Source organism: Malus domestica, chromosome 09 (genome assembly GCF_042453785.1).
Source record: "Malus domestica chromosome 09, GDT2T_hap1".
Classification (NCBI taxonomy): Eukaryota; Viridiplantae; Streptophyta; class Magnoliopsida; order Rosales; family Rosaceae; genus Malus; species Malus domestica.
In genome coordinates, this window is record NC_091669.1 from 11557415 (window position 1) to 11628814 (window position 71400).

Consider the following 71400-nt stretch of genomic DNA (forward strand, 5'->3'; position numbering starts at 1 on the left):
TATCCCCGAAATTTAAAATAACTTGTTATAAGTAAGATACTCGAAAATAGAGAGAAAATATGTTATAAATATATATACAAAGAAGAAATCAAGTTAGAGCGCTGCATAAAAGAGAATGTCATTCCATCGCGATTGGATTGCAATTATTCCTCTTACATGCCTTCAAGCTTATACCTTCTTCCTTCCTCGATAATATAGTAGTATAATACCCGTATAAACCGTAAGGTTGAAAACACCAATTATTACGTAATAACATAAGGTCAAAAATATACATATAATAAAATATCAAAAATAGATATATATAAAAACGTACGATTCAAATACTTGTGTTCAGTTTAAAACCAAGGGTGGAAATAACGTACCCAAAATTTGTAATGGCAAAAATACCCATATAAATAAAATAATGTAGTAGAAAACTATTTGCATGAAAAATCAAAACCCAAAATGAAAATGGACCTTGCCAAGCATTCGTCGTGTCATGAGCTTCGAGAATGAGCATGTATGTCATGAGTCAAGTCTGAACCATAGCTAACTAGTAAGTGTTGCCGTAGACGAGCCGTCTTATCCACTTGCTTATCGAACCCAACAAATAAGCCATGGATATTAATAGGGGTGGTATTGGTACGATTACCGTACCAAAACCCATGTACCAATTACTATACCAAACTTTTGGTATGACAAAATCTATTACCATTACCGTACCAAATTTTTGGTATACTGAATTTCAGCATGCCAAATAGTTCGGTTGGTATGGTATGGTAATGCTAATTACCACTTTGTTTTGGGCCATTCTTTTGGGCCAAAATTTGATTTTTTTTTTCCAACCCAATTCAAGGCCCAAACGTTTGGCCACTCTCTTTGGGTTTCTAAAACTTTTTTGTTTAATTCTGAGAATTTTATAGAGATTCATTTAAGAAACAAGAAGTAAATAGATGGAAGAATTGCTGAAAAAACTCAATATCCCTAAAAAAATAGTACAAAGATTCCTAAATTACATCTCTACATTCTTTAAAATTGTACAAAAATTAACTTGATAAACGAAGCCAGGGAGAGAGACATCTCAATTTGATGAAGGAGAAGATGAGATGGACTCTGGAGAGAGAGTCGCCGGAACTGGAGCAACATAGATGAAGTCGGTGGCTAGATGAGTGAAAAGATGAAGAGTCGCAGCGAAGGAAGGCTTAGGTTTTTTCTATTGGGAAAGTAGATGTTAGAGGGTGAGATGATTGGATAAATGATTAGGAAAAAAAATATAAAGTGCATGTATAATGATAATAATACCTAATTATATATAAATGAATAAATAAATGATATAATATTAATAGTAGTGGTACGATACGATACACCACTGATAATGGTTTTGAATACCATTACTGTACCAAAAATGTATGGTACAGTTTGTACTGTACCATCACCAATGGTACAAATTTTTTGGCACAACTTTGGTATGGTACGGTTGGTATGGTAATTTGGCAAAAGTTCCACCCTTAGATATTACAGTCTGCAGCCTGTAACATCGATAACCCTTTGTTGTCTCGGTAAGCGAGTGAGAATTCCCGAGGATGCCAAAATACCATTTTGCACCTTACATGAAAATATGCCTAGCTCGTCCAATTCACGCCTCGAACACATTGTCGTACTCTCCCCGAGCTCACCCGTCCAACTGCTAGAAGTGCTTCGATGTCCACGTTCCCACAACAATAAGATCCTAGAGTGAAGTAGCAGAAAGATGTGTAGAGACGAACACATATCGTAAAGCATTTCTTTCATGACCATCCACTAGGGTCGCGCTCCAAATCGAGGGGTACAAAATCTAAAAGTTTGAATTAGAGAAACCATATCTTTGACGACATCTATCGAATGACAATTGTAGTCTCGAGCCACACATGGAAGTTTACACCATAATCGTCAACCTCATAACCTACATTTCTACATTCACCAAATCCATGCTGTACGACTGCTCAATCCTCAAGACCACTTGAAACTCTTCTTGGAAAATCTGGTAAACTCGCGAGAAGATTATGCTCCCATTGTGCTAGCATCGATATGAAACTGGGCGCACAAATCTACCGAATCGATCGATCATGACTTCCTCGCTGATTGAGCGAGAAATCATGTCAATAAGCTAAAAGAACACTCAAGAAATTAAGAGTCAAAACAAGTTCATCAAATCTATAGTACAAGATCTCTGGATTGAATATACTATTTTGAAGCTTGTATGCGTGTAAGCATATAACTTAATCATGTGATAGAAATTTGAAATGATCGAACGCTAACTCTTCTTGAACAATACTCTAATGGAAACTTACAAATGGAGACATAGATTTTTCCTCGATCCCAAAATTCACAATGATTTGTTACAACGGTAGCTCTAGGAATATTAAATCCCCAATAGTGAAGATTCGCCCAACAGGGTACTGATTGTGTAATTAAAGGACTGACTAACTCAACTAAAAACTTCAACGTCTAAGTGGTTCTCCTGTATAGTCTGTCCACTTCAAAAATGATACGAAGAACAGTAGTAACCCAAAATTAACTAAGATTTGTTTTAGTACCAGGAGGTGAAATTGAAATTAGGGACAAAGCTAAAATGAACCAAGATTTCAAAGAATCTGGAAGATTCAAAAATGAGGAATTCAACTAAATGGTTCAAGGTATAGTCCTCCTGGACGGATGGATAGTACACTAAGTGAAATGGTCGACAACCATCGAATCATCACCAGAGTCTCCACGGAGGGGTGTCATTAGATTTTCAAGTAAGAGTGGTAGTCAATGACTCAAGGTAGTAGATAGGGCAGTTCACTTCATGATGTTCGAAAGGCATAAGCTTTACACAATAACGTTGCATCAGCGCACAGCAAATTATGTAGTAACCATCATTGATTGATGTCCTCAAAGGGTGTAAGAACAGTGGTAGGGGAGATAACATCTTGAACCAAAACTGACTTGTTTTCCTAACCAAAGGAAATGGAAGCAGAACTATGGTCAAAGAATTTCTAGCAACCGTCGATAGAAATCGACAAAACCAATGGTATTTCAGAATCCACGACACTCGAGAGAATTTTCGATTTCCAACTATCACAACCTTGGATTTGGTAAGAATATATTCTGCAATGCTCACGTTTCCCAAGAAAGGTATGAAATCTAAGCAAGGTCGACATTTGAGGAATTGGATATCAAGCTAGTTGTTGATGTTTACTAAACTGACCTCATGGTTGGGATAGACAAGAATATTATCAGTACAACATTCACTGAGAAATTTTTCCTAGGGTCCATACGATTTCATTCAGGGGAAACAGTAAGCCCAAGGAAAATGGTTCAATTTACCCCACTGATACCTACTAACTCTGCCTTCAACTGGTGTTTCCATAATTTCATCCAACACGAACTTCGAATGTCAAGAGCGATCTCCCAACAAGTATGCCTCTGCCTGCCATTCCGAAGAAATGCATGACGCGGAGTATCGGTCCGATGTTGAAAGTCGTCAATCGATCAATTACGTCTAACTTGAGGCACAATCCTGACATGAATTTCTAATGCTTCAAACAGGATGTGACTATTCTAGCAGAACGAGGATCGCACAACCGTGCTGAAATACATAAACAAACAGAAGCCATGACATCCAAATGATATCAAGGTCGACATACTACCAGAGTAAGAGAAGATCCTAAGTATGCTCTGAACAAACCATGCTCTAATACCAAACTGACACGCCACAACCCCGATATCCCCACATACTAGGGTAGGCACGTGCTGGCCAACACCCGAGGGTGACGAAGCCAATTTAAACATGCATACAAATAAAATATATGCAATTAGAACAATTATACCAAAGCAGGAACGTGCTCAGAGCATACAACTAACTAAGAATAATATGAAAGAATTACTAAGAAAAGAAACGAACATGGAATATGTTTGCTCTTTTACTTGTTGGGTTTTGTTTGTTTTTTCATTTTTTTTGGAAAGAAAGGTTAAAAAAAAAAAGTTTTTTGTTTGTTTGTTTGATGGAGTTGATGAGGAGCTTGCATAGGTATGATTGGATGGGGAAGAGAAATGAGGTGGAGATGGAGTTTGTGTTCACAGAAAATAGGTTGTATGCGGAGCTACCAATTGAGCTGCTTCTAAGATTGATGAAATTTCCAGCTTCCCAAGTGGAGCAAGGGTATGTCAATGGCTGATGGGTCTTTATTTTAGCATTTAATGAAAATTCACATCCTAATTTTACATGCATTCCATCTATTCTTTCAGTTTCAGGTACAATTTTCAGTCTAATGAATTTAGTCTTATGTTGTCTCTCTGTTTTTTTTTTTCTTCAGTTTCTCATGGTCATATTATTTTGGTTGGGGTTGTCATTATTTGTGTTTGTGTTTGTGTTTGAGATGTTCTAATTCCAGTATTACCCGATTACGGATTTGTAAACATGTCGTTAGAATGATTATCTTGATGTTAAGAATTTGACTGTTAACACTTTTCCATAACATTTTAATTTTTTAAATTTGGCCCCTTCTTCAGACAATTCTTGGCTTTGCCATTGATAGTACCTAATTCTACTCAGGACCTCCACTGAATAACACTGACAAACAACAACAACAATATAAACATTTATATAACATACATGAACTTGACTAGTCACAAGATCCTAGTTAAGCAAGAACATCCAATAGATACTAGCTGTTAGATATAACTCAACTAGATATATAATGACATCATTTATGTGAATATTCACAACAACAGTTAAGATTTAGAGAGATATAAAGCACACAAACAGATTTGTGCTTGGAAATTTCTTAATTGTACATGTGAAACTAGGGGAACTCCAAGGAGCTCCATTCATTAGTAGAAAATCAAGTTCATACATAGAATCATGTACACACATACACACAAACTCAAATCCTAAGCTAGAGTAAAGTAGCAACTCATACGTACCTCTGTGCAACATAAGTTTCTTCAAGAGAATCTAAGGTTGGTCTTCACAATATGGCAGATTTCGCTCGAGCTCTTCAATTTTGAAACTAGAGATATGACTAAGACTAAAATGATATGCAGAATGTGATCCAGCAACAAGAGACACCTATCCTCAATCGAACATCAACAAATTGAGAAGATTTGCAATGAATCCTTACCTAAGGATCTAAATATAAAAGCTACAAGCTCATATTCAACTATGAATGCAAAGGCTGAGATATTCTCTAGCCATTTATGAGATGAATGTAAACACAGCTTCTTAAGAAGGAAGTTTTATGGTTTTCAAGAAGCTGCAGGGCAAAAAAATAATGGGAGCTAAGGGCTAACCCCATATATATACTCACCAAAAACCTAAATCATCAGTAGATAAAAATCTACATAAATTTATAGAAATTTATGTGAAATGGTTACAAATAGCCAGCTCAAAGGTTTGATTCTTGCCTCTCCCACTTGTTTGTTGTAGATTTTAGAGACGAGGGAGGAGGCATTCGCCACAGTAGGGGGCCCACCAAGCGACGCTTTTTCTTTTTTCACTAAGCTCTTCTCTTTCACTCTCTTTCTTCATTCAGGAAAGGTGAAGATTGAATCGGGAACAGAAAACGAAGCAGGAACAGACTTGTCCTCTAGTCGAGCTTGCTTCACTCTTCCTGAGTCCTCGCCACTTCCTGTGATAGCTAGCACAGGGCATTTTGGACAACTCGTTCATTCGCCCCTCTCTTTAAATGGGCTTATGCACTCCACTCGTTACCACTAAACGACGAAGCTAGAAGCAGAAAGACAAAGTGAACACACATCTACTGTTAATATGACATGAATAAAAGAGAATATGATGACTAAACTGAATATGAAGTAGTGTCACATGACTATTTAACGATGTACGGGCCCAAACTTGACTAGACAAACAACACTAGTCAAGAATCGTAAAGATGCAATTTTGATATGCACATGCATGAAACAAACCTGCTTAGTGAAAGCGGCGGACTATTTAGTGTCGAGTAAGTGTAGGGAAGCTTGTGATCAGATTTGGGTCGATAGACCCCCATCTTCCCTTGTTCATGTTCTATGTAATGACGGCCTTCCCTGCCCCCCTTAGCTTTCCTTTTGGGTTATGCGATGTGGAACGCTTTAGCATTAGATGTGGCGTTGTGGTATTGTTGTGAACCACTCGTATTACTTTCTTTGCTGTTATTGGTGTCTTGCCTCTGGGTAGGCTTCCTTGTATTTGCTTGGCATCTTTGCCATTTAATGTTACCAGGTTTCCAAAAAAAAAAAAAAAAACCTGCTTAGTGAAAGAGCTGGAGCATTTGTCATCTTTGTATCTTCATCAACATCCTATTACTATCCTAATTCTACTATAAGATTGGTGTGATAATAGAATAAATAAGAATTACATTTTTGTTCAAAGAAAGCCAAACCTAAACGAAGTCCTAGACTTAACAACTTGATGTGAATCATCAAGGGTAATTAATTGGACAAGTTATCTAGTCTATCTTTATATATGTATGCTCAAAAGGACAAAATTTACTAAAATCCACTACTTTGCAGTATTAAAATAAGGAGAGTTGTTTTAATTTGTTCCACAACTTGACATTTTATAATACTCAATTGGAGATAGAACATTTTGACTTAGCGTTACTAATACATATTATTAAATGTAATATGATAATTATTTAGTGACAACATTCTAGATTAGTTTTCCCTCCCTATATAGAAAGAGGGGAAACTTGACTTTATTTTCTTTTGAGTCTGCTTGTCCCATAAGTACTCTCGATATGAATTTCCTTCTCCAGTCATATAAAATGCAAGCAATTCCTTATTAGGGCTTGATATTTTCTTAAGATTATGCTTGGGTGAAGAATTTCTAAGTCCAAAAGTATTAAGGTCAAGTTATTAAGGAATTGATCACAAAATGCCAGATATGAGATTACAAAAGCCCACAACCACTACAGAGGCGTGTGAAAGGGATTTGCAAAACTCTCATACATATCTTTGTGATCGTATAGCTAGAGTGCTTTTCTTAATCCATCATATCAACGTTTTGTGGTCAATTCCTTACTAGCTTGGTCTCAATCCCTTAAAACTTGACAATCTCCCACCCAAAAATAACATAAGGGAACTAGAGATAATTTAGGGTAATTAAGCATTTTTCAAATTCTATATCAACATAAAATGTATACAAAGAGGACTATGTGTATAACAACAACTTGGAAAAACTAATGCATGTATTGGATACAACTTATACCGGATCTACCTATATCTTAACGAGTGTTGGGCGCAATTCTTAGTACAATATACCTAGCCATATGAGTAATTTACATGTATGGGCATTTTTTTTTATATATAAAACATTATTTATTAGATCAACTTTAATTGTACATCAAACACGTGTATAAGAGATTAAAGATATATACTACAGTAAAAGTACAATCTCAAAAAGCAAAAACTATACCAAATTCAAGCATAATCCAAAGTCAAGCTCATATAACCACTAGTAAAAAAAACACTTTGCGCGACGTACGTACATTCGTCGCGCAAAGTCAAAACTCGTTGCGCAAGGGTTTGCGCGACGTACCTTCGTCGCGCCATAACCGTCGCGCCAAGGCAGTGACGGTAGGGTTTGCGCGACGAAGAAATAACATGCGTCGCGCAAAGTCACTTTGCGCGACGTACACCTACGTCGTGCAAAGTCACTTTGCGCGACGCATACCTACGTCGTGCAAGGTCACTTTGCGCGACGCGCGTCGTACGTCATGCAAAAATACTTTGCGCGACGCACATCCGTCGCGCAAACCCTTTTTTTTTATTTAGTGAAAAATAATTTTTTTTGTTTTAGTGAAATTTTGTTTTTTTAATTTTTTTGATAAATATTGTAATTAAATTCTAAAGAATAATTAATTAACCAAGCAAAAATATTTAATTATAAAATATATGAAAATGTATATACAAGATGTCCAAACAAAAAGAAAAAACTACAAGTGAACTAAGTTTAATACATCAGGCTACTGGGTATCGGCATGGCAAGGTGGCTTTAAGGTCGAAGGTGGAGTAAGATGAGATGCTGGTAGCGAGATTTGGAGGTCCGACATCTGTATGGCTTGTACAAGTTCTTGCACCCTCCCGACACAGGTCTTCATCTCCTCGCCTTTGGCCCTCAGCTGCGCCTTCATCTGCTCATCCTCGGCCCTCAGCTGTGTCACTTCCGCCTTCAATAAAACACAAATACCAGAAGATGGTTCATATCGATAAAACACAAATACCAGAAGCAAATGAAGAGCAAAAGTGAAGGCAGCCCTAAGTCTGTCAAGTGGGCAAAGGGTGCTTAACTTTTACTATCTAGGGTTTTAAAACACAGGCTGCCGGCTCCAGCGGGCGCATTAGTCTTTTAGTTTCCTTGTTCTACAAGAATTATTTAATTCTTCTTTAAGGATTTTAGGTTTAAGTCTTTATAATTTACATCCTTGTAACTCTCTGGGTACATGGTTAAAGATTAATAGAATTGCTGGAGCTTTGCTTCTCTCTAGGTTTGTGTGATGCAACCTTACCCTAGGAGTGATTCCTAGGAACCCCACGGGTGTGATGTTAATAGTTTCTATCCTTTTGATCTTCCTTTATCTTTCTTTTTTTTTCAAATATTCGCTGTGCGTTCTTTCTACAACTCATAATTCAAAAAGACTCAAATCGAGATGTTGTTCATGACGTATTGGTTCTGAAAACACAAACATTACATGCATGCATCCCAATCATGTATGCTACGACCATTGCAATCATGAAAACAAGTTCAGTATTTGAAAGGATTAGATCTTTTACCTCTCCTGTACCAATAGTTAAGTCTGCGAATCCAAGAGAATCGTTGACTTGGATGTATAATTTTTGTTTTCTAGGGTTGGCCACAAGTATATCAAAATCCTGTCAGCACATACAAACACATGATTCCAAATTAGCGCATCTTATGAAACTATCCCCTGTGCCCCTCTTCTTTTCCTGTTGTTTGGTGGTTTTGAAATTGAAAATGAACTAGCTTTCACACCTGGACTTAAATACCTGCTCTAGAATTTGAACAAAGTCCTAAACTATACGAGTATGCTTTAGGAATATAATATTGACATTGAAATTAACTTGTTTCATGCAGATTTAAGACTCGCATTCAAAATTGAACACCACCCTAATCTCTTCAGTCACTAAAACAACCTATATACATGATAGAGACTCGAGACTTACATTGAATTTCGGCAAAACCCCAACTTGGAGAAGTCTGATTAGTCACTAAAACCCCAAATCAGAACCCAAACCACATATAAAATCTCTAAAATCAATTTACCCAACCCCTAAATATATAATAATAATAATGATTCTAGTAGAAATTCCAATCCATTACAACAAAACAAAGAGCTAAAACAACAAAACACAAAATACCAGATATTGCTGGATGTAGATATCCAAAACAGCGGCACCCATCAATTGATCTAATTACGTATCCATTCCCTATCCATGGCATACAAAGTATGTACTCCCTGTTTACATGTTATAAAACATTTAGTAGACCTGCAATCCAAATTAACAAACCTAATTGTTGTATACACTAAGCTCTCCAACTGAAAATGTTTAATTAAATTTTCCAACTTAAAACCCTAAATTAAATCCTACAAATTGAAATAGTAGAAACAGAATTAGAGAGAAGGAAGAAATCACTGACCTTCAAGTTGTTGAAAGCTCTGATGGGTGTTTCTTTTCATCCAGCCCTAAAAACAGAACCCACAATTGTAATATAATATCCAATCATAGGTCAAGAATCAAATTAACCCAGCCGTGTATAGAAAAATTGAACAAATTTAGACATGTATATGTATGTATATTCCAGTAAAAAAGATTGAAATGCACTGAACCCTAAATTGCAAAACTACGTCAGACTGATTGAAGAAGAGAAACAGAGAGGGAGTGGGACGGAGATTCGAGATTCGCGTCGGCTGCCCGTCATTTAGAACGAGAGGGAGAGATGAGCGAGAGGGAAGAGAGAGGTCTATGGGACAGAAAGAGGAGATGCAGGACTATGGGAAGAGAGAGATCTACGGGAAAGAAAAAGGAGATGCAGGTATACGGGAGAGAAAGAGCGAGAGTGAAGAGAGAGGAGATGCAGGTCTACGGGTTCAAGGTTGACAAACATGGAAAATTGAAAAAAAAAAAAAAGCGCCTATTTTTCACTATTGCACCGCCAAAATTTTCACAACTAGCGCGACGTAGGCCTACAATTTGACGTTGCGCAAAACGGTTTTGCGCGACGACCACATTGAGACGTCGCGCAAGGTAAATTTTTTTTTAAATAATATTATAAAAATTACTGAAAATGTGACTTTACTCCTTTCAAATTTAATTTTTTTTTACATAAACCCCACAATAATATATTTTTCTAACAAAAACCCACAATAATTTTTTTTACATATATATCATTCAATTTCTTAAGTGTTATAAGTACAAAATAAATAAATGAAAATGTACTTTAAATACATATACCATTGATTTTGATGGGAAACGTATTGTACGAAACTAGTTTAAACGATCCAACTGTCAAACTTGTTTGTATATGCTTCGAGATCGCATACGCCAAAAATAGCAAAAAAAAAACATTCAGAGATCAAGTAACGGGATAAAACTTTTCGACGGTTATAAACGAAAAATCACGATTTAACGGTTATTTTAACTTCGATTTTGATGATTTTTTACAGCTACATTCTTTAACCCTATATGAATACAATGAACTAATTCGATCATCAATTTAAAACATTTACACAAGTGAATACCACAAAATCTTATGTTATAGTTGATGAAAGTATTAATAAATTCCAAGTGTTAGTGAATCTATCGTTTTGTTGGGAAACACATTGTACGAAACTAGTTTGAACGATCCAACCATCAAACTTGTTTGTATATGCTTCGAGATCGCATACGCCAAAAATCGCAAAAAACAAACATTTAGAGATCAAGTAACGAGACAAAACTTTTCGACGGTTATAAACGAAAAACCACGATTTTGACGGTTATTTAAACTCCGATTTTGATGATTTTTTACAGCTACACTCATTGACCCTAAATGAATACCACAAACTGATTCGATCGTCAATTTAAAATATTTACACAAGTGGGTACCACAAAATCTTATGTTATAGTTGATGAAAGTAGTAATAAATTCTAAGTGTTAGTGAATTTATCGTTTTGATGAGAAACGCATTGTACGAAACTAGTTTGAACGATCCAACCGTCAAACTTGTTTGTATATGCTTCGAGATCGCATACGCCAAAAATTGCAAAAAACAAACATTCAGAGATCAAGTAACGAGACAAAACGTTTCGACGGTTATATACGAAAAATCACGATTTAACGGTTATTTTAACTCCGATTTTGATGATTTTTTACAGGTACACTCTTTAACCCTATATGAATACAATGAACTACGTCGCGCAAAGTCAATTTTTTTTTTTGGCCCTTTTGCTTATAAGTACAAAATAAATAAATGAAAATGTTCTTTAAATACATATACCATTGATTTTGATGGGAAACGTATTGTACGAAACTAGTTTAAACGATCCAACTGTCAAACTTGTTTGTATATGCTTCGAGATCGCATATGCCAAAAATAGCAAAAAAAAAACATTTAGAGATCAAATAACGGGATAAAACTTTTCGACGGTTATAAACGAAAAATCACGATTTAACGGTTATTTTAACTCCGATTTTGATGATTTTTTACAACTACATTCTTTAACCCTATATGAATACAATGAACTAATTCGATCATCAATTTAAAACATTGACACAGTGGATACCACAAAAGAAAAAGGATAAGCAAAAGGGACACACAAAAAAAAAAAAAAAGGAGTTTGCGCGACGTAGGTACAACTGCGTCGCGCAAAGACGTTTTGCGCGACGCAGAAATACCTACGTCGCGCAAACTCCTTTTTTTTTTTTTGGGCCTTTTTGCTTATAAGTACAAAATAAATAAATGAAAATGTACTTTAAATACATATACCATTGATTTTGATGGGAAACTCATTGTACAAAACTAGTTTGAATGATGCAACCGTCAAACTTGTTTGTATATGCTTCGAGATTGCATACGCCAAAAATAGCAAAAAAAAAACATTCAGAGATCAAGTAACGGGACAAAACTTTTCAACGGTTAGAAACGAAAAATCACAATTTAACGGTTATTTTAACTTCGATTTTGATGATTTTTTACAGCTACACTCTTTAACCCTATATGAATACAATGAACGAATTCGATCATCAATTTAAAACATTGACACAAGCGATACCACAAAAGAAAAAGGATAAGGAAAAGGGCCAAAAAAAAAAAAAAAGGACTTTGCGCGACGTAGGTACAACGGCGTCGCGCAAAGACAATGCAAGAACCAAAACCAAAAAAAAAAACTTTGCGCGACTAAGGTGGGCGTCGCGCAAAGCTGTTTTGCGCGACGCATAAACTTCTGTGTTGCGCAAAGCTGTTTTGCGCGACGTCCACCTTCGTCGCGCAAAGTTAGTCGCGCAAAGGTCGTTGGCGTGACGTTTTGTGTTTTCCGTCGCGCAAACATACTTTGAGCGACGAAATTTTCTACGTCGCGCAAGATTCCGTCGCGCAAACATGTTTTTCTACTAGTGAACTCACAATAACCAAAATCCTAAATTAAGCCATAATCCTAAACCTTGACAGGCACCACAAAATCAAACCAGTGCTGTCATAGAAATTATCTCATCTAACCATGAAGAACCTATTTAACAATTGTAGATCTGTGGACTCGAACTTGGTCTCTAAAGATCCAATTGCGCATAAAAGCGAACACAATCTTGATTTAACTTAGAAAGCCGTATAAGCATATGCTAACGAAGCTCTTCAAACTGATGATGAATCAACAAGTAGAAAATAAGAAATCTTATTTGACAAAAAAAAAAAAGAAAAAAAGAAATCTTGGAAAAAATAGTACTTGGGAGTGCAAATGGCATGAGGAAAAAGTGAAAAAGCGATGATGGGGAACTCAAAACTAAGTCTGAGTAACAAAAGAGAATATTATACCACGAAGAAAGAAATTGAACAAAAAAGAAGGGATACAAGGGGGAGGAGGGGAGGGCGTGCTTCGCGTACCTCATTCCCCTCCTGCTAGTAAAGGTTTTTTTCTAAGCCAAATGGTAGCATTTTATTGAAGATTAAAAAAAAAAAAAAAAAAAAAAAAACTCTTTGAAAAAATCATATCGTTGGCCTTGAGTTGGGGCTTACTATCTTTGTGACCATCCTACTTATAATAGGGAATTTTAACGAAAAGCACCCGGTACTGTTCACTTTAACGAAAAACCACATTTTTACACTAAAAAGTCAATCCTGGTACTATTCACTTTACCCTTTATTTTGTCCTTATCATTAAAACTCAAAGTTTTCAAGCCCTTTTCGTTAGTTTTCCTTTTATAATATTAAGACCCCTTCGAAAGACAATTTATTAGGTATTTCTTTTTAGGCATTATCTCCATTTCTGACCCGCAAAAAAACAGTAAAAAAGGGCTCTTTATTCAAAATAGTTCATGAGATTGGTATAACTCTATACTTTGGTACAATGAAAATCGATAGAAATGGTTCCTAAGTTTATTCACCGTAAGTCATTTTGGTCATTACCTAAAAATAATGTCAAATCCTCATTCAATGGAGGGGTTGATTTGACAAATATTCCCTTAAAACGTGGTCACATGGTCGTTCACGTGACAATTTAAAGAGGATATTGATAGATTTTTTATGAAATGACCAAAATGGTTTACAGTGAATAAACTCAAAACCACTTCTATCGACTTTTATTGTCGTAGACCAAAGTGATGAGTTATGTTAATATCAGAAAACATTTTAATTAAAAAGAAAAAAATAAATCATGTTCAAACTACAAAGCGAACTTGGCATCAGAGGTGGAAAACCAATTCAAAATATTAATATAAGGGCATACCCAAAAAAATTAAGGTTTATGATATAACAAAGTGATGAGTAAAGCATGCATCCTCTTGAAAAAATTATTGGTGCTATATGATAGATGTCTCTTATATGTACGGGATCATTTGAATGCTCACTCTTGGGTTTACTTGCTTGTATAGAACTCCTCAAACCGTAGTTTTCGAACAAGATGTCAAGACTACCTAACTAGATATATATATATATATGCATGCGATGTCTCCTTTTGACTGGTGTAGGAGGTTAATTGTTATCATTTTGTTAATATTCGCAAGTTTGGCCTAGTTTGAACGACTATTAATAGAGTTACATATGAAAGCCTTTAAGTTATATATGAATATATATATATATATATATATGTTTCATTATTGTGCTTTATTATTTGAGAGATTTTTCAGTGTATTCAAAACATGAACACATTCACTATATGTCATTATACAAGTAAAGAGACACTTGAAAAAAATATAATGTACCATCCCATATTCATACCATTAAAAACAATCTCTTCTATTCTTCGATATATACTCAATTGAAGACATACATATCATGAATTCTACATGTACAAGGAACGAAGTTTGGATGCTTGAATCATTTTAATACACGACCTCTCTAGAAGATTTCTTCTTTCTTGAATTGATATCTTGCTTGTCATGTCTTGTTATAATATAACAGATGATCAAATGTCATCTAATGAAATTAATTAAGCTGTAGGCTGTCGCTACAAAGTCAAACTTTTAACCCCAAAAATCGGGCATAATTCACAGGCTACATTTGTACTTATACATATCAGCAGCAACCATACCTCTATACATCTTATGTAAACAAATTAATGAAGTTATAGCTCCTCGATTGACAATTTGATTCACGTTATGATCATCATCTAATTAAAGCACATTAATGGAACTTCTAGTCTGCCATAAATTAACTCATTTGCATTTTGGAAGTGTCTAGCTCGCCTCTCCTCCTTCAAAGCCATATAAATCCTTTGTGTTTGACACAATACTTTTTCTTAGTTACCAGAATTATGCTGTCGAGCAAATGCTAATTAACTAAATATAAACGACCTATCAAGTATGAATATTAATTATGCTAATTAGCTCATAGAATGTAGACATGTAATTATGATGTTAGACAATCTAACGTGAGAACATCTCCTAATATGGAAAGTGCACTTAAATCGCCCTATGTTCACTGCAGAAGTAATCTCATTATGCAGATTGCAGGCCATGCAACTTTGTTTTGTAATTACAGGCCTCCTCTTCGCAATAATTTTCAAAATAAAATTATAAATCGTTAAAAGGAGGATAATTTCATGCCCTTAAAATTTTGTGCAAGCATATCCACGATTTAGCATATTATTCAGTTAAAGAAACAAAGAGAAAAGGGGGGATACAATGATTTATATGGAAAAATGTGGGCATCTGAAACCTGGTATAGACTGCAATCTTAGGTTCTTAGCCCTTGTGTGCTAGAAAGTGGAAACCTTACAGCATGCGACTGAGTTTTCTTTAATATATATTCGCCTAAAAAAAACTACAAATTCATAATTTTTCTTTCAGGTATTTCTTTCTTAACAGGTAGAATTAAGTGGTCCAAAAAATAAACGGTTAGATATTACATATAAAGATCTAATCGGTCTTTACAACTGTTAAATCTTTTACAATTTGTACTATTGAATGAGACGTAACATTTTACTTGAATTCTCTCTCTTTTACCATGAGATGAATTAGGAGGTTGTCAATGTCAATTTTTTGAGGTTGAAGTGTTGAGCGTGGGTTGGGGTCGTTGATAGGAGGCTGTCATGACTGACTCATAACAGTCATTCATCATTCATAACTGGTTGGTTGTGGAGCAAAACAGATGAGATGATGTTCAAATTATTAGGGTATTTTAGGTCAAATCGTGGGGTATCAACACTCGAGTAGTCTTGGACGATCTTCTTGAGTGGACCCAAATTTTGATGGCAAATCGAAGCGAAAGAATACTCGGTTTGAAAGGAAAATGGATGTGACAACATATGGAAATAAAAGTTTACAGTCGATAAAGGCTTCAATTTACTTGGGTTAATTCATGCATGCTTCATAAGAAAAGGCAGATAAAACATGTTTTTTATGAACGACGCCAACTGAAAAACTAGAAGAGGAACAATCCAACAAGAAAACAAATGTATGGGGATCAATCCCCTTAACTATTATATCATGCAAGTAAGATAGGAAACAAACCACTGTTATAATTTGACACAAGTGATAAGCAAAAGAAAGGAAATTGGGACACAATGGAATGAAGTTTAGATTAGCCACGTTTTGTGTCTAAACCACTGTTTAGGATTTAATCAGATGTGAGCTGTATATTTATCTAAATTATGAGGAATAAGTTTCCTCATGCTACTGTATTTTTTATCTTTAACTTTTACAAATTATAAAAGTTAGGATCCATTTCTCCATTCAACAATTAGTTGATTTGATCAGGCGCAATAGAGAGAAGAAAAACAAAATTAGAAATTTTGCCGAAAAGAAAGCAATGATATGTATATAGGGACTGAGCTAGAAATTTTTTCTAGTGGGGTAAACCCGAAAAACAACTAAGAAAACCTTATTATTTTCAACTGAAGAAAGTGAGGTTTCATCATAAAAACTAATTTGTAATATGAGTGGCCCAACATAGCCCTACTTTGTCCTAACATTCTCACATACCCCCTTACGTGTGACGAATTTTCAAGCCAAACACGTGGACAACACAAATGGGATGATGTGGAGCACGTTTGGCCGTTAGGCTTCACACATGTCCAACCTGCTTTGATGACATTAAAAAAGTTGGGTTTCACTATAAAACCAATTGGCAATATGAAGAATAGTTCAACCTCTTATAAACCCTTACATAATTTGATCTAATCAGTGTGAGATTTTGTACTCACAATTTTGTACTCACATTCTCGCATCAACTTGTATAAGTTATAAAAGTTGGGATCCATTTGCCCATTCAACACTTTGTCGATTTGATGAGGGTGAGGAAGCTAGGTGTACCATTCTTTCTGAATCTAGTGAATTATTAAAACTCAATCCAAATCAAACGAGGCCTTAAAGTAATATTCAATCTAAAAGCCCATTTCAAAGAGAGGTATTCTTTGGGTCATTCGAAAATAGGCTTCACCCTTCTAGACCATAAGGCTTTAAGCTATGGGCCTCATCGATGGGGGGAACCCCCATTCATCCGGAAAGAAGAGAGAGAGAGAGATGATACAGAGGAGTGGTGGTGGAACAGCCATGGTTGTTCGTCGGAGAGCTTCATGGAGGACTCCCATGTGCTTGGCTTCCAACGTCAACACAGAGGAGCTACGTGCCCATCTCGGCCAGCTCCACTCTGAGGCTGAGACCGCCAGAGCCAAAGGTATATACATATGTGTATATATATATATATACACACATATATATATATATATATCAACAGTACACCTGCTTTCCTCTCTTTCATAATATTTTATATGGATTGGGGATTACCCATTTTCCTTTTTCATTGAAAGACTACATTTTTTTATGCTCAATTTATTGCAAGTTCCCGCCTTGTTTGTTTCTTTTGTTGTTATAAGCTTTTTTGGTAGATAATTAATTAATAATTTGTATGAAAGCTTCTTTCTTTTACAAAATTACACATTTTTGAATGTGATCTTTAGATTTTTTGCACCAAGAAGTGGTTGATGAATTTCAATCCAATAGTTTGATGGGTTGAGTTAAATTGTCTGTTTTCTTGGCTGTTACTGTTTTGGTGAATTTCTGGACTTCAGAACAAACTATGTGACGTAATTTTAAGAACATTTCGTGGTTGTTGGCTTAGCAAACAATGCAAGATTGAGGCTTTTGCGTCTGTCAGAGGCAGCCGAGAAGCTGAAACGGCAAGCAGCAATTAATGTCCCAACCGGGAAGGAAGACGATGCAAGGGAGCTACTCTTGCAGAAGAAAAAGGTCATGGAAGAAGTCAAAGCACCGCATAGAGTTGCTCGATGAGCTTTCCATGAGCTTTCCACAAAGCTTAATGAGGTAAAATAAACTGTTAATAATTATGGAAGAGATTTTCCAGTGTAAGTGGAGGAATACTGGATTAAACCATTGTTTTTAATAATGCAGTTTAAGATGGAATTCCACTAATCCATTATGTTTCCATTGACAAAAATCGACTATCACCAAAATTAGTGGTTGTTTACCGAATTAAAAAGGACATTTATAGGTCTGTAATTGGTTTATGATGTTTCAAGCTGCCATGTTTTCAACTTTTCCAGATGTGGTTATGGATTGTCTGCAAATTGTAGTCAAAACTTAATCATGACTGCATAAAAGAAGATATTATACGCTATCTTAGCTCAGTCGAGCCTTTAGAAAGGAGGTCAGGGTAAGGCTCAGTTGGTAGCCACTCATCTTTGAAATGGAGGTCCCAAATTCATAATCTCCTTCCTCATAATGTTACAACTGGTAAAATAGCAACCACTAGTAAGATATACTTTTTCTTAATGTTCTTATTCCAATCTTTGTTCACTTACTGTAACTTATTCAAGATCTTTACCTTTCAGTGATAATATGATCAGAAGAAGACTAATTTGGTTTCAGGCGATTTCTCTGAAAGAAAGGCAGCTAATCGGGAATGTTTCTTTGGATCTTGGACTTGTCAGAGAAGATGCTTTTAGTCCTGTTCGAATTGTATCACCAACAACGGAAGTTGCTGAAGATTTGAAGGAGAGCAAAGAATTTGTCCCAAATGATCTGAATAAAGAAACGCCGCTTCCTAAAGACAACCAAGAAAAGCTTACCTGTTGAGCCAGAAGGGGAGGACTTTCGAGAACGTTTAAATAAGGGAGCTTGGAATGAAGATGAGACAATTAGTAGCTTGAAGGGAATAACCTCTTTCGAGAGTTTCTTAGAACATCTGGATTACCAACTTAACAAAATTGAAGCTGAACTTATCACTATTTTAAGGTGCAAAAAACGATGGAACTTCTCGATAGTGTCTCTGGCGTTGGACAGAGGTATGCACATTAGTGAACTCAAAGGTTGGTGTAGTTTTTCGATTGTCCCCCTTACAAGACTTAACAATCATATCTCTTTCTGAATCTGTATGCTTATTGATAACTTCATTTATCGTTCATGAATCAGAATTTCAAGTATCAAGATGGCAAATGTGGAGATCAGATAAAGCTCCGGTTGTTGTAGTCAATCTCTAAATGTGGTAAGGTTTGCATTTTATGCATTAGAATTTAACACTTCCGAATCTGTTTTTGGCAGTAAAGTGTTGGAAAACTTGGGTCTAATTGCTATAATAGATCACATAGAAAATCAAGAAATAATTCAAACAATTATATATCACAAGCACATGAGTAACCAATGTTAAATGAATATGATATAATGGATTAGAAAAACCTAGAAAATACAGTCGAGGCAAGTGTTGGACACTTTGTCCTTAAGACAAGTTTACGCCCCACTACGGTGCTCATGGTTGATCGGCGCATGTCTCCCAAGATACAACGACCACGTCCTTGTAATAGTAGCACTCCAAATCACGAGGCTCCATGAACCATGATTGTGTTGAAAACTCTTTCATGTGGACTCAATGAAACTTTCTAATATTTAGTGCACTCTATGTATGATTATGTAAACAATGAAAAGTTATTTTGTGATTATAGGGGCTTCCCTATTTATAGAATGTGAGATACCTCTTTGGAAAGTATGTGACTATTCATGAAGAGTCAAAAGTTGCAACTCTTCATTTAAAGTAGACGCATCTTTCTACCAAAAGGCTCCACTTCTAATTTCCCTTCAATTAATAAATTTAATATAATAATATTATTATTAAATTTTCCAACTTTAAACTAGAAGGTGGAGTTCGTATAAATTACGTGTGAATAACTAATTCATAGATGTTCCTGGTTTTCTCGAGCCATCTTTTCAGAACTGCAGTAATTGTTTATAGCATGAAAACTAGCAAGGACTGTCTGAATTTGATGCAAGTTTTGGAACTTCCAAGGGCCTATATCACCAAGTTTTGGAAGTTCGAGCTATAGCATGTTTTGTCAAGTTTTCTTGGTGATTTAGGCGTTTGGAAGTTCTCAACCCTGAACTTGATTATTAATGGAATAGTTTTGGGGTTCAGTTTTATGTTACTGGTTTTGCTCCTTGGTGATAACATGTTGTCCATCATTTGTTTCTCTGAACGGTTAGCAGCAAACATCCCCATACGATGCAAAGAGACAGGAGAGATTTAAAGATTCGGCTGCAGCTCCAGTATCAATAGACCCTTGCACCTGTTCAATCTAGGAATGTATCTTCGCTTTGGTGTGAAAAGATACACCACTTATTCATGGTAACTAGTTTTGTCCATTATGTTCTTTATAATATGATTATCGTGTTGTTATCAATAGATTGTAAAACAGTATTTTACATTGTGTAATCAACATTTGACTGATTTTGGCTCATGGTAATCTCTTTGTCCATACTGCCGGGTAGGCCAAGTGTTACATAAATCTGTTGGCTCCACCTTCTGCTATGAACTTATGTTTGCATACGCAGTGCATTTTGCCATGGGATTGTAAAGAGCAATAAACCAATACTTCATTGCTTCAGCCAGCATCCCGTAAGATTTGAGGATTGAATGAATTTTAGCTGCCTTTGATGCCCCTGCTTCGGTTTTAAAGTGTTTGGTTTGCATTGGAAAAGAAAAACCCGAAACACAGTTGCGTTCCCACCACGTTCCATACCCTGTAGATGAGCAGGCTGTATATGGTCCGTACCTGAATGTGTGTAGATCAGCGCATGCTCTCTGACGAACTCAGAAGCTTTATATGTCAGAGAACGCAAATGACCTTTCACTAAAACTATAGGGACTGATATAACTTGTCAAATGACTCCAGAAACCAAAGAAATGATGAAATGAGATCGTCAAAGTTTCCATTTTTATTTGAAACCAAAAGTATTTACAAAAGAATTGTATTGAGTTTTCTGCTCTGTAGTGAAACATCAAATTCATATGCCTAGTTCTATATACGTGTACCGTAAAAATTCAGAATTCTCACAGTTTGCTTCTGTTAATTTCTGTAGCAAGATCTGTGTGATGCCTCGGACTTTCGATTGAGGGAAACCTTATTGGAATCACTCACATGTCGCTTCCCATTAGATCAACAAGAGTAATTTTGTCATTGTTGCTATGTTCCAAAGAATCAAATTGCTTGCATATCTGCATAATATCATTCTCTGCCACTCTCCCCATCTCCTTAAGCTTGTATATGACGAACTCCGCTTTGCTGCAGCATTGAAGATAGAAAGTTTAAACTTGACATGTATATACATATTTTTTTCCACAGGACAATGGTCTAAACTACGGGAAGGGGGCAGGCACATTGCCGTAGCCAACTGGTGCAACCCACGTCTGCTAACATAAATGCATATTGGGAAAAGTTTTGAGTTTTTAGGAACTTGACAAAAACCCGCGGGATGGCAAACAAGGTTGCTTTCCACTTTCTCTATTTAGGGGAAACTTTACTAGAAGCAAACTCATCAAAATTGGCTTAATTCCAAATTAGAGAAAAATTAGGGGGTACCTGATGCATCCATCATTATCCAGGTCTGCTGCCAACAAATCCCTGAGGGTGATCTCCTTCTGAAGAACCCATTTCGCGATTCGACGATTCCGCTTGTCGATTCTAAGCTCGGTCAGGTACAGAAAAGCCCTAGCAACAGCTAATGTGCTAAACAGTAACCAGATTATTGCAAAACACCTACCCGCAACTGTCTGGAAAGCGAAATCGCCGTAACCTACAGTTGTGACTGAAGTAACAGAGAGGTAGAAACTATCAACCCAACTCATCTTCTCGAGAAAATGTACTGTAATTGTCCCTATAGCTATACAACCAATCACCACTCCCAGTGCCAACGCTACCTTGATCCTTATCCTCATTCGTCCTTTCTCTTTGTCGATCATGTACGTCTGAATCATGTTGTTGAACTTCGTCTCATCGACGGTGCTCAACAACACCGATTCTTGCCTGTCGCAGATGTACACCACCAAACCGTTGAGCAGAATATCGATGAATCCAAAACCGACCAAGATGAAGAAACAGGTGAAGAGCTTGGTACCGGTCGTGTCAGGAACAATGTCACCATAGCCAATCGTACAGAGCGTGACCACAATGAAGTACAAGGCATCAACCGGCTTGTAAGTGGCTTCTCCCTTGAAACCCCCGGTTGTCAAGATTATGACAATGCCGATGATGACATAGATAATGACACCGATGAAAGCTTGGCGAACGATGAGAGGGGTTGATTTAGGGGCAGGTCTTGGATCATCGACGGAGTCTTGAATCAGCTCCTTGATGTCAGTGAACACCGAGGGAGCTGAGTGGGAGCGGTGCTTGAGCTGTCTCCGCTTGTTCTTGTTCAGGTTCGCGAGGAGATTGGCGTAGGAGGAAGAGTTTGGTGTTGTGATGATGGGGACAATAACATCGGAGTTGAGTACATCAAGGTAACCTGAGGGGTAGCTTCTTCTTCGCGGTGTTCTGGGTGTTCTGGCCGTTGATCTGCTCGAAGACGCTACTTGTTGATCGTCACCTCCGACACCAAGTGCTGTCTGAATCCTGGAAAGTAAAGGTTCGTCCATGGTGGTGACTGGGGAGTCCGCATATATTGTAGGAAATTAAAGGTTCAAAGTGTTGGTGTTATCGGTATGTTTCGTTTGTCTTACCAAAGAAATAAAAGAAAAAATCAACTCCAACTACAAGTCAATCCATGCAACAAGTGAACGTTTTGGCTCGAGTTTGAGTGGTTGTTCGCCTAAGTTTAATCCTTTTTCCACTTTCCGCAAACTTGGGGAAGCTTATGTATATTTGGGGGTATCGTTGAGGGTGACTCATGTATATTTATACACGTTAGTGTGACTCATCATCTAATCGCGCTCATCTCGGAGTGCGACACTCGCATTAAGATAATGTTCTCGGTGACATGGGCAAAATCTCTTGTGGAGCAAGAAATTTACTCGGTTAACTGAGTTGTCCAACTAATGTTCAAGTATAGTACTTTGGTCAATAATGAGGTAGTTGCCTCTCGATTCAGAGAAAATCTTGAATGTCACAGTAATTAATTTGTATGATCTGAGTTAGTTCTTCACATGAATATATATTTTTATTAAGAGAACTGTTAAACCCACCCCGTTGTCTTATTTCACCACCCACGTTATATTTACACCCACTATAAAAAGTTAAAAAATTAAAATGTTATTTTCCCACCCACTATTATTCCTAAAATAGCCCTATATATAATTAGAGATAAATTTCTTTAAAAAAAAAAGAAAATAAACAAACCTTCTAAAAATAGGAAAAAAAAAAGAAAAAAAAACCATGTTTCCTTTCCAAATTCCAATTTGAGTGTCCTTTTCGAGATGCATACCAATTTGAGTGTCCCTTCCAAATTTTCCCTAACCTAATTAAAACAATTCCAACGAATTCTAGGAATTCTCATAGGAAAACATGAAACAAATTGTATCCTAACCTAATGCAAATTCAAATAAAAAGTCACAAAGCTATGCTTCAATTATTCATGTCGACAAATCAAGATGGTCCACATAAAATTATCTTTTACATGTTCGACGGAAACATAGTCATCTACTTGTTCCATAGAAATGTCATCTTCTAAATTCATTCTTTTTGCTTTCTCTGAATGATTTTGCTTTCTCTGAATGAAAGGGGATGAAAAGGATGAGTTAGGGTTTATAGGAGACAAATTTTCTAAACTTTTCTTTTCTTTTCTTTTTTTATAAAAAAAAAATTAATGCAAAAAGGAGTAAGTAAGGTCCCTATTAGTCATTTTACAAATGGATAAATTTGTAATTAAAAAATTCATAAAAAGGTGGGTGGGGAAATAAGACACTGGGGTGGGAATATCACCACTCAAAAATAAGGGTAGAATCTCTCATTGATCTAGAAGGTTACTTAACTAACCCGCTAAAGTTTTTTAATTCCAACTTTACCCCTTAAAATAAAATTAGATCAATGAGAAATGCTCCACATTTCTATTTGTCATTACCCTCCATCCGACAGTAAAAGTTGACCAAGGTTGTCAAATTGTTTCAGTGATTTGGAATACGGGTTGTAATAATACAATTGGAGAAAGTTTTTTTTCAAATATTTTTCCAATGGTATCATGACACGTGTGCCAGCCATGTTTCGGGTGCGCTGAAAATTTTCTTCAGTTTTAGAGCTCTTACATGTATTAATGGAGGTAAAAAAATTGTAATTTATCTTTCCCAAACCACCCCCCCCCCCCAATCACTTTTGAACCCTGTGAATAGCAGAATAGGTACTACGGTGCCCTGAAATTAAATATTTGTTTATTATATTAAATTAAGCAGTAGTTAGCATAGTATGCTCTTTATATAATTATTAAATTAAAAAACTAGATGGCAAATAATTCAAAATTTGCGGGCAAAAACAATTAAAAAACTAAACCTAAATTTTGGCTTACTATCAAAGTATATGGGCCTCCTTGGAAGGGTCATAAGCTTTTTTTGACAATAAAAAACATTTTTAACTACATTTGGTAAAAAATTTAAGTATGCTTTAGGCTAGGTAAGTATTTTTTTTAGAAATCACTTGGATTTTTAACAAAAAATTTAACATGCTTATAACAAAAACACTTCTTTTTATTGAGTTGACCAACATCAGTATTGATCTATTGGTTTTTTATATTATTTATGCATTTGATTAATATATTTCCACCACATTTACAACTCAATCCTTTTCAATTATCCTTCTAGAAGAACCCAGAACTTGATGGAAATTGACTGTTGGAGTGTCAAACTCATGATCCAGTCACCAGCATGGAGTGTGAGTTCTTAATTTATGTAAATTTTTTTTTCTCAGAAATTTTTTTATTGCATATTATTATTCTTATACAAGCGATATTAAAGAGAAAAAAATTTAAACTCGAGACACTGTTGCAAGAAGAAGTGCTTTTAATGAACTGAGTTTTAAGCTCTTTGCATTTGCACATTTATTTAATTAAGGTTTTGTATTTTAATAACTCTTTAATTTGGTGGATATAGATGTATTCATTGTAGAAAAATAGATGCTGCAGGCCCATGCAATATATGATAAATCCTACGAACAACAAGAAGAGTGCTTGATTTTAATTTTTGTTTTGAGTATTACCTCTTTTGGATCTATATGTGAAGAGTGGAGTTGCTTGATTTGTTGAATCTATGGGATCATGGAGGTGATTAGGTGATGTGATCTATCTATGGACATTGTATTCCCTATCCTAATTTATGATTTTAGATTTTGTTTTCACATGATCCCCTGTAACACGAAGTTTAAATTTTTTGTTAATGTGTAATTGTGCGATTCACAATGAGCTCGAATGAGTGCTTGAAGTCTACTCATTGTTTTGCAACGAGTGCTTGAAGTCTAGTTATATGTTTGCGATTAGTGATGCTTTATTATAATATTTTTAGATCTAGTTTACAAGAACCATTTAATGGCCAAGTTCTTCATGATGTATAATTTTAATACCATTTTATCAATAAATGAAATATCGTACTTTTCTTATTAAAAAAAGGGCTTTTAAAAAAAATGGTCCTTGAGATTTGCATAACTCCTCACATTAGTCCCTGAGATTTGAAATCAATAGAAGTAGTCCATGAGTTTGTCCACCATCAATCATTTTGGTCATTCCATGATAAATCTCCATTAAATGAGGCTAAAATGACAAAAATACCCTCAAATTTTTGTCAAATCATTTGGCCCATGGGTATTTTTATCATTTTAGTCCTTATGTAATATAAATTTTCATTGAATGACCAAAATGATTGATAGTAGACAAACTCAATGATCACTTCTATTGATTTCAAATCTTAGGAACCAAAATAACGAGTTACGCAAATCTTAATGACCAATTTGGCTAAAAAGCCAAAACAAAAAAATAGAAGGACAAATATACTCTTTTGTATGGAATAACTCTTGTTACTCAACAAACTACAAACAAGTCCACATAATGCTTCAAATTAAATTGTACATAAACTAATAACTTCATATGATTTGTTCAGCTATTCGACCAAAATAACGAGAAAAGGAAATTGGTTCAGCTGCCAAGAACACTGCTTGCACCAAACAAAGTGTTTCATAGTCTGTCGGTCGTTCATGCATAGACCAACAAAAACATGTCACGAGGAACCCTCTTGTATTACTAAATGCACTTACTCGGTGAATAAAGCGTATAACATATAACTTGCGTATTTTTTGTTTAGCTGATGAGAACATAACCTGCAGCACTTTCCGAGAGTCTACTCGCAACAGTTTTTCGTACCTGCGCATGAGACGAAGATTCTTGCTGAAACATCTTAACCAACTCTTGATGCTCTCGTTTTCTAACTTCAGCACAACCCCTAACAAGACATGAATGGCCGAAAACAGAGCAAATGCACTTGGCGATCCTTCGTTCCCCGATATTATCGTCATCGTTCCCCAGCATTCCACCGATGTTGATTCCAAAATGCCCGGTGATGATAGAATGAACAAGGCCACGACCACCAAAAACTCCCAAGTTACGTGTCACTATGAAGCTTTTGTCCTAAAATTTGTAGTATTAGCAAAGAGTGAGATCCCCACTTTGTAAAAATCTGACAAATCGAATTGTGAAATAGATCTCGTAAATGAAATCATACACACTTCTCATAACAAAGAGAGAACATAACAGTAGAAAATGTTCATCTCATGTGGCATGCGCTTCAGTGCAACTCATAATAGACAACACCAACTTGATACGACTTACGAATATTTATCCGAGCATAATGTGTCCAAACTTACCCATAACTATGTCACAAAATTCTTACCAACAATATGATATATTGTGAGGAACATTTATTATACAAAGCAAAACATCAATGTTGCAATATTCGTTGGTTGTTCACAAATTTATGCTACAATTTCTCCTCGCTTAAATTACGATTCCACTGTATGCATAGTGAAATGAATTTCTCATCGGGATAAAATATTTGAGCTAATGAAAGTTATTTGTGATGTTGCAAGGGATCAATGACAATTTAAGCATTTGAGTTTGTATGTAAACCTGCAACCATGGGCGGACAATGCTCTGCATTTGAGGTTGCAACCGTCCTACCATCTGAAGAATGAGCATCCTATCCAAATCTTCTTTGTGAAGGTTCTGGGATCCTTTAATCGAGTCAATTCATCGTACATTAAGCGGTCATAAATCATTCTAAATTTTTTTATTTAAAATTGAACATAAATAGTATTTGACAAAAATTGACTGTACTATTTATAATGAACAGACACGATTAAATGATTATCTGGATCCTCACAAAGACAATCCGAAGATAGTCTTCATTCCCCTTTTAATACCATCAAGTCCACAGTGTCCTTCTATAGAAAGTAACCTATAAATTGTTTTATCTGTTTAAGAATTATTTGACAAGAACTATATATTTTGGATTTAATACAGATAAACTAATTTTGATAAGTATTTTCTATAATTATGTAAATTTATATATCACAATGTCTTTTTTCTGTAAAACATTTTTCTAATAAGTTTTTGGGAGAATAAAAAATAATTATTTCCAAACATTCTTCTACCCTCAAGGAGACCAATCTTCAATTTGAGCGATTCTTTTCACTTCCTAATTTAATTGTTTTATTGTAATATCTGATTCAATAAAATTGTTAATGGGGATTTTTGGGGTTTCGATGCTCACATCCGCACATTGTTAAAGGAACATTAAAGAGAAAAATATTTGCCTACTAGAACGAGTGAAATTCAAATTACATTTCAAAAGTAAATTTAAATTACAAAAATTAAAATCTAAAAGAAAAGTAATTTTCACATTCCATATATTTTGGGTCTCTGCATTCCACAACCACAAGTTGTTTCTGCTAACTAATTTCGTTTGGATTAACTAAATTTTGAGGCTAAGAAAAAGAAACGAGTGTGTGAAAGTAAAAGAAGAACGTGAAATCACTTGCCGTTTGAATTCTAATATTTCCTTTTTTTTTAATTGAAAAAAGTATATTATCTTTCTACTAAATAAAAATTAAATTAACCATTAGTGTGCTAATTACAATACGACGCTACGGCGCTTTTCTGCCAACAAGCAACCTAAAAAACGACCCTAAAAACCTTTCTAGTCCTCGACCAGCAAGCCCATCTAATCTCACCGTCAATCTTAAACCCTCAAATCTCACCCTCACAGCCGGTCGATTCCTTCTGCAATCAGCCCACGCGGACGGCCTGGATTAAAAACCAAGCGACCGTCACAACAAAAACCTAACAGCCCGTAAATTTAACATCCCCGCTGACGTTACCAGTTCTCCTCCTTAATCAGTCCACCAAGAAAAGAAAAAAACGGGGTGTCGCAAATAAAAGGCGAACGATAGAGAGAGGATTTTGTAATGTCGTTTTGGGAGATTTAGAGAGAGAGAGAGAGAGAGAGAGAGAGAGAAAGAGAGAGGAGTGAGAGACTGAGGGTTTTGGTTTTCTGTTTGGCTGATCGGAAAATCTCTAGCCGCAAAGAAAGTTTTTTCCTGGGAAATTTTTTTCTCCGATTATATTTTTTAGGAGAGAGAGGGATGGGGAGCGAGACGAAGAATGGAGTGGCGGCAGCGGCGGCGCAGTTTCCGCCGATGACGAATAAGATTATACAGAGCCTGAAGGAGATTGTTAACTGTCCGGAGCCTGAGATCTACTCGGTGCTTAAAGAGTGCAATATGGACCCGAACGACGCCGTTCAGCGCCTGCTCTCTTTAGGTTTTTATGCTGCGCCACCACCTTTTTATTTCTCGGTCCTATTTATTATAAATCAAATTTGGATGTTTTAGGTTTGGGGAAAGAATGAAAAATGTAGGCTTTATTTAGTAATTTTTTGTTTGGATGCCGAGAAACCGTAGGAGGAGATAAACCAAATTTAAAGTTATGAATGTTGTGAAATTTTGGGTTTATTGCCGGGAAAATTAGAAGTTTGATTTTTTGTTTCCGGGAAAATTTAGAAGGTTTGATTTTTCCGGAGCAAATTGGTTGCACAGGGTTGACTAACCTTGCTTGTTTTGATATTTAACCAAAATTTTAAACAAATTTATAATGGCATTGTTAGACGTTTTGGTTTACATTTTTCTTCATCCAAGCAATGCATTAGGATGATCTAATTTGTATTGTACTACTTACTGGCTGATTGCTAAGAGTGCTGATATGTAGACCCTAACGGTTGTTTCGATTTTTTTAGTTTAGAGATGATAGAAGATAACAATTTTTATTTCAAAGACAGAAATTTATTAAGCATTGCATTTTTTATGGCGATTTAAAGAAAATCTAGGCGGTTGCTTATTCAATATTGATTTAGTAAGGTGGCCATAGCTATCCGCATTATATATATATATATATATATATATATATATATATAAGATGTCTTATTTTCTGTTTCTCTTTAGTGTGTTGCATTTAAGTTTTGTTTAATCGATGGAATTTTCTTCCGCTATCTAATAATCTCTTTAAGTCATCTTTGATTTAGTATTCTCCAAATGTGTAGATACTTTTATATATATATATATATATATATATATATAAGATGTCTTATTTTCTGTTTCTCTTTAGTGTGTTGCATTTAAGTTTTGTTTAATCGATGGAATTTTCTTCCGCTATCTAATAATCTCTTTAAGTCATCTTTGATTTAGTATTCTCCAAATGTGTAGATACTTTTCATGAAGTCAAGAGCAAACGTGAAAGAAGGAAAGAGGTACCCTTGCTAAAATGCGCTCCCTTTTTTCAGTGGTTACATCATTTATTTCTTTTTGTACTTTATATTTTATCTTGTTATGTCATGGTATTTTAAAAATCCCAGATAAAGGAGACACAAGACTCCAAGCCACGAGTTCACAGCGCAGGTTCAAATCGTGGTGCTAAAGGTAGTAATGAGCATACTGGTGGATGGTGTGGATCAACTCAAACTGGTTCCAATGGTATGTTGATCTTATTGTGTAAAATCACTATCTAGTTCTTGTATGAGTAGCATTGCTGTGTATTTTAGTATCGCATGTTTTTAATTGTGAACTGCCTGTTTTCCTTTTGTTAGAGCCCGGTAAAGCTGCTTATAAGGGACAAAATGGGTTTGTTTCACCTCATACTCCAGCTTCTCACTTTACAGGAGGAGCCACAAGCCAGCAACCTTCATCTCAGCGGTAAGTTTAAACTGAAGTTTTAGTGTCATCTGTTTCTTATATGAAATTAGCTGTGGGGGTGACATCATGCATGAGCCGTACATTTTCCCGAGCAATTTTGCATTTGTTGATTCAGGATAGTTTACTTCCATAACTATGCATGTACGAGGGATGGGTATTTGAATATTAGTAAGTAAAGCAAAGGTGGAGAAATGTGAAAGGATAGGAGAGGGGGAGGGGAAGGGGAAGGGACAGAGTGGAGCTGTCTTTTTTCCCTCAAGTTGTTTAGTTCAGTGGTTTGAACAGGGCAGGTTTCCTTGTTTTCTTTTATTGTTTTATTAATATCATAATACCCTTCTATTATTAAAGTAACTGATGAAAGAACTAGAATCAGAAACAGTTATTCAGATTAGTCAGATCTTCTTATGTACTTTTTATTACTCAATACTCATGCAAGTCATCGTTCAATATCTGCTGCAGTGAATCTTTTAGTACTTCAATAAGGCCAGGTGATGCAGTCTGTGTATCTCTACAACCTTCTACGGGAAATCAATCTACTTCCGGAACCAGCTTGGGGAATCTTTCAATGGCCGACATTGTTAAGATGGGTAGACCACCTAGCATGGGCTCACGTATTTTATCTGATACATCTTTGCATCAGGATGCATTTTCTACAAATTCATGTAATAGCCACGTTGAATCTTCCCAAACAGAGATGCACCAATATATGCACTTTCATAATCCTCGTGTGTCAGAGATGATACATAAAACTGGTGATAGTGCTGGACAGAACGATTTCCATGATGAATGGCCTGTGATTGAGCAGCCAACGGCTGTAAATAGGTCATCAGCTTTAAATGCAAATCAATCTAAGTTTTATATCAATGAATCCAATGTGCCAAGGGATTACCAGTCACATAAGGTCCAACTATCAGAGGGGAATATTAGTAGCGAAAGTCTTAGTTCAGACTGCATTGCTTTTGCTTCCAGTAGACAGAAGATGGTGGATGGTTCCGGTGGAAAATCATATTATGTTGATGATTTGTCTTCCAATTCTAGTTCCGACGAATCTCGTAGGTCTGCATATGAGGATGGAAAAGGTAATTATTTTTGTGTTATATACGTATTTGGGATGATCGTTTACTCAATTACACATACGATATAAGAGATCATTGCTAATGACATTCATGATGCTAGAATCTATATCAATCCAGATCATTGTATTGTAATGGATAACATATAAAAACATTATGGTTGTTATTGTGTTGGTTACATCCATGGTTGTTTGAATTGTTAGATCTATCGTCTTCAGCTGAATGAAACACGTCTCTACATTTCTGTGTCTCATTTTTGTCAGTTTAACCTTCTTTGGCTGCTTTTAGAATTTCACGTTTAGTTCTTTTCTATGTTATGAAAGTTTTGTGACTGGTATAAGCTCAAGTTTATCTGTTACTTTTATTTGTTGACATACTAATACTTTTTTTTTTTTTTGCATGGTAAAAATTGCTCCTAGCACTTTGTCCTTTAACCTTCACTAAAATTGGTAATAATAGAGGAAGTTGCTTGAGAATAGTCTAAATGTGCTTGAGTAGCCAATTGACTCTTTTTTTGCAAAATATTTTGTTTCATTTTGAAGTCCTGATACTTTTTTTATGCATCTAAACTCTGTTCGGACTAGATTTGTGGAGTTGTTGATGTTATCTTCCCCCCTAGTCCTCAACCTAAAATGTGGTATTTTGAAACTGAAAACAATGGTGCTTAGGTTTGGATTTTGTTTATGAAACTGAAATGTCTTTGATGAAGGGTTTGTGATTGTTCTGGCGGTGAAAGGTTGCTTTACCTCCATATCATATGGCTAACTGTTTGAAAGAAAGTAGTTTTGATTCTGAAATCTTATTATTGTCGCCATCCGGTAAGAAGTTTATGCTACCCTTTCTTATTGTCTTTCTTGTTCATTACTTTTGTGTATTTCCAGGAACTGTTATTGATTCAAATGCACCATATCCAAATCATTCTGCCTCTAATGATGTTTCTGTGGCATCAGCTACTATGAGAATGCAACAACTGAATTTAAGAAAGGAGGAAGATCAAGATAATTGTGCAGTAGTCCTTCCAAATAATTTGCAAGAATTGGCTGCCGATTGTTCGCATTTGAGTTTTGGCACCTTTAGACCGTCTCAAGGTTCTGCATTATCCAGCAAGCCATCTAATTCCGTGAAAAATGACTTGGGAGGATCTTCTGCAGGAGAAGCAGGAGTTGATGTTTTCTCAGCTGGGCGCTTGGATACAAGGTATGAGTTTTTCACTTAGTTCAAATCTATCATATAGTTGTAATGTCTCTTAAATTTTTGAATTTTTTTTCCTGTTCAGAAATTCAGGGTACAATCATGACGAACTTCTTGGATACATGTATAATACTGGGAGAGCAAGCATAGGTGCTAAAAATTATGATTTTCCAGTACCTTCACAGCCAGATCTGATAAAACAGGATATCCTTGAAGCAACCCATGGACATAGAGACAGCTCTACCTCATCACTACGTAATTTTAATTCTGAGAACATTGAAAGAGCAACTTCTGGATTGCCCTTTGCAAAGGCAGATCCTGAATTCAGAAATATTCCTCTTCAAAACAATATGGTAAGAGTTATATTTCTTAACTTTCTGCATTCTTTTATGCCCAACTTATAAGGAGGATTTGTTTGCTGCTGAATCATGGAAAGTGTTCATTTTTTGACTGAATTTTATGAGTAGTTACTTGTATACAATATTGCCAAATGTTGATGATTCTAATTGGTTTAGTTTTTAACCAAGACTTGTTTCTATGCTATGGAATGTTGATCTGTATACAACATTAATGATTTTCTGTTCATGGAGTTGGCTTAACAAATTTATTACACTTTTCATGGTACCGTGGTTTTCTGAGCATTTTCATGTGTTACACTGTACACATTAAGAAAAATCATGTTGGAAAATATGCACATCTACTGTCTGTTGGTGTAGCAATCCCTACTTGTAACTGCTCTGCTGATTTGCCTACTCCTTTGATGGAATTTCTAGTTGAATCTGAGTATGTTTTCAAGAAAGAGCATTTCTGGTGTTATAGCTAATCCCTGATAGATTTGTTCTCTATCCATCATCATCTATTATCCGATATCTCTTTTGCCGTCTTCATTGGTGTTGCCAGTCTTGTCTAATTTTTATTTTCTTTCAGGGTTTTGAACATTGTGATTATGTATGTGGCCTGATTTCCTTGTATTCTTGTTGTTCTCTCTCTCTCTCCCCCTTTGGAAAAAAAATTCCGCAGGCATATTCAGATTCTATACGAAGTGATCTATTGGAGTCATTCCAACAGTTTTTGGTGAAGCCATCTGTGCCTTCAAGATACAACAGTGTAGTTTCATCCGTAAAGAACCCAACTAGTTCCATGTCCGAGGTAAGTGATGGGTGACCCCACATCGTTCAGTGCATTAAACCCCTCTTGAATTTGATGCCCACATGCAAATTATTATTATTATTATGGAATAAATGAAATAAGGCAGTGTTTGCCGATATCCGTGGCATTAAACCATACAGGCTCTGAGACCAGGCGCTGTACCGTTATCTGAGGTGTCTTCTGTACTTCCTCAGCGCCATGCAGCCCGTTCATATGCTCAACCTACCCATTCTTACGAACAGTTAGCAAACATTATTGGGTACCCTTCCATGCCTCAGGCTCAGAACTACTCGCCTATGCCATCAAATTTGCAGCAAGAATATCTAGGTGGTAGTGCATTCCATCAGTCAGGGGCTAGCATGGAATACAACTTCCCTCAGTATAGAAGTGGAGCCTCAGTAAGCAGATTGCCTACGTCTGCTGCTGCTGCTGGTCGTGGAAGTTTTGGGGCCTCTAATAACAATCACGGGAGTTTCTTGCATAATGCATCTGCTACTCCCGGCAGCATAGCTGACTATGATGATGTTTTCCGCCCTCAGTACAAGGATGGAAACCATTTAACCGCTCTTTATCAGGTAGAGATTTAAACATAGAAGTAGGTAGGCGCAATTTGTGTTTGTGCATCTTATTACTTGTAATGTGCTTCAGAGCAGTAGTTCAGCATGACTTCTGATTTGATATTCACTGTTTCGGATACTGATTTCTGATGATTGGCCGCCGTGTCTATGATTTTCATTTCTCCACTATAAAGTTTCTGTTTTCCGTGGATTCCAGAGTTCAAGAACATTGCCTTCCGTTCCAGACAGTGCATTTAACAACTTACTTGGGCAGAATCAACAGCATGCAGGATATCGACAAGGGCAGGCTGGACAGCTGCCGTCCCAGTTGCAGAGTTATCGAGGACACCCGGATTTCTATCATTCCCAAGTGGACGTAACACAAGAACTTCAGCGGCAACGCCTCAATGATTTAGGCTTAGGAGGTTTCCAAGACCTGTCACCTCAGCAGTTGCACCAGATTTGGCAGGGGACCTACTAGTAGAAAGTTTTCCCTCTCTCATTTTTCTTTCATTTTTTGTTTTCTGCAATGGGGCTTGTAGTGAGTTTGGAGTTGCCAAATTAGGGTGTCACTTTAGTTCAGAATCTACGGGGGTTCTGTCTGGCTGTCCAATTGTACATACTCTAAACGGGGAAGTTATCGTTTTTTGCCTTGTGCCTCGACGATGCATCTTACGAAACTGTGTTGGGGCATGAATTCTACGTTCAATGCGATAACTTGCAATTTTTGTTTCTACTACTGAAGAAGGCTTAAAAGCTCGACGGAATTCTCGCTTTACCTGTTTTCTCCGGTGGATATCTTATGAAAAGATTGAGTTGGTAGATTTGTACTTAAATATAATACATGTAAGTGTTGGAAAAGTCAGTTGGGAGGTAGGCAGTGAGAGTGATATTACCGTTGTGATATAATTAGTGATTAATTTTGTGCATGGTGTCACTTAATCTTCTCCTAATTCTGGATCATTCTTTTTGGTTTGCTTCATAAAACTATTGGTAGAAATGTTGCTATTTATTCACACGTTCTGAACACATCTTCTGGTGAATCTCTTGTGACTGCAAAGACTGCGTGCTTGAACGGGTTCGCTAATGGCAGGAGGTGCAGATCTGGCGGCTCCTTCCGTTGTGTCGAAAACTGTAATTGATCGGAGACAAGATGCCGATAAAAGCAACAGTCACCACAGGCCTGGGATTGATGCAATGCCTATGGCACCCAAGTTGCCTAAGGAAGTGACACCGGTTCCTGCGGGGGAGACTCTTCGCCGGCCGCGTGGGAGGCCAGCAGGTTCGAAGAACAAGCCGAAGCCGCCCATCATAGTCACCCGCGACAGCGCTAATGCGCTTCGTGCTCATGCAATGGAGGTAAGTTCTGGCTGTGATGTGAGTGAGAGTTTAACCAACTTTGCAAGGAGGAAGCAGAGGGGCATTTGCATATTGAGTGGAAGTGGCTGTGTGACCAATGTCACACTGCGACAACCAGCTTCATCTGGCGCTATCGTGACCCTCCATGGCCGGTTTGAAATCCTCTCATTGCTCGGGTCAATCCTACCCCCGCCAGCCCCTCCAGGGATCACAGGTCTAACCATATATCTTGCAGGGGCTCAGGGGCAGGTTATGGGAGGGGGTGTGGTCGGTGCGCTCATTGCTTCGGGCCCTGTGGTGATCATGGCTGCTTCGTTCATGAACGCCACTTTTGATCGCCTGCCACAGGATGAAGAGGAAGTTGCTGCGGCTTTGCAAAATCAGCACCACCAAAACGGCCGCCACCACCACGTGGACATCTCGGATTTATATGGACTTCCTCAGAACCTGATCACTAATGGTAATGTCCCTCCTGAGGTGTACTCCTGGGGATCCGGCCGAACTATGTCAAAAACTTGAGTTGCAAGAAATCAATGTCTGTATCAGTAAGTGGTGATTAATATTCTGGAGATACGTCATCTCTCCAGTAGCATTAAGCTATATCGAAAGAGTTTCGAATTCCTTTATTACTGCTTGCTTTCATGTGACCTACATTGAATATATAAATCATGTAACCACTGCAAGAGCAGCTATATAAAATACAGTTGATCTACTTCACTTCTGTTCTATGCCTTTACTTCGTGCACAAATTCGGTTTCTGAAAAACGCACAATCTTCTGCAAATGATAGTTTGATGCTAAAGCATCGTAACCTACCCCATTTCGGGAATCATAAACCCCAACTCATCCAACAGAGAATAGATCTCTGGGGCTTTGTGATGTAGCCTTCCACCGGCTATAAACTCATGAACCTCTCCGTCCACTTCGATCAAACTACACCCCGGTTCTTTCTCTATCTTCTGTTCCTTCATCGATAGCCTCTCCTTCATCGCTTCCTGAAACCGACTAGAGGCAGCATAGACATTTGACATAAGAACATAACCGCAGCTGTCATTTGGGTCCAATTCGATTACACGCTTTGCTGCTCGTTTTGCCATCTCAATGTTACTGTGCTTCCTACAAGATGAGAGCAATGACCCCCAAATAATGGCATCTGCTTTTACCGGCATGTTATCTATAAGCTCTTCTGCTTCTTCAAGAAGTCCTGCCCTGCCTAACACATTAACCATGCAACTATAGTGCTTTATCGAAGGTTCAATCTTATAACTTCGTGTCATTTTCGAGAGATAATCCCTTGCTTTCTCCACCTTCCCCGAATGATTACACGCTGTTAGGACCCCAAGAAAACTGACACCATCCGGTATAAAATTTGAAGTTTCAAGCCTCGAGAACAGCTCAATTGCTTCCTCCTCGCAACCGTTAACGGCCAGGCCCATGATCATGGTGTTCCAACAGGACAACCCTTTATTCGGGGCAGCCTCAAAAACACGAAGAGCCTTTTCGATGCTTCCGCATTTGCAGTACATGTTTGTAATCGCCGTGACAACAATTCCATTCATTTCAATCCCATTTTTCTTTATGTATTCATGAATCCACTCCCCTTGTCCAATTGCTCCCAACTGAGCAGAAGCATTCAACAAGCTCACCATTGTAAACTCACTAGGCCTAATCCTCTCCTTCTGCATTTCACCAAAAAACTCCAATGCCTCTGCATACTTCCCATTCCTAACAAATCCGCTAGTCATCGAATTCCAAGAAACTGAATCCCTCGAAGGCATCTTATCAAACAGCCTCTTGGATTCACTCACTTCACCACATTTGAAAAGGCCCATGATCATAGAATTCCATGCAACATTGTCACATTCCAAGTCCTCATCAAACAGTTTTCTTGCGTCACTCAGAAACCCACAATTTGCATACATGTGTATAATCGCGTTTCGCGTGAATTCATCACTTTCGAGACCCAACTTTATAACTCTTCCATGAAGCTGGGCTCCGTCTTTGGCAAGGCCAACTTGAGAATAAGCCTTGAAAACTGAAGGGTAAGTCAATCTCTGTGGCTCAATTTCTGAAGCTACCAGCATTTCAATGAAAAGAGAGACTGCGGTTTTCGGGTTTTGGCTTTCGGAGAAGCCTCTAATGATGGTGTTCCAAATGAAGGGGTTTGGCTTTTTTATGCGTCTGAAAACCATGTAGGCATAGTTGATGTCTCCGGCTCGGGAGGCAGAGAAGGCCAGAAGCCGGCTGGCGACGACCGTGTCCTTGGTTAGGCCAGTTTTGAGGAGGTGGGCGTGGATTTTTTGGAGGTCTTTCATGGAGGTGCATTGGTTTTCTAGCATGGAGAGGTGTGGATTTTCTGAGATGAATTTGGATATGGAGGCAGAAGTAGTGAAAGAGCAACAGCATGGTGTCATATTTCTTGTGGCTCTTGTTTTCTGTTTTTGAGTTGTACCCAATCCTCTTGGGCGAATATAATGCTTATATTGTCATAGTCGTGAATTCAAACCGTTGATTTGTTGAAGCAATGTCTCCCATCGAAAATCTTATGAAGTTAAATTTAGTCTCACATTAGAAACCTTATGAAGATAAATTTATTTTATACTGAATGATTTCACTACTAACTTTATTGTAGCCTTTTGATAAAAAAAAATTAAAAAAAAAACCCACACGTATTGGAGGACACGTGATTAAATTGAGAGTAACATTAATGTTGATTAGTAATGGGTCATTAGACTGTCTCTAAAATTTGACTTAAGTTATTTTTGACAAAATATCTAATCTAAATTTACGGTGTAACAACATAAACATATATTTAGATTTTTAAGTCTAAAAACATCATTACTCTCTTACTAAACTCATATGCCACCCACGATGGTTTCTTTCTAGTTTGCTTATGGCAAAGTAAACAGAAAACGTCCCTTGCAAGTGTTGCTTTTGCTTAACATGACCTGCACTACGGTAAAGCTTGACCTTTGTGCAAGGTATTAGGATCATTGTCAAAGATTTAGGCACACAAATACAAGATTTGTCGATAAACATACTTATCATAGGCTGCTTATAGCATGATTAAAGACTAATAAGATCTTAGCCTCCAGTAATTTTATACATAATAGTCTCAATCAAAGACATTCCCACCACCCATGCACAAATGGGGATTATGGTAGTAACAATCAAGAACGGCCTTTATTTGGAACCAAAGCATAAAGCTAAAAATTTGGATTAATAAATTAATCCACATAGGTATATTTCGAATCCAATTGGTCAAAAGTGCAAGCCATAGGATAGGATTTTAGACCGTCCACTTTAAGGACTTATTTCACCAATTCAGCTCACTTTGTTCATACATGGTGCCCCACATAAAGATCCATAATACACACACATATATTTTGTAACTGAAACGACAAATAAAGGCTAGTTGGATCATTATTTAAGGTAACATTTTCTCTACACTGTTTAGAAGAACAAAGGTTTTTATTTTTGTGAGTTTGATGATGTATTTGCATGAGTCCTACTACTTTTTAATCGTGTGTTTTAGTATATAAATAAATAGAATATATTATGTCCGATCAACTGTAAAATTATATGTGTGAAATTTTATGCTATCTTCTAGATGTTTTACTTTTTCCAGTAGCAGCCCAAACCAAAAAGCTTTAAAAAAAATATTAAAAAAAAAAAAACATGATTGACCCTTTTGGTAATTTGGGTACATCCATACTAGATAGTTATATCTTTTAATTTGATCGATATTGAGGGAAGAATCGGGCATACAATCTCATATATAAAATAAAAGGAAAACTAATGAAAAAGGTTTGGAAACTTTGAGTTTTAATGATAAGGACAAAATAAAGAGTAAAGTGAATAGTACCATGATTGACTTTTTAGTGTAAAAATATGGTTTTTCGTTAAAGTGAACAGTACCGGATGCTTTTCGTTAAAATTCCCTAAAATAAATGCTTATCCACCCTGAGGTACAACTTTCTTGTTAATCCTTTTTTTTTTCAAGGGTTTATTTTCATAGCTGAATTTGTAATACTACCGTCTTCCTCTGGGAATTGGATCCTCTCATGAGCAGTAGATCAGGATCCTCCTGATCCACTAACACGAGCCGTTGGATTTTGATCCAACGGCTACAATTATTATAACTTTTAGAGGGACACCTGTTTGTAGCCGTTGTATCAAAATTTAACGATCCATGTTATTGGGTCAGGAGGATCCTGATCTCCTGCTCACGAGAGGATCCAATTCCCTCCCTCTGAACAAGTTATATTAACTTAGAAGTAAGGTATAAAATATCGATGATATCAGAAGTATCGGTAGTCCAAAAACACAGAAATTTCGATGGAAATATCGGGATAGTATCGATATCGATAAAAATTGAATAAAAACCACGGAAATTGTAAGAAAAATTTGAAAATTTTTATTGAAACTTTGCAGAATGTTTATTTAGTCAATTATCTATTAGTTTATCACAAAAATTTGGAAGGAAATGCATTGCATGATAGATATAACTGATTTAAGTTGATTATATAGCGAGCTGGAAAACATTGTGAGTGTAGAAAATATGTAGTAATTAATGAAAGAAATTTAAACACACCATAATCATTTATATATAATGAATTAGTACAATATTTTACACTTTATACATTGCATGGTAAGATACATGATTGACTTAGCAAGGTCTAAAATATCGATGATATTGGAAATATCGGTAGTCTAAAAAAATATCGGTAGTCCAAAAACATGGAAATTTTTATGAAAATATTAGAATATTATGGATATTTTAGATCATGCTTAGAAGACATGTTCTACAACACCACACCTGCAAGGCTGCAATGTTGGTCGGTTGGTTGATGGTTACTGGATCAGGATCCTCTCCTGAGCAGATGGAGAGGATCCTCCTGACCAGGCCCATCGGGCCGTTCATTTTTTATCCAACGGTTATAATTATTATAACTTTAAGAGGGACTCCCTGTTTGTAACCGTTGGATAAAAAATGAACGGCCCGATGAGCCTGGTCAGGAGGATCCTCTCCATCTGCTCAGGAGAGGATCCTGGTCCATGGTTACTCAGATAAAATGGTGTCAAACTTCAAAAAGAAGAGGCAGAGAAAAAGGAGGAAGGCAAAATGCACACATCACCACCATCATTACAATCATCACTTAACAGCCCACAAACCCAAAACTAAATTCCAAATAATTCCTCCCCCCTCTTTTCCTTTTTCCTCAACCTTCTTCTCTGCCCCACCTTTTGCCTCCTTTTCCACCCCTCCCTCCCTCCCTCCCCCGCTTCCACCTCCCTACACCTACACCTCTCTCTTATACTATATATATGTGTGTGTGTGAAAATATTTTTTAAGGGTATGACAATTGAGACAAAGGGTTCAAAGACCTCTTCTTTCAACAACATCATTGATCTTCTCTAGTTTAAGTATTATTTGCTCCTCTTTCTTTCCTTCTTTCTTTCAAACCGAACAAACAAAGTAGAACTAGATTAGATCACAAGAAGCAGAAGAACAAGAAGTCATCAAGGAGAAGAAGAAGAAGATTCTTTCTTTCAAACCAAACAAATATAGTAGAACTAGATTAGATCAGAAGAAGAAGAAGAAGAAGTCATCAAAGAGAAGAAGTAGAAGTAAGCAAAGGCACCAAATGGGTGGAAGGTTTATTTATCCTATAACTCTAATCTCCTGCTTGTTACTCCTATTGGGTATTTTCTTCTGTTCAGGTGACTTCCTTTGTCTTGTTGTGAACTTTGAGTTGCATCCTTTACAATTTTATATTTAGTTTTTCTTATTTATGATTTGTTATGACAGCATCTATCATTCTGTTTTGTTAATTAATATATATTTGGTAATAATACCATTTGCTTCTTTTTCTTTTTTTGCTTTGTTTCTTTCTGCCTTTGACAAGTGAATTTATATTCTTCCCCTCTTCCCCATCAACTTTCGGCTCACTAATAATCCATGTCTGCATTTGAATCTCTTTTTCTAGGTCAGAGTTTGGATTGAGAGATAAGAATTTTTTATGAATATATGTAATGTCCTAGGTCAGAATTGTGTCATTTCAAATGTGGCTCTTGTTCTTTGTTCATAATTTAATGCTTTACAAATAATGCTGCTTATCAATTGTGTTCTGTTTATTATATTTCTTTCTTTAAGTTAGACATTTTCTTTTTGTGGATGAAAAAGTTCCATTAATTTCTCACCCATCTAGATATAGTTTTTTTTCATGATGCTTTCTCCTTTTTCTTTTGTTTGTTTCCTCAGTCAAAGTAGCGGGGTTAGAGTACTATCTATTTTCAAATTTTCATGAAGCTTAATGATCAATTTAAATTTTCCTCTTATAGTTTTTACTTTGTATTTATTTTAAATTTCTTGTGATGCTTGGAGGAATCGGATCCGCTCTGGACCTTAGTGTTCAGAGCCTAGGGATCATATCATCTGGACCGTTGATTGGTGTGTAAAAAAAATCAGAGCCATTGGTTTTTATGTGGTGGGCCAGGAAAATGAGTTAATGGGACCGTTTAATTGAATTTGTACAGCCCAGATGAATTGATCCCTAGGTTCTTGACACTAAGGTCCGGAGCGGATCCAATTCCGTGCTTGGATAGGATAACGCATGTAATTTAAGGTATGTACGAAGGTCATTGTGATTAAATTTTGTATTTTGGGAGGATTATAAGAGATTGGACATGAAGGAAACTTATTTCTTTTCTTTTTTTGGTAAAAGGAAACTTATTTCTATTGATCCTACTATTTTGTGAGGATGGTAAGGGAAAAGTTTTTTTTTTTTCACGAGTTATCCACCTTCTATCTTTAAATTGGACAAAATTTATTCATTTTTTTCTTCAACATACCTTGAATACGGTGAATTGTCTAATCCAATAATAGGCTCCAAACCTGTCCCAGTGGAAAAAGATGTCATCTCACTCAAATAAACATTTTGGGAAAGCGATTCTCTCCGGATCCCTTCCTTCTAATCCACCAAATCAGAGAATCAGTGTCATTGAAATTTAATCCAATAGCTACAAACAGAGGTTCACTCTAAAAGTTATAATAACTTCAGCCGTTTGATCAAATTTTAATGATACGGATCCACTAATTTGATGGATTAGAAGAAAGATATCCGGAGAGGATCCTTTTCCCATTTTGTTAACTTTTTGCTTCTTCATTTCCTTCGAGCATTCACATGAATGCATTTTGAAAACAGCAGTCTTTCAAATCTTGGTAAGACCCCAGTTGGGTAACACCCTATACTGCGGTAAAGTCACTGAACTTTTCAGTTTTTACTATCTTCTTTAAAGTCCAAACAGAAAACTTTATTATTTACTCCTATTTCCAAATTAAGGATAAATTGTTCAACTAGTTGTGATGGCTTGTGAAACTATTAGTTTATAGGGTTTTGATTTTATTTTGGAACCTGGAACCACAACCCAATTCAGATTTGGCACCATTCTTTCAATGCTCATAAAGTGCAGAATACAAAAAAAGTAAAGCTTACTCTAGTTTTGATTTTTCTAGTACAGGTTTGAGTGTGACAATAAAGGAAAAGAACATTGGACACATCAAAGAAAAAGACCAAGAAAATAAAGGGCTGAAATTCCCTGAAACCCTAATTTCCACCACCCAAAGGGACATCACTACTCCAATAACAACAGTTCCTACAATAACTACCACAAATCCCACTTCATCAACACCAATTGTGAACCCTAATTCAAATCCAGCTGATTCAACTGTCCCTGTCACATCCTCCCCTAGCATGACCCCATTTCCTACAACAACAACAACACCATCATCACCTGCATCCACTGGTTCAAGTTGGTGTGTTGCTAGCCAAGGTGCATCACAAATGGCATTGCAAGTTGCTTTGGACTATGCTTGTGGCCATGGTGGCACTGATTGCTCAGAAATTCAGCCGGGACGAAGCTGTTACAACCCAAATAGTGTCCGGGATCATGCTTCTTACGCATTCAATAACTATTATCAGAAGAAACCAGTTCCAAATAGCTGCAACTTTGGTGGAACTGCTATGATCACTAGCACTGACCCAAGTAAGTCACCATTTTATACTACCGTTTGTAAACTCTACGTCATCCTGCAAGAGACTTGTAGCTCAAGTTGTTAAAACCGTCTATCCTTCACCCGAGATCCTGTTTTCAATTAAAAAGATTTGTCACGTTTTTCTTCTTTCCTTCTAAATGATCTCTGGTTTTGCAACAATGTTCTCAGGTACAGGGTCTTGTCAATATCCGTCTACTAGGTAATTTACTCTCTCATGTTTTCGTACCACCTTTTTCATTTAGAAAGATAAAAATTAATATTTGTATATTCACATTGCGTCTGCAGCACAAGTTCATCAGTCTTGAACACAACAAATACTAGTGGCTCAACTGTGTTTGGTGCGGTCCCGTCAGGCCCTACCACCTCAGCAGCAACAGTAGATGCAAACACACCCAGCCTGCAAAATATTTTGTACATTATGGCATGTTTGATGGTGTTTTTACGGCCTATTTTTAAGTTGAGATGAATCTTGTAAGGCCATTTCCAACCGATGGCTGGCCAGAGGGCTCGTTTTAGCCCTCTGGCCCTCCAAGATTCTCTAAGATATTAATATTTTAATGAACAGTACAGGGCCATATTTGCCTCCGTCTCCAACCGAGGGCCAGAGGGCCAGAGGGCTCGTTTTAGCCCTGTCACAAAAAACCGTCTCCAACCGAGGACCAAAGGGCCATAGGGCCAAACATAATTTATTATTTAAAAACTACAATTTAAATTCAAATCTAACGGCTAGGTGACGTCAACATGATATTAAATGTTGTTAAATGTTTTTAAAAATGTTGTTTAAGTTTCATGTTGTTAAATGTTTTTTTATGTTGTATAATTTGTATGTTGGTTAATGTTATTTAATGTTATTTCATATTGTTTAATGTTGTTTCATGTTACTTAATTTAATTTAATGTTGTATAAATGGCCTAGGAAAAAAATAGAATTGAAAAAAATTATGAAACAAATTTTGTGAAATAGAAGTTATAGGAAATAAAATATGAATCAAATTTTGTAAAATAGAAGTTATAGGAAAAAAATAGAATTTAAAAAAAATTGAAACAAATTTTGTAAAATAGAATTGAAAAAAAATATGAAACAAAATTTGATTAATATGAAAAGGAAAAAAAAAGGGAAAAAAAAAAAAGGCCTAATAATACAACGGCTAGTAGCCGTTGTATTAAAAAACATTCAAACTATTAGTGTCGGTTATAACCGACACTAATAGTAGAACTATTAAAAAAAAATAAAACCTGTTTAATGCTGTCGGTTTTAACCGACAGCAATAGAAAACATTAAAAAAAAAGCCCTCTCCGATCCCGTGGGGCCCTCCCAGATTCCAGAGCCCTCTGGCCTAGCCCTCGGTTGGAGACGGTTTTAAGGCTATTTTCGGCCCTCTGGCCATCTGGACCCTTCGGTTGGAGATGGCCTAATAGATATGCCAGTGGGTTCTTACCGAGGAGAGAGACCTAGGTAGAGAGAGAGAGCATAAGTGATGGATTGTCACACCGCGGACCTCGGGTCTCGGGTCCAGAGCGTCTCATGAATTCTTGTAGGCCTGCAACCATAAGGGTTTTTGTTTAGTTTGAGAGCAGCAACATATATACATATTGAAACAATCTTTGACCATTTGTAAAGGGGAATGGAAATTTTGATTGGGACTTGGAAGATGGTATAGTTAACGGCCTTTGCTGGCTTGGGCTTTTGATCTAGAGTCTACACCAGTAACCACCTCCAATAAACTCCTCAAACCATTTTTCATTTTGCAACATAAATTTTGGGGTGTGGTCATGGACTCATAAATCTTGTACTTCCTATCGTGCTATCATTATATTGACAAATTAACAAACACAATATTGATCAAAAAATTAAAACACAAAATTAACAAAAGATCAACAAATGCATTGATTATTACTATTTTCTAAAAACTATTCATCCATGCACCTGAGGTCCTGTATTCTCGTTGTCCTTACTCAGTATCGCTTGAATCAAAAACAAAAATCCGTAATACCAAATAATCTTCATATCCTTCATTACTTTTCCATCAGATACAAAAATAGGTTAGGTACATACGTAATTTTTTTCTTTGCCCACTTTTAATATAATTGTATGTGGAGCACATGGGAGGGACCCCTAAACATATACAAACCAATGTCCACTCATATTTGCTTCATCTCATTATTCTGTCTTGGTTTTTCGTTTCTTATCCATCAATCACTTTGTTTCCTTTTTCCTTTCCTTTCTGACACTTTCTCTCTACAATGGAGGACCAACAATCCCTCTTCCAACCCCTCATCCATGGAAAACCAGTAAACCCTATTTCAGAAAACGACCATGCTATTAATGCGCCGAACAGTGGTATCAGTTGAATATCAGAGTGCGCAACGAACGAGACTAACAAAATTATAGAAATATTATTAAACTAACTGAGAATGCCGGAACGGCTACAAAACCCTAAGAGACTACATTGTGAATAACTTATATTCTACGAGCTACAAAGCACCATATATATAAAGAACTAACATAACCCTAATAAGCAAGAAAACGAAACCCTAATACTAATGGGCTAAGCCCAAATTCAAACAATAAAATAAATAACTATTTTCCAACACCCCCCGTCAAACTCATGGCGGTATACGACATGGGTTTGCAAACAAGCAGATGCGGACTGGCTCTGTTAGGCGGACTGGCTAACATGCAAACTTAACTGGACTTGACTTGACTTAACTTGACTTGACTTGCGAACTGGCAAACTTGACTTGATTCTTGACTTGACTTTACTTGACTGGCAAACTGGTTCTTGATTCTTGATTCTTGACTTGATTCTTGATTATAGCTGGCAAACTGGTTCTAGTTCAAACTGGCTAGTGTTGAGAGTATGGAAAGAACTCGTCACTAAAAGGACGAGATTTTCATATCTCTATTGTAGCAACGAACAAACAAACACAAATAGCATCACTCGAGTGGTCACAATTCTAAGTACTTGAATGACAATCACAAAACAATCTCAAACAAACCAACAACTCGTGTGGCCCAAAAACAAACTTAACTATGTTTTTTTTCTTCTTGCCCGTGTGGGCCTTAAACAAACAACCAAAACTAATTTCTTTTCCTTTTTTTTCCTTCTTATTTTCTTTTCCACTTTTTTCTTACTTCCCTTTTCCTTTTTTTCATTTTTTCTTCTTTCTGGACTGACGCCATACACCTCCAGCATTGGTGCGGTGGCGATGCGAACAAACAACGACAAGCGGGTGGTTCTAAGGCAGCAGGTACGGCAGTGGTGTGGTGGATTGCAGGCAACAGTCTGGTGCGGGTCGAGATCGTGAGTATAAGGGTGCGGAGGAGGTTCTGATTTCCAGGCTTGCAGAGTGGTGCAAAAACGACGAGCAAGAATAGGGTCTGTGCAGGCTTGCAGCAACAGATCAGATTATGGGTTGGAGTACAGGCGGTGGGACGACACAAGACAAGCAGATGGTGAGGCAGGATCAGACCAAGGATTGAATCTGCTCTGATAGAATATCAGAGTGCGCAACGAACAAGACTAACAAAATAATAGGAATATTATTAAACTAACTGAGAATGGCGGAACGGCTACAAAACCCTAAGAGACTACATTATGAATAACTTATATTCTACGAGTTACAAAGCATCATATATATAGAGAACTAACATAAACCTAATAAGCAAGAAAACGAAACCCTAATATTAATGGGCTAAGCCCAAATTCAAATAATAAAATAAATAACTATTTTCCAACAGTATCCTCATTCGTTTTCTCTCGTTGGACCACTCGTAGTCTATACAAACCACGAAGCATCCAAAGGGTTTAACATAAGCAACGTAAACGATGCCGAAGACTCTGTCGCCTGCCGACGCTTCGACCTCCTCTACATCTGCAACGACAAAGCCTCATTATCTTCGACGCTAGCAATTTCGTCGAACACCTTTTTTACTCTAACAACGATCATCATGATCATCATCCCAAGAAGCACGTAAACCAAGTCGTTTTGAGGATTTCTAGCATGAGCTCGCCTTCCTCTAACATTGATGAATAACTTATATAGCACATGTACACCGATATTGGAGTGATTGTCCACTTCTTGCCCAACAAAGAAGTTGGCCATTTTTTCCTTCAATAAGGCCTTCAATCATGGAACATGCCGAACATGCATTGGACTTGGCCATCCTACGTGGCATGACGCGTGTCTGGATATGGGACGGCAAGGCCCGCGCTCCACCGGAGCTTATAGACGGCATGGTGGAGTACGCAAGGATGGTGGCTGAACGCTCATTTGGTCACATGAAAAGTTACGGCACAGTCACTAGCACCAAACAGCCGGAGTGTGACAAATTCTGGTGGAAGGGCAAGGACCCTGAAGTGGTGGCGCAATTTCATCCAACGGCTGAACGGGGCTGTGAAGGACAAGTGGCACGATCGGATGGTGGCTGATGCATTAGGCATGCATTGCAATATTTTTGTGGATCATATAAATTTTCTAATTACAGCTTTTGAGAGTCGGTGGATTTAAATTTCAGTGGGTGTTTTGTTTTCTGTTCTTCTTGGTGTTATATATAGTGGAATCCGGATACCTGGCAGATCCTCTTTGTAAGGATCCCAGAAATATATAAATCATATCTGTTTATCGTACATTATACGATAAAAAATTATTTTAAATATTTTTATTTAAAATTAAATACAAACAGTACCTGACAAAAACTAATCACACGATATACGATAAATGTATACGATTTATGAAACCCTAGGATTCTCACCAAAATAATCCGAAGAAGATCCTGTTGAATATATAATATAGCATGATTTATAGTTGAGCTGTCACATTATTATTGATCCATGCATGATGCAAACAGATAAAACATTAGTGGATTGAAACACGTGGACACCTTTCTTTCCATCTCTCCCATTGTGTGGTCAATTGCTTGTCCATAATTTGGTTTGGCCAGTTGCCAGTTGGGACCTAATTGGATAAACAATTTTTCTCTCTTTGTATTTAAGGATTAAGTTTTGTAATTAGAATAGCTAGTTATATATTTAGGGGAATTTTCTTATTGAAATGACTTCCCATACTATTTTTTCCTTGTATACCTCCTTATTTTTTACTTGAGGGACGACCAACCTACTTTGGTTTGTTTGGGTCCATTGGTTTTTGGGTTCATCTTTTGTATCTTCCCTGGGCATTTGACCCGATTTATTCCCTTGACGTTCTTTGACCAGTCCAACTACGACTTTCGTATCACTATTTACTATTTCGCTCGTCATTTTATAATTGACTATCATTTATCAAATTCATTTGGTGCCCTTCCCATATTCTAGAGTTTAACATGATTTTTTCTAAAGTATCGAATTGATACGAAATTCTTGATTAATAATAAGATAAGAAATTTTTGGAGGAACTTTATAGAATCGATTTATTGCATCGGTTATTAAAATAGTTTTCTTCAAAATGTAATATAATCAAGAGAATTGTTATTAGCATTCTAAAAATGTAATTCTACACTCTTCACAAGTGTATTTTTTTTCTAATTATAGAAAGTTTAGAATGCAAAATGAAATGTTTGGTGTGACAATAACAATTTCAATTCGATACTTTTTGTTTTTTTTTTTTTTTAAACTTTTTATTTTGTTATCTTATCTCCTTCATTTCTTGTTTAAGTTGTAATTCAATCAAAGAATAGAAGGATAATATGGTTAGCAGATAGAGTAGCTCAAGTTGTTCAATTGTTCGTCAACTACGAAAACATAAATAGCAGCTCGAACACCATCTCAAATTGTCAAACGTTTCCAGTCTAACCTAATTCAACTGCAAAAATAAAACGTGTGAGAACCTTGTGTCGACCAATGTGCATGCGTACCATCTGTTTTCTTTAGATCTTCGTCCCCAAGATTAATGATTACTATGATAAGCCCTCTGCAATTTTATGACTGTTGCGTTTATAATCTCATTCATTGCAAGCACAGAACATTCCTCAATACCAATGCAGACAGGAAAACTTAAATCTTAAGAAAAAGTCAAATAAATCCGCCCTTGTATTTTATTTAGAGTAATGTTATTTATACCATATTTTTATATTACATTTTTATACAATTTTAGGTGGTATCTGATGTAGACAACCATATCATTTGAAAAATTTGCAAAACTCAAGGAAATGAAGGAGAAAGACTCCTCATATACCATAATCATCATTTAATTAACTAGTTTTTCTTAATTATTAGTTTATTAAATAATGAACTAAATTTAAAAATCTGATTAATTCAAATGATATGGATGTCCACATCAAATGTCACCTAAGTTGGTATGAAAATATGATACAAAAACATGGTATGAATAACGTACATTAATCAAGTGCATGGCCATGTAAAACAAAATGAATTGTGGTACTCTGCATGAATTGTATTAATTTGCGTCTATTTTAAGAAATATATCTCTACGTGATAATAGAGATAGAATCAGCCAATACAGGTAGGTCTCATTTTTATTAGAGATAAGATTTACAAAATGTAAACTCTCTAACATTTCTCTTTACCATTACTTCGATACATGATTATATTAGTTAATTTCACATAATCCTTACTCGAGAAAAGGACGTGAAAGATAGGAATATGTATATCATTAGGTTAAAACAACAGTAATAAGAAAAGAAGAAATTGAATTCAAATAAAGAAATAACAATCTGCCAGTACTAGTGGTATCTAGCAAAAAATTACCATATACAACATCAAAGAAAATGGTTTCCTAACCACCTTAACAAAGAAGAAACTAAATAAATATAATCAAATCCGTCCATTAATTTTTACAAAAAAAAATTAATTATATGAAAATTAAGGCTTCTTTCTCTTATTAACAGGGACAATTCCTTCATTCCCAGCCAGCATCAAATACTTATCCCTCCTTGTAAGAGAGGTGCACTCAAAACCCAAAGCATCAGCCAATTTCCTCTGGATGTAATTAGCCACTTCATTGCTAGACTTCCCCCCAGCACAAGTAAGCTCTTTTGGGAGCTTCCCAAGAACCTCAACGTAATATGCAGGCCTAGGGTTCATCAGGAAGAAAATTGGGTCCAAGCATTTTAATCCACTGGCTGTTGTGCCATAAAACATGCTCACATTTGTGTTGATAGCCACTGGCACAATCTCATCAGCCAGTTCTGCAAAGAGTGAGCTGAATCTAAGCAAATATGGCTCTCGACACGTTGTTCCTTCAGGGCAAACGACCAAATCTCCTTCACTAAGTAGCCTCTCCATGGTTTCACCGTCTTGTTTTCGGTCTCTGGTTAACCGGACGGTCTTGATCGGCGCTAAGATTTCGGACATTTTGCTCAGGCTGTATGTGACAGCAGTTAAAGGCTTGCGTAAGGCTGTACTGAGGAAAACTGGGTCCAGTAGGGTTCTGTGCGTGCAAACATAGAGGACTCCCGTTTTTTGTGGATTTGAAGAAGTGGAGTTTATGCATCCTTTGACTGAGAGATTGACACCTGTCCAGCAGGCCAAAAATAGGGCAATTTCGTAGGGGAGGATGATGCCAACTGAGATCCTGAATATGGCTAGGATTATTCCAATAGGGAGCCACAAAAACATGGCTAGGGTTGCAGATGGAGTAGGCAAGAATGCTAGCCTTCCATCATGAAATATTACTGGCTTTGGGAGCTTGTGCCTAGCCATTGCTGATTTTGCCCCACTCTTGCTGTCTTCCTTGTTCACTACATAGGCTTCCTGTTGCAATTATGTGGGTTAATAACACCAAATGGCCGTGTGATCATGCCTTCACATTTTAAAATTTCTCATAATGTTCTAATTAACTTTTCATAAATGTACATAGTAGACTCAAATACAAATGCATGGTAATACATACATGTACCGTGTCTAGGGCAAAATAATATTATGCTTGCAAACAAGGAAATTAAATTAATTTGTGCAACATCTCCCATTAATTAAAGGAATGAAGGGGGGATTCTTCTTGGGTTATTTTAGATAAAAATTACATGATGGAAATTGGAAAGTGGGAAAAGGATGTAATTTGTGAAAATGATTTTCTAATGCATCAATGTGACTTATTAGTAGTAGTGATCCCAAAACCTTCTGAAGTACCCTAAACCAGAAATTTGATACATAGGATCATAATACCTAACTAGTTATGGGTTAGGTGTAAGATTATGCCTAAAAATACTGAGGTATAAATTAAGCATTAGTGGGAAAAAATACATGACAATTTTTATTAGATATAATTTCTTTTATACAAGCAATATTAGGATCAAACTGAAACTTCAGGTGCAAGGAGAAATCAAACTTGAGAGTGCATGGATAAATAGGAAACAATTTGAAAGTAGTATCACATACCTTGCAGAGGGATGTAAAGAGTTGATCTTGGAGGCTTGAAGAACCAATTCCAATATCTGGTTTTTTGTCTCCAAAATGTTTCTTGAGAGCTTTGTGCTTCACAAGAAAACCAGACTTGGATAACAAACCAGTGAAGTAATGCCCGATGGTGTGCAACTCAGTCCCCAAAACATCACCAACTTCCAAATAATCCTTGAGAAAATGTTCAACCATGACTCTAGGGACACTTGTGAGGACAACCCTAGATCCCGCTGAGGCCAAAACCTCATACACCTGAAGGTTGAGATTTTCCAGATAAAACTTGGGCAAAACAGCCCTTCCAACACTCTCCATATCTTTTTTTCTGAGACCACAAAAAGTTATGAAAATCATGACCCTTAATCTGTGCTCGTTGTTGAAAACCAGCAAGATCGGGTACGATAGAAGCAAGAGAAGGGCTCTCAAAATGCTGCCACCTTCAAAGGCAACAAGCATGAAGTAAGGGAAGACAGATGGGGATTTCAAAAGGGATCCAAAAATGTCACATGCAATTTTGTCATACTCTCTGCCCTCTAAATTACACTTTGTGACACTGGGAAATGAAAAGGGTTGTTTTTGCGGTGATGTGAGAGGAGGAGAATTGCCTACGAGGGAACCATAGTTTCTCACTTTTCTTGCAGCTCTTTGGCATGAGTTTGCTAGCAGCTGGTACAAAACCCAGTCTGTGAGTTTGAGAAGAACCATTAGGAGGACCATGGTTTCTTGATAAACCCTAGAACTATTTCAGAGATGGTAAGAGAAGTTTTGATAGATATGACAAAGAAAGATAGAAGAACGAGAGAAGAGAGATACAGAAACAGAGGAGGTTGTGGAGAAGAGGAAGGGTTTGCTGTGTATTTATAGGAACACGATTAAAGAGTGAGAAGGATGGTTGACCAAAAGCATTTGGTTAGCCACACCGTTGGCATTAATTCAAACCTCAAAATTTTGTGTTTCTCCTATTATTTTCGATTTTTTTTCCTTCTTGTCATCTTTACAAGGGCATTAAGAAGGGAACATTATAGGTGGAGTGTCATATACTCGTCATCTATAATATATTTCTTAATAATAAAAGATGAAACTGTTAGTATTTTAATTTAAATAACTGTAATCGCTTAAATTACACTCTGGCGATATTTTAATTAAAACTTCCTTAAACGTTTATGTAAATTGAGCTTGTCAACATGCTGCGCCAGGCCGCCCCTTTTTTCTGCTTTTTGGATGGCAACAAACAGTAGGTTGGATTGTTGGTGACCGCCTTAATTTGCAATCTCTCACTCTAGACTATATACTATTGCAAGGGCATTGGTATGCGTGTACAGTATTAAGTATCCAAATTGGTGGACTCTTCTATTCGGAACAAGTAACGATATGTTTTATGTTATTATATAATTGAAGAGATATTTAGAAAAAAATTATTTTCAATTGTATAATGATATGATATATTGCACCGTGCTTCGGACTCATTGTAAAGTTTTTTGTCTCCACGGCATGGAGAGAAAAATAGGGAGATGGCTTCAGCTATGAAATTACATTCAAACCTATTTTAGTCCAGATGGACCAATCCATGAGTTAGATCACCCATATACCATCCGATTTATTGACTTTTTTTGTTGTCATATAGATGTTTGCAGATAGTCAGGTAATATCATCAGTAATTTGCACTATTGTCCTTTGACTTTCTATAGTAAATAACAGCTTCTAATTTTTGGTTTTCCCAGAACACCAACAGTACCATGCATTGGAACTTTGGAATCCCTCAAAGCATCGTATCATTTGATCAACTTTATGATAAAGTAGTCGAAATATAGTATTTATGGTGAAGTTTGTTACAAATTAAGCTTAAAATTAAAAATTTCATCAACTCTTAATTTATAACTTGAATGTGAGCTTTACAAAATAATAAAAGATTAAAAATCAACATGCATCGTTAATGTACAAAATAATTTTCATTTAAATAAATCGACATGGGAAGCTGGCCGCCATGCATATTGAAGCTAGCTAGCCATACAAAATAATTTCCAAAAGAAAAACAGATTTATATGAAATACTAGTCAGAGATTCAATATGCATGATTCGGGCACAAAATCTATGAAACTCTCAAATGATTTTATTTTTATTTTGGTTTGTTTTTGCACGGCAGTTAAGATCATGTAGTTCTGATTAGCAAGGTTGGTGAACACTTAATCATTTGATATGGATGTTTGATAACCATGCATATTGTTTGCGTGGAAGATGGAACAATAGAAGATTCAAAAGCATCTAAACGTGAGTTTACTGTTTTTTCTTCTTTATTTATTTTTATATATTTTTGCTGACTAATGAAATATGAATCATTCAGTATGGGTGTTGGTAGCTAGCTAGCACATGACAATGACGACAAGCTTTTCAAGTAGTTAGATTTCTGTTTTCTATTCTTATTAAGCTACACCTAATAAGATGGAGATGTGAATTGGCTCAAAGCAATGACAGGTGACCCACCTTAAATATGATGAATATTGACCTACAAAAATTAGCTTTTGTGGAACAAGGTGATTTCGACACCTAGTTCTTTTGCCAAAGAAAAAAGAAATCCTATAAAAGTGACGAAATTTCCCAATCTTGAATCTAACAATTTTTAATTTTTAAAAGTAAATGAAGTTCAAATTTAAAAAAAAAAAAAAAAGCAATCTAACAAAAATATCATGAATTATGAAATGTTTTAGTATTGTAGTTCAACGTTTGATATAAATACTAATTATTTTTTTTAGTCATAAATCTCCTTTGATCAAACCAGTCTTTGAGTACACGTGATGGATTGCCTTGATAAATATAATCCATATTGAAGTTGAATCACCATTTAGTAGTGCTACAAAGCTTGGTTCTTCTCTCTTGGGTGAGGCATCAAGCACATATATCTTTACCAATTATTCAATTCCTATACGTTGCGTATTTTCTAAAGAGATTTCGCTTCCTCGTGCATTCATCTTTAGTCAGAGTCTTTTGGCTCAATTTTATCCTAATTTTGGTGAAGGTGCCAAGCCCATTTTTCACCTTGAATTTTCAAAATATACAAAATCTCTTATGTTTCATGGAGGATTATATCCCGTAAGTCAGACATCTATGGTTGATCGATTTTGCACATTATCATTTAGCTATTGCAATTCTTTTCTTGATACGTTTAAACCTTGCTTCATTTCCCCTTAGTCTACAGCAGCAATATTATTTGTACTCTCTCACAATCTTTAAGTAATTTTATATCGGTTAATTAAGTTTAAACAATTATTTGATATCACGATCGAGCATTACTCTTTTGTCCAAGTACTATTCATTGTTCTAATAAACCTTTCTTTCTAGTTTGAACAAATTGGGAATGGCGTGTTAGTTTAACCTAGGCCTGGCAAACGGGTCGTGTCAGTCGTGTTCGTGTCGTTTTCGTGTAACACCTGTTATCTTAACGGGTCGTGTCGTGTCACACCTGTTATCTTAACGGGTCCTTAACAGGTCGGGTCACTTTACCCAACGGATAAAGTGACCCAACCCGTTATGACCCGTTATGACCCATTACGAAAAATATTTTTTTTCTTAAATTTGCACATACCACACAATGTCACATAAATATTACTTCAAAACATTAAAACACATTTGTCGTTTAAGTACTACATCTACACTCGAAAATAAGAGCATTATAAAAAATACATCCATACACTACTAATCTATTACAAATATTAAATGTGCAAGGATATGCAAAATGAAAGCGTTTTTTTTTCAAGGTTGTGAAGCATTTCTCAAAAGTTTAAACATTGCCAATGGAACTCAAAGCTTAATGAAAGTGACCCACTAGAGTGTTTATTCGTACTTTCATTAAGTATAACATAAGATTTTGTGGTATCCACTAATGTAAATATTTTAAATTGAAGATCGAATTCATTCATTGTATTCATATAGGGTCAAGGAGTGTAGTTGTAAAAAATCATCAAAATCGAAGTTAAAATAACCGTTAAATTGTGATTTTTCGTTTATAACCGTCGAAAAGTTTTGTCCCGTTACTTAATCTTTAAATGTTTGTTTTTTGCAATTTTTGGCATATGCGATCTCGAAGCATATACAAACAAGTATGATGGTTAGATCGTTGAAACTAGTTTCGTATAATGCGTATCTCATCAAAACAATAGATTCACTAACACTTAAGAGTTTATTCTTACTTTTATTAAGTATAACATAAGATTTTGTGGTATCCACTAGTGTAAATATTTTAAATTGAAGATCGAATTCATTCCTTGTATTCATATAGAGTCAAGGAGTGTAGCTGTAAAAAATCATCAAAATTGGAGTTAAAATAACCGTTAAATCGTGATTTTTCGTTTATAACCGTCGAAAAGTTTTGTCTCGTTACTTGATCTCTGAATGTTTATTTTTTGCAATTTTTGGCATATGCAATCTCGAAGTATATACAAACATGTTTGACGGTTGGATTGTTGAAACTAGTTTCGTAGAATGCGTATCCCATCAAAACAATAGATTCACTAACACTTATAAATTTTATTCATACTTTCATCAAGTATAACATAAGATTTTGTGGTATCCACTAGTGTTAATATTTTAAATTGAAGATCGAATTCATTCATTGTATTTATATAGGGTCAAGGAGTGTAGCTGTAAAAAATCATCAAAATCGGAGTTAAAATAACCGTTAAATCGTGATTTTTCGTTTATAACCGTCGAAAAGTTTTGTCCCGTTACTTGATCTATGAATGTTTATTTTTTGCAATTTTTAGCGTATGCGATCTCGAAGTATATACAAACATGTTTGACGGTTGGATCGTTGAAACTAGTTTCGTAGAATGTGTATCCCATCAAAACAATAGATTCACTAACACTTAAGAGTTTATTTATACTTTCATCAAGTATAACATAAGATTTTGTGATATCCACTAGTGTAAATATTTTAAATTGAAGATCGAATTCATTCATTGTATTCATATAAGGTCAAGGAGTGTAGATGTAAAAAATCATCAAAATCAGAGTTAAAATAACCGTTAAATCGTGATTTTTTGTTTATAACCGTTGAAAAGTTTTGTCCTGTTACTTGATCTCTGAATGTTTATTTTTTGCAATTTTTGGCGTATGCGATCTCGAAGTATATACAAACATGTTTGACAGTTGGATCGTTGAAACTAGTTTCGTAGAATGCGTATCCCATCAAAACAATAGATTCACTAACACTTAAGAGTTTATTTATACTTTCATCAAGTATAACATAAGATTTTGTGATATCCACTAGTGTAAATATTTTAAATTGAAGATCGAATTCATTCATTGTATTCATATAGGGTCAAGGAGTGTAGATGTAAAAAATCATTAAAATCGGAGTTAAAATAACCGTTAAATCGTGATTTTTCGTTTATAACCGTCGAAAAGTTTTGTCCCGTTACTTGATCTCTGAATGTTTTTTTTTTTTGCAATTTTTGGTGTATGCGATCTAGAAGCATATACAAACAAGTTTGATGGTTGGATCGTTGAAACTAGTTTCGCAAAATTCGTATCTCATCAAAACAATAAATTCACTAACACTTAAGAGTTTATTCATATTTTCATTAAGTATAACGTAATATTTTGTGGTATCCACTAGTGTAAATATTTTAAATTGAAGATCGAATTCATTCATTGTATTCATATAAGGTCAAGGAGTGTAGCTGTAAAAAATTATCAAAATTAGAGTTAAAATAACCGTTAAATTGTGATTTTTCGTTTATAACCGTCGAAAAGTTTTGTCCCGTTACTTAATCTTTAAATGTTTGTTTTTTGCAATTTTTGGCATATGCGATCTCGAAGCATATACAAACAAGTATGATGGTTAGATCGTTGAAACTAGTTTCGTATAATGCGTATCTCATCAAAACAATAGATTCACTAACACTTAAGAGTTTATTCTTACTTTTATTAAGTATAACATAAGATTTTGTGGTATCCACTAGTGTAAATATTTTAAATTGAAGATCGAATTCATTCCTTGTATTCATATAGAGTCAAGGAGTGTAGCTGTAAAAAATCATCAAAATTGGAGTTAAAATAACCGTTAAATCGTGATTTTTCGTTTATAACCGTCGAAAAGTTTTGTCTCGTTACTTGATCTCTGAATGTTTATTTTTTGCAATTTTTGGCATATGCAATCTCGAAGTATATACAAACATGTTTGACGGTTGGATTGTTGAAACTAGTTTCGTAGAATGCGTATCCCATCAAAACAATAGATTCACTAACACTTATAAATTTTATTCATACTTTCAACAAGTATAACATAAGATTTTGTGGTATCCACTAGTGTTAATATTTTAAATTGAAGATCGAATTCATTCATTGTATTTATATAGGGTCAAGGAGTGTAGCTGTAAAAAATCATCAAAATCGGAGTTAAAATAACCGTTAAATCGTGATTTTTCGTTTATAACCGTCGAAAAGTTTTGTCCCGTTACTTGATCTATGAATGTTTATTTTTTGCAATTTTTAGCGTATGCGATCTCGAAGTATATACAAACATGTTTGACGGTTGGATCGTTGAAACTAGTTTCGTAGAATGTGTATCCCATCAAAACAATAGATTCACTAACACTTAAGAGTTTATTTATACTTTCATCAAGTATAACATAAGATTTTGTGATATCCACTAGTGTAAATATTTTAAATTGAAGATCGAATTCATTCATTGTATTCATATAAGGTCAAGGAGTGTAGATGTAAAAAATCATCAAAATCAGAGTTAAAATAACCGTTAAATCGTGATTTTTTGTTTATAACCGTTGAAAAGTTTTGTCCTGTTACTTGATCTCTGAATGTTTATTTTTTGCAATTTTTGGCGTATGCGATCTCGAAGTATATACAAACATGTTTGACAGTTGGATCGTTGAAACTAGTTTCGTAGAATGCGTATCCCATCAAAACAATAGATTCACTAACACTTAAGAGTTTATTTATACTTTCATCAAGTATAACATAAGATTTTGTGATATCCACTAGTGTAAATATTTTAAATTGAAGATCGAATTCATTCATTGTATTCATATAGGGTCAAGGAGTGTAGATGTAAAAAATCATTAAAATCGGAGTTAAAATAACCGTTAAATCGTGATTTTTCGTTTATAACCGTCGAAAAGTTTTGTCCCGTTACTTGATCTCTGAATGTTTTTTTTTTTTGCAATTTTTGGTGTATGCGATCTAGAAGCATATACAAACAAGTTTGATGGTTGGATCGTTGAAACTAGTTTCGCAAAATTCGTATCTCATCAAAACAATAAATTCACTAACACTTAAGAGTTTATTCATATTTTCATTAAGTATAACGTAATATTTTGTGGTATCCACTAGTGTAAATATTTTAAATTGAAGATCGAATTCATTCATTGTATTCATATAAGGTCAAGGAGTGTAGCTGTAAAAAATTATCAAAATTAGAGTTAAAATAACCGTTAAATCATGATTTTTCGTTTATAACCGTCGAAATGTTTTGTCTCGTTACTTGATCTGTGAATTTTTGTTTTTTGTAATTTTTTGATGATGCGATCTCGAAGCATATACAAACAAGTTTGACGGTTGGATCGTTGAAATTAGTTTCGTATAATTCGTATCCCATGAAGTTCAATGGTGTGTGTTTGTGTGTGTGTGTGTGTGTGTATATATATATATTTATTTATTAAGTAGATTTAAATCTATTTATTTTGTATGTATAATTATTATAGTTTTTAGGTGTATAAAATTTAATATATATATATATATAACTATTATAGTTAATATTTTGGGGGTATAATTATTATAGTATATATAATTATTATAATTATTATAGTATTTTTTTAGGGTTATAAAATTATTAAATTAATATTATGCTTATCGTGTATCGTGTTACCCACGTGTATACCCGAACCAACCCGTTATCTTAACAGGTGCTTATCGGGTTACCCGATAACGACCCGTTTCGTTATCGTGTCGACCCAAACACCTGTTAATTTCGTGTCGTGTCGTGTCGGGTTATCGGGTCGTGTCAGGAATTGCCAGGCCTAGTTTAACCTATCTTCAATACCTGCCAATTAATGAGATGTTACATAAAATCTCTCCCCTTAAAAACGAAGCACTACCAAATTTTGAAGATGGATTAAGAGTGCAGTATATATCTTATCTAATTATGTCTATATATAGGTAATGGTGAGATGCATGCAGACTTTCAATTCTTATTAGAGGTAAGAAAGATGCAGCCTAAACTTAGCTTTGTGATTGTGTTTTTCTTTCTTGACCATCATCGTATCTAATTATATCTGAGCAATAATTACGGTTTGCCATCCACCTATTAGAGGGGAGAGTGTGCCCTACTAACCCGAGGGTTCGGGCGTGCTTTAATGTGACTTCAACATTGAGCTGATAATGAAATTTTCACTTCCTTGACTTAATTATCTATACAATTCCCTGCTAAGTTATAAGCCCACGCTACAAGACTCCGCATCATATATATAAACGGTCAAAAGAGCTTCTTGAAATAAAAAAAAATAGAGGTCAAAAGAGCTTCTATCCATCTTTTTATTCACTTCACCCATAACACGATAAATTATGAAATCATACGACATGCAACACTCCCGATTTAATAAAATACCCTCAAACTCTAACCCTACTTTGATCTGTTAGATTGCACACTACGTTTGAATAATTCTTGAAATAAGGTAATCACAATACGATACGTCTCATATAATTAAAGTGAGGCGGAGATCCGTTCATGATTGCATCCCCATCTCACTTTACGTGAGCGAAGGTGACATTCTAAACTGATTACGAATGAGTGCTTTCTTCCACACTCTAAAGAATTCTCTCCTACACAATGCGGTCACCACTCACAGATGCGTGTGGGGAATGCTGTGAGTGATCGCGGCACTATGTCAGCTGTATGGATCAAGAATTTTGGTAAGCTTGATTGAACGCTGTCATTGCCGCACAACACTGGTATGGTGAGTCTTAAACCTAACCTTTTCCACATACTTGGTTGTCACCCAAATGTTGATATATGTAGAACCTTTATCCAAAGAGGCCGGGTCTCTCAATTTTTCAGTAAAAATGGGAACTAGTTGTGGAACTCACTATACATCGAACTTCAACAATACAAACAGTTTATTTTTCAAGTCTTCATTCATAGATTATTCTTGCAAAAAATCAATTCATTCCGAAAACATTTACTCATTTGATTGTCATGATGAAATTTCAATGTTTTTTAGAACATGGTGTTCATCGATTTCTTTGAACTTAATTAGATGTCTCAAACATTTCCGATTTGGCTAATATTTTGCAAGAATAATCTATAAAATGCAAGTTAAAAAATAAACGGTTCAAGTCATTGAAATTCGATGTGAAATTAGCCCGATAACTAGTCTCTATTTTTACTAATAATGGAGATCCCTTTCCAAAATCCTCTATTATAATAAGGGAACTATTATTAGCACTTCAAAAATCTCATTTTACATTCCTCACAAATGTATTTTTCTTTCTAATAATAGAAAATTTGACGTACCAAATAAGATTTTTGGAGTGTTAAAAATAATTTCCTATAATAATTATACATACATCAATGAGGTGCACTTTATACTAAAGCCATCAAGAAGGTGGGGATGTCAACCAAAGTTTGACTATACATCAATGAGGTGCACTTTATACTAAAGCCATCAAGAAGGTGGGGATGTCAACCAAAGTTTGACTATACATCAATGAGGTGCACTTTATACTAAAGCCATCAAGAAGGTGGGGATGTGAACCAAAGTTTGACAATATGTATGTATATATGCTATTATTCCAGGCACCTTTTTACATAAATTGGGGGACTAAGGATGGGTAGGAATAAATTCTCTGTGCATGCACCATCTGCATCTGAGCAACGTCTGTAAATGGACTTATGTCAACGTACAGAGATGATTTTATACGCGGCATGCACTGATGCACACTGGAATTAGATAGTCAACACCATTTACTCTCTGTTGATGTTGGGAATTTGAGAGTTTTTGACACACCCATCCATCACAAGAACATTGAATAAGTATTGACTCATTTACATGCAATAAACTACTGCAGATAAATCAGAATTTCACACGTTTAAATAAATAAATAAATTTTGTTTTAATGATATATGTCCATATGTGTCAAATTGTATTTAAATGTAAGTACAAGTAGCATTCATTAGAAGACAAAAGTTTATCTACCACGATGGATGTTCGTGGTAGATTGAAATCCACCACGAACGCTTTGTCCGTTAAAAATACATACATGATCAAAAAGGATGATGCCAATATCAATTACACGTGAAATTCTGATAATGGTTGAGAGGCATAAAATCACTCACTAACAGGGGCGGATCCGTTACAAGACATGGGTGGTCCCAGGACCCTCCGGAAGATCAGAGAAGCATCTGTGAAGATTGTTAAGGACCACCCAACTGCTTGGCCCTATGCTGGTTTTGGAACTCCATGAATTTGCAGCGCAGCACCCAGCAGAATTTAGCGAAGAAGAAGGTTTAATATTGTTTTTAATGACCTGGCCTAGACGATCCCGTTTTGAGCCAGGCCATTCAAGAAATTAAAACTCTTTTTCGTCTACAAACATGAGGCCCAACTACTTCTCATGCAATTCCCTCTTTTAATTAGCACAAAGCTCCAAATCCACCCATCCAATACAAATCTTACCCCGGAACGCCACCACAATTATTCCACCTCTATCTTTCCATCATCACCTCATTACAATATTGAATATCAAATAAATTTTATGATTTTGGTCTTATGTGTATTAGATGAAAATATTCATATGATTATTGTGATGTAGTTTATGATTTTTTTATAACAATTTGATCATTGTTGTTAATTTATAGAGAATTTTTATCTATACTTTAAAAATCACATTTTGCACTCTTCATAAGTGTAGATTTCTTTCTCATTTTAGAAAGTTTGAAATACAAGTGATATTTTTAGAGTCCAAATAAAAATTTCTTATATATATATATATATATATATTATGTCTTTGTTAGTCCATATGATTTTTTATTTTGATTAGATCAAACAATCTAATCTTGGAATGTTTCTCTCTAACATCAAATAGTAATTTATTGTAAAAAATTTCAATCTTATTTTCATTTATGTTTTTTTGAAACTTTTACAATTAGGACCACCCAATATTGAAATCTTGGATCTGCCATTGCTCACTAATGGCATGTTTGGAAAGTGCTTTTGAAAAACCGAAAGTATTTTTAAAGAAAATATTTTTAGGTTTCCAAATTAAATTGATTCCTGCAACAAGTACCAATTGTGTGCTTCTTATAAGAAGCACTTCAAGTGCTTTCATAGGATTAACTTGCATTTTATTAATATTAGTTCCAAACACATTTTCTCTAAAAATGACTTTAATCATTTAAAAGAACTTTTCAAATGAACCTTAAATTGTTTTTAATATACATTTTTATGTGTGTCAAATTGCTATTTGCAGTTAAAGAAGAAATACCTCTTGGTATGCAAGAGCGAAGTAGTGTTCCACAAGAATACAAGATCGAATAGGATAAATGCCAATATCATATTACTATGTTTGGTTTGTCCTCTGCATAAGTTCTGATGGTGAAATTTTGCTATACATATTATATATATATATATATTTTGGAAGAAACAATGGCATTTATAAAAAAAATTTAATAAATTTCCAAAAACAGTACAAAATACAAATTTTAACATTATTATAAAAACAATTTTAAAAGATAAACTAACAACTAAAAAAATCTATAACACCAAAATCAAGCATAACCCACATCCGAGCCCACATAAACCAAAATAACTAAAACCGTAAATGAATTAATAACCCTAAATCATATAACTATCACCACGAATAGAATTATAGAAGTCGCACTGCGGCACTGCGATAGAACCCAACCTATCTAGCCATGAAGAACTAGTAGAACAAAGAAAATATATGAGGAAGAGTCAATCTCCAATGATCCAAATGCACATAATACCAGAAAGGAGTGACAAATAGTGACTAGGAGTCATCATAAAACAAATTTGGCCAAAATAAATGGGTAAATCACACAAAAATCCAAATCAGCGGTAGAAATAAATTTAGAGAAAACATAAAAGGGAATTTAGAAAATGCAATGGGGAAGGATTGGAATGATGGATGAGCAAAATAGAGGTGATTGGGTACTGAAAGCGGAACATAGCTCAGTTTTATGCCACCCCAATGGACTTATTATTTGCTACTACAAAAACTAAGGGTGTAACTAGGGCGGGTTGGATGATTAGCACAACCCTAAACTAACTTTCACAAATCGGATTTGGGTTAGGTTCAAGTTTTAATTGGGTTCAGGCTTGTTTGGATTGGGTTCAGGTTTGACGAACTCTGTCAAATGCAATCTTGTAACATCTTATTTTGCAAGATTTTTAAAGTTTGTAACAAATAACATCAATACTAGTTAAAATTTCATTTTACACATGGCCTCCACACAAAAGTTAAACCAAATAGCAAGGAGACTTTAAACCATGCGAAGTTGAAATTAAAATATTAAACAATATCATTCATTATCCACATGAAAATCATTAACAAACTCAAGTATAGTCATCACAAAACTTATATATAGCTTATATAATATGCAGTGAGATTGGTACTATATGCATTAGCGAATACGAACTAGAATCATGTTGAGTTTTGGTTGACATGGGCAGACAAGGTATTGCCTGAACACAACCCAATAAAAGATCAAATTAGGTTTGGGTGGGTTCTTAGTTCATCTAACTCACCTGGTTGGGTTTAAAGTCGGTTGGGAATGGGCGGATTCAAGTTGGCCAGTTCATTCTAACTCAGCCTATTGGGTTTGAAATCGGTTAGACATGGAGAGATTCAAGTTGGCCCAACCCAAGTTGTACCCTTAACAAAAATTATAAATGATGAGAGGGATAAGGGGGAGATTGAGGCTTTGGTTTTTTCTCTTGAGGCTAGGTAGGTTTTTGTTGTACACATTATATAGGTTTGTTTTAATACAAAAAAAAAAGGTAAATTACATTCTACCCTCTCAAGTTTCGGTGCAATTGCAAACTTATCCAGCATCTTTAAAACATTTCAATTTCATACATTTACTATTATTTTATTTCAATTTCGTACAACCATTACAAAGTCTGTTAAATTAACCATTAAGTGATAATATGGCAAATATGAGGTCCTCATTTGTGTTGACGTGACTGCCACAATTGTGCCACATGACTAAACACTTAATAAAAAATTTAGAATATTACAATAATTAATTAAAGAAAAAAAAACCAAAAATCCCTTTCGTCTTCCCCACCCGAGCCCACCGCATTCTCCCATCCCCCATCCCCCATCCCCATTAATTATGCACCTCCATCTAACCCAAAATTCCAAATTCCTCACAAGGGTTCTCGTGGACGCCCTTGTCGACAAGAACCAGGATCCCGACGAGACTCGAACGAATGAATGTGCCTGGTCAAACGAACCGGAACCCTGACAAAAGCATTGCTATGCACAAAACTCTTGGCTACCTTCAAGAATTTGATGGAGGTGGAGCGCAGAAGTCTCGCACCGACATCACGGTAGAACCTCGATGTTGCCGTTGCCTGATTTAGACCCACCAGCCCGACTCACAACTCAAATAACTCAAATTTGAACCCAGTTCCACCTAGATCTAAACCCGCTGCTAACCCATGCATGACTTGAAGAAAGTCTTCATTGTGTGAGTAATTTGTTGCAAATTTTGGGTTTGAGGAGTTCATAATTAATGGGGGGGGGGGGAGAGAATGGGGTGGGCTTGGGTGGGGAAGACGAAGGGGAATTTGGAATTTTGGGATGGAGGTGTAGAATTAATGGGGGAACGGGTCGGTGGGAGAAGGGGGTGGGCTTGGGTGGGGAAGACGAAGGGGATTTTTGATTTTTTTTAATTACTTTTCTTTAATTAATTATTTTAATATTCTAAATTTTTTATTAAGTGTTTAGCCACGTGATACAAATGTGGCAGCCAATCAGCACAAATGAAGATCCTATATTTGTCATGTCATCACTTAACGGTTAATTTAACAGACTTTGTAATTGTGGTATGAAATTGAAATAAAATAATAGTAAATGTATGAAATTGAAATGTTTTAAAGATATTATATGAGGTTGCAATTGTACCGAAACCTGAGGGGGTAAAATGTAATTTACCTAAAAAGATCATAAAGATTTCATTTCAAATGGAATTTGGTTATTCACCATGTGCGAGGATCCCCACTAAGCATCCATGACTGAATAGTTAAAACGCCCAACTCATAATTGGTGAATACGTAACCTACATTCCACGAAATTGTGCACCACAAATAGGAGCTAATAAAAAGACATGTGATCCCATAGAAAGACATCAATCACTATACCTTGTGGAAAAAAAAATTAAAAAAAAAACTATATGTGGAATTGTAAGACAAAATGTGGAATATTTTTCTATAAAAAATGTGATCTTATTAGCACTTCAAGAAAGTTATTATGCACTCTAATAAGTGTATTTTTTTAATTAAAATATTTAAAGTGCAAAATTACTTTTTTAAAGTGCTAATAAAAATTATTAAATTTCTTTTTTAAAAAGCTATTAAATATGTTTTTAATTATTGTAATTAACTTTTTCTTTATATAGAAAATTTGTAATTAACTTTTTCTTTGGTGGAAGGAATGTGGGGAAATAGCGGTTTGACTGATCATTGATGGGGATAGGGCATTAACAACCGGCAAAATTGGCTTTTAAAGTTGGACCAAAAATTAAATAAAATTGAAAAAAAAGGGCAATTTCTACTTTTCTACGCTCAAATTTTACCAAAATTGCACTTTACTACACTTAATTGTTTTCTTCTCACTTTCACACTTAAAGTTTGATTTTCTACCAATTTGATACTTCTGTTTCCCTAGTCATTAACTTTCTGTTAACTGATGAAGATGATGTGGCAGGACCCCAGCCCACTAATCCTCACTTTACTTCTCTCAAGTATCATGAAATTCGCACTTTGCTACCCTTAGTTATTTTTTTTATCTCACTTTCATACCTAAAGTTACGTTTTGCTCTCAGATTCATATTTTTGTTAGTATGGTCATGCATAGCTATATTAAAGTGTGACGTGGTGCTTGACTGAACGATATTTGTACAAAAACGTGGCATTGTGGCCCCACATGGACATATGAAACAATTAAAATTTTTGCAAGAATTGGGTTTTTGTCCACGTGGCAGCATATGCAACTCTCAAGTTTTTGAGAAAATTTAATTTGGCAGGAACTTATTTTAAAATCTTCGCTTGAAACATCTTGTATACCTTGCGGAGCTCACAGTACTACGATTCTGTACAGTCATCCTCCAGTCAAAGCGAGACGTTGCGCTTGGTCTACAGTGCCACATTTTTGCACAGTCATCGTCTATTCAATCACCACGTCACGCTTTCCCTTGACGCCCATGCTAACGAAAATATAAATATGTGAGCAAAACGTAACTTTAAGTATGTTTGTACCATACTTGACCAATCCCGAAACTACCGAGCACCGGTCAACGTTATACCGTCAAGGATCCAGAAGAGTTTCCCTCCAACCAGGAGGCTAATCACAGCACGACACGTGTCGACATCAGAAGCCAATCGTAACGTGACACGTGTCAACATCGGAAACCAATCACAACACGACACGTGTCAATGTCAGGACAAAGTTAGAAATTCTCTTCTATAAAAGGAGATCATTCTCCCACAATATTTCCTAATGTCATTTGTACTAAATCATTCACTAGCACTCACTAAATGAGAGATTGAACCTTTGTACTTGTGTAAACCCTTCACAATTAATAAGAACTCCTCTACTCCGTGGACATAGCCAATCTGGGTGAACCATATACATTTTGTGTTTGCTTCCCTATCTCTATCCATTTACATACTTATCCACACTAGTGACCGGAGCAATCTAGCGATGTCACAAACTTGACACTTTCTGTTGTACCACAAACCAAGTGATGAAAGCAACTCACCATTCATTCCACCTACCAGAATACTGGTAGTATAACTTATACATGTGAACTCCTAGCATTCACAAATAATCAAAAACCCTCAAGCTTGACAACTCAACTAGGGGAGCACTTATGCCCAACAAGAGTTATAATCACCAACAAAGTCTTATTGCAAGCCAACAACAACTTTAGTGCATGGTATACGAAGATCAAGCTATTCAGCCATCTTACATTTGCTTCAGACATTTCTCATCTGTAACAAGCAAACACTACAACTCGTAGAAAGCTTCACACACTCTTGATCAAGACAGTGTGAAGCAAAACCAATTTGTGATGCCAACAAGAGCTTCATCAATGAAAGGCAACCACAATTCTCAAAAGCTTCACACACTTTTAATCAAGATAGTGTGAAGCAAAATCAATTTATGGTGCCAACAAGAGCTTCATCAATGAAGGGCAACCATAATTCTCAAAAGCTTCACACACTCTTGATCAAGACAATGTGAAGCAAAACCAATTTATGGTGCCAACAAGAACTTCATCAACGGAGGGTAACCACAATTCTCAAAAGTTTCACACATTTTTTATCAAGACAGTGTGAAGCAAAACCAATTTATGGTGCCAACAAGAGCTTCATCAAAGGAGTTCAACCACAATTCTCAAAAGCTTCACACTATCTTAATCAAGATAGTGTGACGCAAAATCAATTCATGGTACCCAACAAAACTTCAACCTCAAAGCTTCACCTACAAAGCTTCAACACCAAAGCTTAAAATATATATATATATATATATATATATATTTCAGAAATTCGAAAATTTGAAAATTCGAAAAGAAAAAAAAAATTGCCTAGGCTTCCTCTTCTTTGGGCCTAACAACTTTCATAACAAATATATATGAAGGAGGAGTTTTGGACTACCACTTAGAAAGGAAATGCCTCATTCATCAACTCTCTCGACCGGAGACTTAGGGGACTCCTACCATATGCTACTGCACCTTGATACTCAGAAGTCTTACGACCACTCAGTGACTTGGATTTTTCAAGTCTCAAACCGAGAAGTTTTCCTCACTCGGGAAATTAAGGGAACAGTACCTCAACATACATACTTCACTCACAAAGCTTCAACATACAAGCTTCAACAAAAGAAAAAATTCAAAGAACTTAGTGAAGAATGTTTTGGTGTATTTAACACAATACATTGAAATGAAGCAAAGCTTATTTATTGATATCTCCGATAAATTACAAATATGTACATATACATGAATCAAAATAAACAAACAAGAGGAAGCATTCACAAAAGTTGCTCAGGAGAAGTCTCAGCAGCCGGCAGAGCCCTAGAAAGAGAAGGTACCAGAGGGTGATCATTTGGAGCCTCAATACTGGACAGAAACCCAGAAGGAGGAGGCATCGGAGGTTGATCATTTGGAGCTTCATTACGCGGTACAACCCTAGAAGACGAAGGCAATAAATGCTTTTGGAACAAACTCACAAACCTCTGATGATCAAGAATCTGACCATCAGATTCCTGAATCTGGTCAAGCTTCCTCTTCATGTTTGTAGCATAGTCATGTACGAGCATGTGCAACTGTTTATTCTCATGCTTGAGCCCTCTAATCTCTTGTTTGAGACTTATCACTTCAGCCCCTAATGATTCAACTTGATGGGTTCGAGCAAATAGGCGTTGGGCCATATTAGACACAAAACCTGCTCACTGAACACTGAGAGCTAGAGAATCCTTAACAGCCAACTCATCAGACCTTTTGGAAAGTAGTATGTTATCTTTAGGAGTGAGAAGGTTCCTAGCCACCACCGCAGAGGTCATATCATTCTTCGTCACAGAGTCCCTAACGGTAAGAGGACCAGTAGGGAATAAGAAGAATGGGCGTCATATGTTGTCTTGAGGAGGCATGGCTGCCTCTTCACCAAAGTTCAAGTCAAAACGACGGTTGGATGAGCCAGACATTTTCAGAAATGATGAAGGAGAAATAAGGTCCAATAAATCTCTGAAGTACGGAAATAAGGGGAAAATTCCTACAAGCAATAACTCTCTAAAAGTACTTATTGCACACAATTGGTGCCCCTATAAAAGAAATGGTAGCATGGTCGTTTGTTCAAAAATCGAAGAGGCACCACTCTCCGGATTTCGAGAAGCAGATTTTCCTGAGTAAAATATGTCGACAATCCCCACACATAACATCAGCTCCTCGGGTACCACAAATAATTTTACCAAAGATCTCTAACAAAGTTTATACATATAAATTTTAAAGGTCCAATTACCCTACTATTACCCACAAGGGTAAAGGAACAACATCACTGCTTGATAACTGGAAAGTCCCTATGTGTGTCAACCTCCATGCTCCGTGGCAAGGCAGACTGGCAAAAATGCCCAACCTTTACTCACATCGAGAAAACACTCCCAACAGGATTACTTTCTCAAAAATTGAAGAGGCACCGCTCCCCGAATCTCGAGAGCTAGACTCCCACCAGGATTGCTTTCTCAAAAAATCGAAGAGACACCGCTATCCGAATTTCGAGAGTCAGACACCCACCATGATTGATTTCTCAAAAATAAAAAAAACACCGCTCTCCGAATCTCGAAAGCCAAACTTCTACCAGGATTGCTTTCTAAAAAATGGAAGAGACATCGCTATCCGAATCTTGAGAGCCAAACTCCCACCAGGTTGCTTTCTCAAAAATCGAAGAGGCACCGCTCTCTAAAAGTTGCCAGCCAGATCCCCAATAGGATTGCTCAACTATTTCCGAATCTCAAAAGCTAGATCCCCAACAAGATTGGATTGTTTGTTCGAAAACCGAAGAGGCATCACTCTCCGAACTTTGAGAGCCAGATTTCCTTGAATAAAATTTGTCTGCAATCTTCACACGCAACATTAGCTTTCTAGATACCACAGACCACTTTTTCAAAGTGCTCTAACAAAGTTAAAACACGTAAAGCTTGCAGCTCCCACTACATTGCTATGACCAAGAAGGGTAAAAGAATAGCATTACTACTTGTTGTTGGGATAATTCATATATATGTCGACTTTCATCCTCCACAGCTAGGCAGACCTGCAAATAAAAAAATGCTTAACTTTTCTTCACATTCGAGAGGGCACTCTCAGCAGAGTCTCTCGAAATATTCAGCTTCTTTTCCCCCTGATAATACCTCTGCAAACAAGCAACACCAGAGCAAGATTATCTCATATCATCAGGGTTAAAAGCAAGAGTATCCCATATCATGTTTTTTCCCTGTCTTTTCCTTTGACCTTGTTCTTACCTGCAAGACAATGAGAAATAGAGCAATCAGTCGGCACTTGGAATCAAGCTTTCAGTCAGGAATTGACTGCCTGAAACTCCTTACCTTATTACTTACCTGACATTGCTCTCGAGTACTCATCTTCAACATCTTATGCTTCCAGAAAAGATACCACATCTACCTGAGGAACAGATAGAGCAAGTGAGAAAGATACAGGGAAGCATGTGGAGACAAGCACAACAGAACATGTGCCGATTCATCT

At 36.0% G+C, this 71400-nt stretch overlaps 6 protein-coding genes, 1 long non-coding RNA gene and 1 pseudogene across 13 annotated transcripts; 4 read left to right on the forward strand and 4 right to left on the reverse strand.

The window, feature by feature from the left end:
• Window positions 1-7920: 7920 nt before the first annotated feature.
• Window positions 7921-10094, reverse strand: LOC139188162 (uncharacterized). Of its 2 annotated transcripts, none has more exons than XR_011571384.1 (3): window positions 9659-10094; window positions 8773-9476; window positions 7921-8168 (listed from the first exon to the last, which is right to left on the reverse strand). It is a non-coding gene; the product is annotated as an uncharacterized lncRNA (long non-coding RNA). The 2 variants fall into 2 exon arrangements; XR_011571383.1 differs by lacking the exon at window positions 9659-10094 and having other exon boundaries at window positions 8773-8871; window positions 9184-9243.
• A 6996-nt stretch (window positions 10095-17090) lies between these two features.
• Window positions 17091-22729, forward strand: LOC103443299 (uncharacterized; annotated as a pseudogene). Its single transcript, XR_011571162.1, has 6 exons — window positions 17091-17327; window positions 17772-17974; window positions 18539-18978; window positions 19082-19154; window positions 20147-20285; window positions 21283-22729. The product of XR_011571162.1 is annotated as an uncharacterized protein (transcript).
• On the reverse strand, window positions 20277-22574 carry LOC103443184 (two-pore potassium channel 3-like). 3 transcript variants are annotated; one of them, XR_011571161.1, is made up of 3 exons: window positions 21520-22574; window positions 20995-21222; window positions 20277-20712 (listed from the first exon to the last, which is right to left on the reverse strand). XR_011571161.1 is itself a non-coding variant. In XM_008381984.4 (2 exons), the coding sequence occupies exons 1-2, from the start codon at window positions 22572-22574 to the stop codon at window positions 21075-21077; spliced, it is 1203 nt and encodes a 400-aa protein (XP_008380206.1). In that variant the 3' UTR covers window positions 20853-21074. The 3 variants fall into 3 exon arrangements, 1 of the variants encoding a protein (XP_008380206.1); XR_011571160.1 differs by having other exon boundaries at window positions 20496-20739; XM_008381984.4 differs by lacking the exon at window positions 20277-20712 and having other exon boundaries at window positions 20853-21222.
• A 5597-nt stretch (window positions 22730-28326) lies between the features above and the next one.
• On the forward strand, window positions 28327-35057 carry LOC103443300 (uncharacterized). 2 transcript variants are annotated; one of them, XM_029108168.2, is made up of 10 exons: window positions 28327-28726; window positions 29665-29708; window positions 29814-29931; window positions 30045-30150; window positions 30610-31229; window positions 32105-32420; window positions 32500-32767; window positions 33435-33563; window positions 33704-34138; window positions 34338-35057. In XM_029108168.2, the coding sequence occupies exons 1-10, from the start codon at window positions 28549-28551 to the stop codon at window positions 34599-34601; spliced, it is 2478 nt and encodes an 825-aa protein (XP_028964001.1). In that variant the 5' UTR covers window positions 28327-28548; the 3' UTR covers window positions 34602-35057. The 2 variants fall into 2 exon arrangements, with proteins under 2 accessions (XP_028964001.1, XP_028964002.1); XM_029108169.2 differs by having other exon boundaries at window positions 28369-28726; window positions 32174-32420.
• Window positions 35058-35206: 149 nt separating this feature from the next.
• LOC103443185 (AT-hook motif nuclear-localized protein 16) lies at window positions 35207-36191 on the forward strand. Its single transcript, XM_008381985.4, has one exon. It carries the CDS (start codon window positions 35207-35209, stop codon window positions 35996-35998), a length of 792 nt encoding a protein of 263 aa, XP_008380207.1. The 3' UTR covers window positions 35999-36191.
• On the reverse strand, window positions 36078-37892 carry LOC103443186 (pentatricopeptide repeat-containing protein At2g42920, chloroplastic). Its single transcript, XM_008381986.4, has one exon. The coding sequence runs from the start codon at window positions 37890-37892 to the stop codon at window positions 36291-36293; it is 1602 nt and encodes a 533-aa protein (XP_008380208.3). The 3' UTR covers window positions 36078-36290.
• A 2793-nt stretch (window positions 37893-40685) lies between these two features.
• LOC103443187 (PLASMODESMATA CALLOSE-BINDING PROTEIN 2-like) lies at window positions 40686-45178 on the forward strand. Of its 2 annotated transcripts, XM_070804782.1 has the most exons (5): window positions 40686-41202; window positions 43003-43527; window positions 43706-43736; window positions 43823-44013; window positions 44956-45178. In XM_070804782.1, exons 1-4 carry the CDS (start codon window positions 41127-41129, stop codon window positions 44001-44003), a joined length of 813 nt encoding a protein of 270 aa, XP_070660883.1. In that variant the 5' UTR covers window positions 40686-41126; the 3' UTR covers window positions 44004-44013; window positions 44956-45178. The 2 variants fall into 2 exon arrangements, with proteins under 2 accessions (XP_070660883.1, XP_017190031.1); XM_017334542.3 differs by lacking the exon at window positions 44956-45178 and having other exon boundaries at window positions 40832-41202; window positions 43823-44393.
• A 4990-nt stretch (window positions 45179-50168) lies between these two features.
• Window positions 50169-52719, reverse strand: LOC103443188 (glycerol-3-phosphate acyltransferase 1). Its single transcript, XM_008381989.4, has 2 exons — window positions 51873-52719; window positions 50169-51248 (listed from the first exon to the last, which is right to left on the reverse strand). The coding sequence occupies exons 1-2, from the start codon at window positions 52605-52607 to the stop codon at window positions 50358-50360; spliced, it is 1626 nt and encodes a 541-aa protein (XP_008380211.1). The 5' UTR covers window positions 52608-52719; the 3' UTR covers window positions 50169-50357.
• Window positions 52720-71400: the final 18681 nt, after the last annotated feature.

Excerpts from the sequence above, each read along its gene's own strand:
- LOC103443184 (XM_008381984.4), bottom strand. The coding sequence starts at position 22,574 with ATGGACGAACCTTTACTTTCCAGGATTCAGACAGCACTTGGTGTCGGA. Across the intron at positions 21,223-21,519 it reads GATAATGATGGATGCATCAG|CAAAGCGGAGTTCGTCATAT; the intron begins GTACCCCCTAAT and ends TCAATGCTGCAG.
- LOC103443300 (XM_029108168.2), top strand. The coding sequence starts at position 28,549 with ATGGGGAGCGAGACGAAGAATGGAGTGGCGGCAGCGGCGGCGCAGTTT. Across the intron at positions 31,230-32,104 it reads TGCATATGAGGATGGAAAAG|GAACTGTTATTGATTCAAAT; the intron begins GTAATTATTTTT and ends GTGTATTTCCAG. Across the intron at positions 34,139-34,337 it reads ATTTAACCGCTCTTTATCAG|AGTTCAAGAACATTGCCTTC; the intron begins GTAGAGATTTAA and ends CGTGGATTCCAG.
- LOC103443185 (XM_008381985.4), top strand. The coding sequence starts at position 35,207 with ATGGCAGGAGGTGCAGATCTGGCGGCTCCTTCCGTTGTGTCGAAAACT.
- LOC103443186 (XM_008381986.4), bottom strand. The coding sequence starts at position 37,892 with ATGACACCATGCTGTTGCTCTTTCACTACTTCTGCCTCCATATCCAAA.
- LOC103443187 (XM_070804782.1), top strand. The coding sequence starts at position 41,127 with ATGGGTGGAAGGTTTATTTATCCTATAACTCTAATCTCCTGCTTGTTA. Across the intron at positions 41,203-43,002 it reads GGGTATTTTCTTCTGTTCAG|GTTTGAGTGTGACAATAAAG; the intron begins GTGACTTCCTTT and ends TTTCTAGTACAG. Across the intron at positions 43,528-43,705 it reads GATCACTAGCACTGACCCAA|GTACAGGGTCTTGTCAATAT; the intron begins GTAAGTCACCAT and ends CAATGTTCTCAG.
- LOC103443188 (XM_008381989.4), bottom strand. The coding sequence starts at position 52,607 with ATGGTCCTCCTAATGGTTCTTCTCAAACTCACAGACTGGGTTTTGTAC. Across the intron at positions 51,249-51,872 it reads TCTTTACATCCCTCTGCAAG|GAAGCCTATGTAGTGAACAA; the intron begins GTATGTGATACT and ends TAATTGCAACAG.